Source organism: Cavia porcellus, unplaced genomic scaffold (genome assembly GCF_034190915.1).
Source record: "Cavia porcellus strain 051 isolate PalLab524CR breed Dunkin Hartley unplaced genomic scaffold, mCavPor4.1 scaffold_6, whole genome shotgun sequence".
Taxonomy (NCBI): Eukaryota; Metazoa; Chordata; class Mammalia; order Rodentia; family Caviidae; genus Cavia; species Cavia porcellus.
This window is the reverse complement of record NW_026947489.1, coordinates 20,880,509-20,952,390: the sequence shown is the minus strand read 5'-3', so window position 1 is coordinate 20,952,390 and position 71,882 is coordinate 20,880,509. Positions and strand designations below refer to the sequence as shown.

General features: G+C 46.0%; 1 long non-coding RNA gene and 1 other non-coding gene across 2 annotated transcripts; one reads left to right on the top strand and one right to left on the bottom strand.

Annotated features, from left to right (window-relative positions):
- The first annotated feature begins 211 nt into the window (after window positions 1–211).
- Window positions 212–315, top strand: LOC111758511 (small nucleolar RNA U13). The gene has a single exon (XR_002792695.1). It is a non-coding gene; the product is annotated as a small nucleolar RNA U13 (small nucleolar RNA).
- A 48,545-nt stretch (window positions 316–48,860) lies between these two features.
- Window positions 48,861–66,353, bottom strand: LOC134476243 (uncharacterized). The gene is made up of 3 exons (XR_010047822.1): window positions 66,216–66,353; window positions 58,428–58,486; window positions 48,861–49,023 (listed from the first exon to the last, which is right to left on the bottom strand). It is a non-coding gene; the product is annotated as an uncharacterized LOC134476243 (long non-coding RNA).
- Window positions 66,354–71,882: the final 5,529 nt, after the last annotated feature.

The following is a 71,882-nucleotide window of genomic DNA, read 5'->3' as shown; positions in this document are numbered from 1 at the left end:
GAGGCTAGACCCATCTCTGGCCCAGAAGGTGAAGTGTGATTGGATTTTAGCCAGTGGTTCTCAAAGCTTCAGTCTCAGGATACTCTTAAAATTTGAAGTCTCAGGCTAAAGGTACATCTCTGATAGAGTGTTTGCTTCATGTGAGTTCACATGATTCTTATCTCTAGCATTACAGAAAAACAAAAAGAAAAAAAACAAAGAAGTACCCTTCATTCTTTTGTGACTCATAAACCTGATGATTGGATTTTCATACCATTCTGTGAGATGTGACTTCCTCAAACCCTGTTAGGATGTGGGTGTACAGCCCATCAAATGTGAAAATAAAGCCCAAAGTCCTTCTATTTATATTAATCAATATCACCATATCAGAAATTAAATCAGAATAAAAATTTTATTAGCCTATTTAAAAAGAACAGTAGATCCATTGAGTGACATGCTATATATTTTTATAAGAAATTACTATATGTTTTAACACAAAAAATTTTGTGAGAATACCTAGTCATAAAAGAGAAATAGCTCCTTTCATAGCCCTTTCAGAAGGAGATTAAAAATGGTGGCTCAGAGACTGGAGGCAAAATAAAACTTTTCTGTCGCCTGGAGTCAGATACCTGAAAAATAACCGTGAAGAAGTAGAGCTCTTGGAATCAAGAAACATCTGACAGGGAACTAAAACTACAAGAAACTGGAGAAATTGAAGACAATGCAGAGAAAATAAAAAAGTATTCAGGATCCCAGTTTCCAGGGAGGAGGTCCTGGCTCTGCAAACACAGAATGGGCAACCCCAGGGAGAAACATGGATCGGCAGTGCTAGCCCCAAGAAAAATCTGTGATTATTATAAGTGCAAATACTGTATGGGGGTTTTGCTTTAAAAATGATTCTTTTCACATTTAGACTAGAATTGGGAAAGAAATTTACAGCCATGCCCGCCATATTTGGCAATGACGTAATCAGGAGACATTTTGGGAGGAGGTTTATTGCTTAGGACTGGACTGCTCCAGGAACCAGAAGTCACAGAACAATTACATTTCAGGGTCTCTGAGGTTTCCTTACCATAGTTTTCCTACTGTGCAGAGAAAAGGAAAAAACAGTCAGGCTCCTCAGTTCCCAGGTAGGAGGTCCTGGCTCTGCAAACACAGAATGGGCAACTCCAGGGGGAAACAATGGGCTGGCAGTGCCAGCCCCAAGAAAAATCTATACGGGATGGGGGCTTTGCTGTAAAAGTGATTCCTTTCATGCCCTACCATAGTGACTGGGTGGGAGACACCCACAGGAGAGAGCCATAGAGAAGGAGTTGGATAGCTGAAAACTCCCTGAGAAGCTTAAGGAATAGTGAGCTCAGATGGTAAAGGATACAGCGTTCCTTGGAGAGGCCAGGCCAGTCATGTGTCATATTCCTGAGGGGGCTTGATCTGAAAGTGCTTATATTAAGTCCAGTGGGCTGCCTGCCTCCCCATATACTTCCAGCAAAGAGCCCAGTGGTCTGTTTGCTTTTCCCATCTGTCAGTGTGATCAGGGGTACGCTTGACTTGGACACTTGCCACATCCTGGGGTGTAGAGACAGAGTGACCTCTGAGCACAGGGGCCCTTGCATGATCCCAAAGGTTTTAAAGCTTGCTGGAAATAGCAGTGACTTAGGGCACACAGAAGGACACAGACACTAAGTGGCTGGAGTGAATACAGTTCTAAGGCAGACACTACACCATTGACTGACTATGTCCAGCAGGAGAGACAGGACAGGACTTAGCTTTCACACAGAAAGAGGTGGGCTTGTAAACAAAATAGGCCTAGTTGTGATTCATTGTCTTTCACCCATATCCAAAACCACAGGCCCTAAAAAGAAAACAGTCACTCAACACGTAGAGGGGTGTTTTGGGACTCATTTCTTCTTTTGTCTTTTTATTTTTTTCTGTATTTAAAATTTTCTACTTTTATTATTTTTTCTTAGTTTTCTTTTTCTTGTACTTTCTGTTACTGTTACTTAATTCTATTAACTTTCTTTTATTGGACTTTTCCTTCTCACTTATTCTTTCCTTGTATTCCTTTTCTTTTTTCCAAATTTTACTTTTTTCATTTGTTCCTTCCTCTTCCAATTATTACTATTAGGCTTTATTAATATTTAGCTACTTAGAGGACTATTCTATTGTTGCTAGATTCCTTTCTGTTAATAGTGGCATAGTTTTGCTTCTAATATATATTGTATGTCAATATTTGGTTTGTCTTTGAAGCTAAATTATTATGCAGATCTCTTTTCTATTGTTAAGGATGGTATAGATGTAGTTTTATTATTGGTTCTTATGATATGTCAATATTTGGTTTGTCTTTGGCTCTGCTGATTTCTATTGCCAATGATGGCATTTCATTGGTTAGGAGTGGATGCCAGTATCTTGCTTATCTTTGAGAAATCAACATCATTGCAGCTCATTGTCTCCTCCCTCTGTGGTGCCAGAGATCAAGCTCCTAGAAGGAGAGTGGACACTAAGAAGATCCTCAAAGGGGCTGGGGATTTAGCTCAGCGGCATAAGCGCCTGCCTTGCAAGGTCATGAGTTCGCCTGGTCATGAGTTCGATCCCTGGTACTGATAAAAATGAAAAAGACAAAAAAAAAAAAAAAAAAAGAAAGAAGATCCTCAAATATTGTGCTGAATAAATTGAACAGAGGTATAAACACCAAAACATAGCCAGACCCAAGGGCACATCACAGGGAGACGGAATCTTCTAATCTCCACAGCCGTGATGGATTCTCTACCCTAACTGAGCTTTGACCCACAGCCAGAGATCATAGCAGCATGAGAGAGCAAGGCAACAAGATGTCTTCAAAACCTCCTAACTTCCCCAGAGCTGATCTCATGGACATTGAAGTAGAAGGAGCTATAGATGAGGATCTCGGAAACCAATAGTTGAAATATTTGACGAGATAAAAGAAGAAGCATATCAGCAAATGTGTAAGATGTTTAATGAGATCAAAGAGAATTTAATGAAACCAACAAAGATTTTAGCAATAAAATGTTCGATGAACTTAAAAAGAGAAACAATAAGCTAATTGAATTGAATATGACAATGTAAGATAGAAATGACCACTTTAGTAAAGAATTAGAAAGTGTAAAGAGAAAATCAACTGAAAAACATGAGATGAAAAATTCAATGAAAAACGTGGGTTGTAGGCTGGAACAATGTGAGGAGATAGCATCAAAAACAGAAGACAGAGTAGATGTGGTAGATCACAAACTCAGTAATACCCTAAAAATGACAAGACATCAGGCAAGCTGCATCCAACAGCCACCAGATTGAGAGAAAGAATCCCTGGGGATTATAGGAATAAAGGAAAAGCTAGATGACTCAAAGGTATAAAAAATTTATTCACTGAAATCATAGCAGAAAAACTTCCAAATCCAGGGGAAGAATTCAATATTCAAGTACAAGATGCACATAGAATCCCACATAGCCACAATAAAAGAGCCCCAAATAGCCACAGTTTAAAAAATTTCCACAACATACCATAATCAAAATTTCAGAAATTCAAAAAAAGGAAAAAATACTAACAGCTCTTAGAGAAAAACCAGCAAGTAACCTAAAAAGCAAGCATATCAGAATAATATGAATTTCTCAACCAAAACCTTAAAAGCCAGGAGAACTTGAAGTTTTTCAAAGAAAAAAAATTGTTAACCCAGACTTTATATCCTGCAAATTAAGCCTTTGAAATTGATAGAGAGGTAAAGACTTTTCACAACAAAGAAATCTTAAAGAAGTACATGGCACCTGACCCAGCATTACAGAAAAATCTGAGTGCTGTCCTAGACAGAGACAGGACTGTTACCAGCAGGGATGAGCCCAAAGGAAAGTATACATCTTACTGGGAGAGTAATGAGACAGAAGAAAAAATAAATACAGGAAGCAGCACTGGAAAAAATATTGACAAGAGTCAATAATAGCTCATAATAACTCTCAATGTCGAAAGTCTCAATCCCCAGTCAAGAAAAATCCAGCCTGGGAGATTGTACCAAAAGACAAAATGCAACTGTACGTTATCTACAGGAGACACATCTAATCCAAAAGGAAGTGCATAAATTGAAAGTCAAAGTATGGAAAATGATACTCTATTGAGCTAGAGCCCCCAAACAAGCGGGAGTAGCTATCTTGTTTTCACATATAGCAGACTTCGAGCCTAAGGTGATCAAAAGAGACAAAGATTGCTTACAACATGGCATGAGGGAAACAAACAAGAAGAGACAACTGTGAATATCTATGCACTGAATGTCAAAATACTCAACCCTGTAAAACAAAAACTACTGGACTTAAAAAGACAGAGAAACACCAATACAACCATAATGGGTGACCTTAATATTCTTCTCTCACAACTAGACCTGTCGATCAGACAAAAATTCAACAAAGAAACATTAAAGCTGAACCACATCACTGAACAAATAGACTTAAACGATATCTGTAACAATGGAATGCCAATTTTTCTCAGCAGCAGGTAAGATATTTCCCAAAATAGATCATATCTTAGGCCATAATGGATGCTTAAATAAATACAGAAGAATGTGGGGTTTGGGGTTTAGCTCAGCAGCACAAGTGCCTGCCTGGCAAGCACAAGGCCCTGAGTTTGATCCCAGGTATTAAAAAAAAAAAAAAAAAAGAACAAAGTAATTCACTGCCAAATCATAGAGGATTTAAGCTAGAAATCAACAGAAAAGAAGGCCAACAAAATGCAAATACATGAAGATTAAATAGTATATTATTGAATAATTAGTGGAAGAAATCAGGGAAGAAATAAAAAAGTTCATGGATCAAATGACAATGGAAACCCAATATACCAAATCCTACGGGACTCAATGAAGGCAGTTCTAAGAGGGAAGTTTATAACAGTAAATGCATGCGTAAAAAGGATAGCGTGATCCCAAAATAAATAACCTAATCATACATCTCCGAAGTCCTAGAAGAACAAGAACGATGCAAATCTAAACTAATAGGAGAAAAAACATAAAGATCAGAGTGGAAACTCACGAAACTGAGACTAAAAAATGGTATAAAAGATCAGTGAATCAGAGGGTTAGGAATGGGGAAACAGAAGGAAGGGAAGGGAAAGGAAGTGAAAAGAGCCAGGATGAGATATGTGTATTACCAATTCCTAGTGATGGATAGACTTAGCATGTATCACACACATATATTGATTTGAAAAAAGGAAAAATAGCCTTTTAAAATAAATGTGGATTTTTCTATTACTACAGCAAAAATTAACAAGAGGTAGTTGGTGCAAGTTTAGTTGTAATGGCTCTAATGAGATTGGTGCATTTTCTCACAGGGGCTACGTTAAAATATGTGTATGTTGCATACTGAATGGATCTTCTTCTACTCACTGTGATCATTTGCAGAACTGTGGTTTATGTGTCCCTTTCCAGTGTTGACATATTTAACTACACAACACCAAAAAAATCATGTTTGTCAGCGTCACCATCAAACATCTGTACTGGGAAACTACCAAGCTTATGGTGTCAGAGACAAGTTTTCCAAAATTGCAAGCTTTGTCTGAAAGTTTTAATCTTATTATTGGTCACAAATACCATCAGTGGTTTCCCTTGAAATGCCTGGTCATTTTGAATAAATTTCAAAATCTGCTGAATATTAAATTTCAATAACTATTTGATTATTGTTCTTTCATATAAAAATGATGTTCTTATATAAAGAAATAAAAAGAATTATACTGCTCAAAATAGAAGACCCAACAAAAATGAGAAACCAAAATGAATAGATATTTCTCAGGGGTACAACTGCTCAATAAATACATATTAAAAAATCTGATCATTGGCTGGGGATACAGCTCAGTGGCATAAGTGCCTGCCTGAGTTTGATCTCTGATACCAAAAAAAATCTCTTCAGTGACCATGAAAGAAATGCAAGTTAAAACTACTCCAAGATACCATTTTACCCTAGGAAGAGTGATTATCATAAAAAAACCCTAATAATAACAAATGCTGGTGAGCATAGTGGCAGGGGCAGGAACTCTACTATATCATTAGTGGGGATATGAACTGGTCTAAGCATTATAGAAATTTCTCAAAAAACTAAAAATAGAAATTCCATTTGACTTAGCTGTCTTCCCAAAAGAAGACAGCTAAAACATCATATTATAGAGATATATGCATATCCATGTTTATAGCAGCATAATTTATGCTAGCTAGATCTTGGAAACAGCATAGCAGTTCATCTACAGAAAAACAGGTAAGGAAAATATTGCATTTATATAGGGTGGAGTACTACACTGCCAGAAAGCATGATAATCTTGAGGCATTCATAGGTAAATGGATGCTATTTGAGACCATAATTTTTTGAGAACATAACATTAGATGAAATAAGTTGGACACACAAGCTTAAGCATCATGTGCTTTCTCTTACATGAGAAATCCTAAATATATATGTATTAGAAGACCCAAGAAATTCAAGTACTTGCCCAAATTATCTATTCTGTCATTTCAAAAGTATTTTAATACATGTTAACTTGTTTCATTTATACTACTAGCTTATTTTAGTTTGTTGAGAAGAAAGTTTTGTGTTAACTGTTTCTTCTGTGCACAAATCTTTTGGGTCTGTGTCTTGTATGCTGAGTAATTACTTTGAAGATGATACACAGTGTAGTAACTATTAACAATAGTTATTCTCTTATTTTGCTATGAAATTTTGTTTTCTTTTTTCATAAAATAAAAAATGGTGTTTTCTGTGAAAAGCAGCTAGTGTAATCTGTAACTTGGACACCTGCATGAGTGCTTTATCATAGGTCATCACTGAACTTTGAAGCAGCCAAGATGCCTGCTGTTTTCTGTACACTCTTCCTTGCCTAATGCAGGACACATTTATTTGTTTGAGTATGTGGCGTTGTCACACAGAATTACCCTGAGCATGACTCTCATGATGTGCTCCCCACAAGAGACTTAAAGGAAACACGTCTGTATATCTTGGAGTAGAAGCTCCAAAACTGTGATGCCAAGTAAAATTTTACTCTTTAGATAAATTATAACAAAAATCTCAGGTATTTTGTTACAGTAATGGAAAGCTGACCAGTACAAAGAGATTATCAGTGGAATGGTCAATCTAGTCTCATCTTTACATCTATCTGTGTGTAAGGCAAAAGTACGATTCTTCCAAAGAGACATTTATTTAGGCTTTATGTTTGCTTGTGAATCTTTAATTTGACAAATTGCTTTCATGTAGGAAAGACCAGTGTTGTCACTTTTTTTTTGGCACTGGGGATCAAACTCACGAACGCTTGCTTGCAATCAGGCGCTTAATGCCGCTGAGCTAAATCCCGCCCGCTGTCATTTCTTTTACAGGGTTTTGATTCCGCAGGCATATGGCAGTGTCAACTGTGTGAGATTTAAGTTGTCTCTTCTCAGTCAGTGCAACTTGCATTACTTACTCTGTAAAATGCTTCTGTGACATTTTTATTTCCAGCTTGGAAAACTCTTAACAAATTATTTTTGGCATTTTAAGAGCTTGATAGCATTTCTGCTTAAAATACATAGAACCTTTTTATCTGACTCTGGTCTTAAACTCATACACCAGTGAACGTGGCCTTATATCAGGGGCCACGCCAGAGTGCAGCAAGTGAGATGCCTAGGTCGCAAGATTTAAGAGACAAAGAAGCTCTCATTCTGCTAGCCTGGTATTGGCTACAGCTGAAAGTGATGTCTCTTTCAGTTTTGTGCTCCAAATGCCTGAATGTGTGTTGGAGTCAGGGTTTGCAAGGAAAACAATATAATACAGGACACATAATTGATAGTATTATTTTATAACAGTCACTCAGTGGGTCAAATACAAAACCAACAACAATGACAACAACAAAAGAAGTGCAGGAAATCTGTCCACACAGGAAGACCCAAAGAATCCAGCTGAGTGCATGACAATGTCCTGCATGAGTCTAGCCGAAGACCTAGAGCCCATGACAGTGCCAGGATCAAAGCCAGTAGCTTGAAGGTTCTGTGCTGGAGCCAGGAAGCAACGCTCAAAGTAAGGAGCAGGGTTTCCCTGAAAGGTACCACAGCCATCCTCAGTGACAGCGAGGTCCTGAGCTCCTCTGACAGTAACAGCCAAGTTCATATCAAGAAAGAAGCTTAGGGGCTGGGGATTTAGCTCAGTGGCATAAGCACCTGCCTTGCAAGCAGATGGTCGTGAGTTCAATCCCTGGTACCGATAAAAATGAAAAAGACAAAAAAAAAAAAAAAGAAAAAGAAGCTTGACAAGCTCCTCCAGGAGAACTGATGGCAACAGGAAAACCAGCAACACTTCTTCCTCTCCAGTTCTCCTTTTTATGTTGCTAGCAACAATCCTCAGGTGAGCCAAGCACACCCAGAACCACACTGATTCAGTTCAGCTGGGTGTTACAAATTTTGCACCAGTGATCAATCCACCAGTGTGTGTGTGTGTGTGGGGGGGGTGTGCTGGGGATTGAACCGAGGACCTCACTCAAGCAATCTAGCACTGAGCTACATTCTCAGTCCTTTTAAAACTTTTTTTTAAAAATTTTGAGTCCAGATCTCATTCAGTCACTCAGTTGTCCAGGTTGGGCTCAAATTTATGATCCTACTTATCAGCCTCCCAGAGTGTTGAGATTATGGGCATGCATTACCACACCTGGCTTCTAAGTATTGTTTTAAAGGCTAATGATTTATCATTAAATATGAGATAATACATTTATAAATTAGCTTGTTTTACTTCAGAAGGAAATATCAAATTCCAAAATATAAGTGCAAGTAAAATGTAAAAATTCAGTAAAGTTTTTAACCACTTAACAAACACTGTTTCAAAGTAACACCACAAATTATGCTTCCTCTGTCTCCTATAAATGCAAGGAAAATTCAGCTTTCAGGGTAATACATTCTTGGATGATCATGAGATTAGAGATTATTACGAATGTAACTTTAGCACATTGGGAGCACTTAGACAAACTAAATTCATCTTTGAAAAAAAATATATATTTGTATTCTAAGCCAACTTTTCTTATACAATTATAGGCCACTCAGTTGTACACATAATCTATTGCATTGTTACAGCCATGGCATCATCATTGATAAGGCAACCTCTGGAAAACTCTACTGTTCCTTCATGAGAAAATGAGCATAAAAACAGGAAACTACATAATTACATTTCTGATATAATTATGAACTTTGACCTCACAGGCCTACTGAAAGGGGTCCCTAGTCATGCTGTAAGAACTGCTGGTCTAAGATTGTATTGGTCTCTTGCCAATGATGGGAAAGGCACCATTATGTGACACTACTGTATAGCCAGCGAGACAGGAGGAGAATTCTGGGGTGGTTGCTGGGAAGGGTTCCTAGCCTTTGAGAGGGAAATATAAGAGATAATCTCCTTTTCCCATTAGACGTTGCTGGGCCTGGATCCAATGCTTGCAATGTCATGGCCACCTCACGACCTTGAATTGTCATGAGTGTCCACCTGTCTTCCTCTCACAGCCCAAATCCAATGATTGGTAAATCCTATTAGAGTCACTATTAAAATATACTCAGCATCTGGGACTGGGGATTTAGTTCAGTGACATCAGCACCTGCCAGGCAAGTATGAGGGTGTGAGTTTGATCCCTGGTACAAAAATTATATATATATAGCATCTGACCACTCCCATCTGCCTAGTCCAGGCCACCTTCATTACTTGACTGCATTACTACACTTTTTCCTAACTAAATTTGCCCTTCTCCTTGCTCCCTATATATCCCCGGGGCAGCCAGGCTGTCTTTTAAGAAGAAATCCAGCTCATGTGACTCTTGTGTTCAAAAGCTCTTGAGGACTTCCCTTGCCGTGGTTCATGTCTTTACCATGGTCACCAGGATGCCCTGACCTGGCTCCACCTGGCTCCCCGGCTTCCCTCCCCTTCCTTACTTGTCCAAGACAGGCACGTGCTGGGCTCCTGGCCCAGGCTGTTGAAGTCCCCTTGTCTGCAGCACTCTCCTCCAGATATCTTCACAGTTTAGTCCTGGGTTCATTACCTTCTCACCACTCTCAGCCCCTGTATCCCACTTTATTTTTATCTGGGGCATTTCCATCTGTGGAGTACTGTACAGTTATTGTTTATTGCATACTTCCCCCAGCCACAAGCCAGTTCTGTGCGGAACTTGTTATGCCCAGTGCTGTAATTCCACCACCTGGAAAAGGGCTTGGCACTATGATAGAGCTCATTAAATAAGAATGCTAGATAGAAAAAAAGTAAACGGAGAATGGCGAACAATTAATAAGAATTTCACAGAATTAAAGAAAGAGGAAAGAGCTTGTATTTTTAAAGTTCATGGAGTAAAAGATGACAGATTGAAAGCAAATAAATGCACAAGCTAGATGCATGACAGGGAGTTCTTAGAACACTAAACACAGGAGCAAATGCTAAAAGTTTACAAAAAGCAAAAGCATGTCACGAACAAAAAAGCACTGTATTGACATCAGTTTACTCAGTGGAAGAAAGTAATAAGGTATGAGAAATTAGTACTGTAAATAATATAGGTTTGTCATTCTCTGAAGGAGAAATTTTAAAGAAGGGGAGAAAATGGCTTATTACCATCAGGAACCAATTCTAGATGACATCTGTACTGCAGGGAGGGGACAGTGGAAAGCGGATGTAGACAGCCAGCAAGAAGTGAGTGCCAAAGGAAAGAAATTCATAATGAAAATCGTAAGCATGGTTCTTAAAAAGTGGCAGGAGACAAACGGAAGCATAGAAATAGAATATACCACTTTCGACCTAGTAGAAGAGAACCTGATCCATGCAATGAACACAGAAGAGAGAAAATGTGTCATGATAAATACAGGAGACACAAAATAAGACAGCTAAAATAAGCCCTAAAATACTAGCAATTAAAATAATTGCAAATGAGTTAAATTCATTGTTTGGGTTATAATCAAAGCAAAATCAAGCAACTTGTCATTTAGAGACTGTGGCAGGTGCTTGAAGTATTCTCTGCCCTTCTTTGTGGCTTTTCTTTATAGAGGTTGAAATGTTATACTGTTTCTTTTTTGCTTTTTGGTGTTGGTGATGATACCGGAGATCAAACCCAGGGGGAGTTAGCATTGAGCTACATCCCGTCCATTTATTTATTTGTAGACAGCGTCTCACACTAAGTTGCCCAGATGAGACTTGAATTTGAAACCCTCCTCAGGATCCTTAAGTGCTGGGATTATATGTACCGTTTTCTTAATTCCCATTGCAAGTGGGGTGATGACAAGGCTCACTTCTGACTGGCGAGACACAAGTGGAAATCTACTGAATCACCTTGGTGGTCCAAAAAGAAATAGAAAATTGCACAGACAAATAAATATGAAACATTAAATAATAATCATATTTCCCCCATCAAAAACCCTAGAACTAGATGATTATAGCACCCTTTAAAGAGACAGATAAACACTATCTTACACAAGTTTTCTAAGAAATAAGAATGAAATAAAATGATTTCACAAGGCTAGCCTAATCTTGATTCTAAAACTGACAGAGGAACCACAGAAAATTTATAGATCTTTTTCCTTCGGAAGCATAAATGTGAAAATCCTAAAGGATTAACACATGTATGTATTTTTAAAAAATAAATAAAACATCAGGATCAAAATGGGTTTATCCAAGGAATGCAAGGAAAGTTCAACATCAGAAAAAGGAAAAAAAGTCAATGTAATTCACCACATTAATAGACAAAAGGAGGAAAAACACACCAAAGACAGAGACAATTCTTTTCAATAGTTATTGAAGTGGGTTTTGATAAATTACAAGCTTGTTTATAATTTTTAAAATTCTTATAAGATTGAGAGTAGATGGGATCTGCTTTGATAAATGTTATCTACCAAAAATCTCATAAAGAAAACTTTGGAAGCACTTTTTAGTGTTGCAAATAAGACTAGAATACTTGCTATTTACCACAGCACATGGCATGTGGCCCATGCAATAACACAAAAAAAACAAACACTAGGCAGAACAGTTAGAAGGCAAAAGACAAAAGTATCACTATTTATAAGATAATCAACTAGTAAGAACCTAATAAAGTCTACAAACCTCTGGCATTAATAAGACAGTTTAGCAAACTTACCAGATTCAGGATCAACTTGAAAACAAATCAGTAACATTTACTCTAGGAAAACCAACCAGGAAATAAGATAACATTTGCAATGATAACAAAATTTTATTGAAAAAAATTTGAGATATTGTTTTTAAATACATCTAAATAGTAAAATTAAGATCCTCAATGAATATAGGAATAAATGATGAGACAGACCTGTGCTATCTATAGCAACATAGATGGTGATTAAGCAATTTTAAAAAATCACATATTCAACTTGCAGTATATTTCAGTGGGAGGCCATGATTCTGGATGGGATGACCAATTGTAATGACATAAATTGTCCTTTAGTCTACATCTAAAGCAGTTCCCATCAAATTCCAGCACTGCACGTGTGTGTGAACTTGGAAAAATAGCAAAAAGTAACCATAGTGGGAAATTTACAGAAGGTAAAATCTAGATGGTCAAGAACCTTTAGAAGAGATACTTTATCCCAATTCCTATTAAAAAAAAAAAACTAAAACAAAACCCACCATTTTTCCTATATTTTACATTTATATAAATAGATGACATATTTTGAGTCAGGTTCTTGCCAGTGTAGTCAAGGAACTTACCAATTTTTTGCTTTAGCTTTCCATGTGCTGGGATTATGAACACACACCACAGCTGTTCAACCATTTTATATTTAAAAGATTGACAACTCCTAGCAAGCTGGAGAATATCAAGTGTTACAGAGAGGAAGAAACAGACCCTCATCAGGTTGGTGAAAACTACAGGCATTCAGGGGGCGTGTACCACGTACGGTGTGCACCTTACCGGTCTGCAAACCAAATCCTGGGCACATATACAAGGCCAAGACTTTCACACAAAGATACATAAAGGGACACACAGGTTCTTGTTATTGTGCAGCAAGGAGTTGTAGACAACCTGGGTCCCCGTCACAGGACAAATGAGTCGAGGAACTGGTGGCACATGCTGCCTGGTTATACAGGGGCCCTCTCTAGGAGACGGTGTAACCACCGTGACTCTGTCTCCCAAACACAGTGACACTATTACAGGTTTGAGAATAGAGTGACTCTCTCGCAGTGCCACCGGCCTAGATTAAGGTCACATGCACCTACATGATCCTGTCTTATCAAAGGCACTTAAATGTAGAGAAAGGCTATTGGTCTGGGCATAGTGAGCCACAGTTGTAATCTCAGCACCCCGGGAGGATGAGGCAGGACTGTAAATTCATACCCAGCCTGGTAGTTTAGCAGATGCACAAGGCTGTCTCAGAATAAAAGATAAAAACCGGCTGAGGATGTAGCTCAAGAAGGCCCTGAGTGCAAACCCCAGTACCAGAGGGTGAAAAATAAGGAAGGGAGGAAGAGAGAGGAAAGGAGGGAGGGAGGAGGGAAAGAAGGAAGGAAGAAGGAGGGAGAGAGAAAGGAAAGAGGGAAGGAGAAGGAAAGGAAAGAAGGCCAGCCTAGCATGTGGAGAGGGCGGAGTGGCGGTGTAGGAGGGGAAGGAGAATGGTTGAACATGAACCAGATGGCCTTTCTTACTATGCTGAGCCCCGGAATAATACAGTAAACTAAAATATGCCAGGGATACAGCTCAGCGGCACAGTGCCTGCCTGGCAAGCGAGCTCTCGAGTTTGATTTCCAGTACAAATAAATAAACAAACAATATTTATTAATAGACAAAACAATATTTAACAACACAATAAACAATATTTATTTATTAATAAACAAAATGTAAAAGAGGCCCAAGGGTGAAGAAAGGATCTGTATCTGGGAAAGTTCCCTCCCGCTCGCCCCCGAGACCCCAACTTCCTCCCCGGAGCCGTGTTCCCGCAGCACCCCGGCACTTGCGTGCCCCTCGAGTCCGCCCGGGGCTCGGGGCACCCGCCTCCGTGCCTCCCTCGGGTCTGGCCGGCCTTCCCGCGCGGGCGGCGGAGCGCCCCGGCCGAGCAGCCTGAGGTCACCGGCCGCGGAGGAGAATGGCCTCCTCTGTGCGCGCTTGTTTGCTTTGGTTCTGTGCTTTAAAAAAAAAAACCCTTTTTCACACATAATTAGGGCTGTGGCGGCGAGATTGTGTTCGAGGTGCTTTTACTGGAAATATCGGGAGGAGGGACAGGGAGGGCTGTGTTCCCCTCGCTGCAGGCGGGGCTGGCAGGAGGAGGGACCGGCCAGGAGCCGGCGACAGCGGGCAGGGGCCAGGGCGGGGCGGGGCGCACGGGCTGCGGCCCGCGGCGAGGAGCGCGCGGAGGTGCGCGGTGCGGTGCGTGTGCGCACGTACGCGTGGGCGCTCCGTGGGGCGTGTGGGGCGTGCCCGGGGCGTGTCCGGAGCGTGTGGCGGTGACGAGGGTTGGTGGCTACCAGGCCCTTCCACTTCTTTCTTTCCTCCCCACAGCTTTCCAGCTGCAGAGAGAAGGCAGCAGGTGGAGGGAAGAGGGTGCGAGGTGTGGTCCAGGTCCAGGAGCGGCAGTGCGTGGGAAGAGGAGCAGGAGGAGGGCGCAGGGGACGCCGCCCGCGTCTGCACAGGGTCGGGAGCCTGGAGTTCTGGTCCTGAGCCCTGGTGTGACTGGCGGTCCTCTGAATCTTTCTGGACTTCAAATGACTTATTCCTGAGACTCCTCGGACTTCAGCTCTGGGCCGACGCACAGCCCACAGAGAACGTTGCTCAGAGAACACCAAATACCTTGGTCCCCATCTTAGAGCTGGACAGTGTGCACGGTGTGCTAACGGCTGTGAGAGGTCCCTTTGGAAAGCACAACTCTCCTCGCTTGGAATTTGTGTTTGTCTTGCTGAGTACTTGCCAAACATTGAAGTACAGCGCCCCCACTTTTTTTTTTTTTTTTTTTTGCATAGCGTCTGTTAACAGTTTGGGAGTTCCGGTTACTACTTCTGTATAACAAACCACCCCAAACTTAGTGGCATAAAACAACCATTTCGTTACGCTCCTGAATACTGTGGATCAGAAACTCAGGACTCAGTGGGGATGGTTTATCATTTACGGTTTAGGGCCTGGAAGTTTAGGGCTGGGGATAACCGCAGCTGGAGCCATGGTCACTGGAGCCTGTCAGTTGACCGTGGCTGTGGCTGGGACCTCAGCGGTGGCTCTGAGCACCTACACGGTTGGAATTACTGTCTGGTGGCTTAAAGCTCCAAGGCGAGTGTTCTAAGGGATTCAGGCCGACTCTCGTCCCCCTTACTCTCCTGGGTGAGCTTGGGGTGTGGAAGACCCTTTACATGCAGGAAGAGAGCATGCATAGTGGTGCATATCTGTATTCCAGCTGCTTGGAAGCCTGGAGTTACAGGTCAAGTTACAGGTCATCCTGGGAAACGTAGACTTTGTCTCAAGTTGTGTAAAGGGTTAGAATGTTCATTAGGATGTGTGAGGCTCTGAGTTCAATCTTCATTTAAAAAAAGAATGGAGCATGTGAGATGGAAGAGATTGCTGCCACTCTAGCAAATGAGTTTGACACACTCTGAGAAAAGGTGACCTCCAGCTTGTGGATTCTAAGGGCTTTTTGAAGTCTGATTCCACCAGGATTCATCTTCTGGGTCCTGACCCCTGTTCCCTCTCTCACTTGCGCCCAGAGTGCAATTTCCAGGTGCGCCTCCTCACATTGTGACCTTTACCTGGCTTCTACCTGGCCACGTGGTGCCACATGGCCCTGGAGAGCATCAAAGGCCACAGAAAGGCCAGTAGGACCAACAGTTTACTTGTCATCCCCATTCTAAAGTCCTTTGGGGTTGATTTCTCATTTCATTCTTGGATGAGGGGTTTAGTTGGGAAGCTTGGGGAGAACAGGATTGACCAGTTCTGGAAAGGTCATCTCATGACCACTTTGGGGAGGCCGCTTCTCCTTGACTGCTTGTGGTAATGAGAAGTGTACACTGTATTTGGTCATGGTTCTGGCACAGAACTGCTAAACCCTAGTAATTCCCCAGCTAACGGGAGCCTTTGGTGTGCTTATGAGATGACTTTTGGCTGAGGGGCTGAAGGGGGCTTCAGGATTGGGGCTGGAAGCCCCAGAAATTTGGCCAAGGCATGACTGAGGGTTAGAACTCTCAGTTCTATCACTCTATGCCTTTTCTTTGGGGAGGTAGGTGTCAAGACTGCGGTCAATCATCAATTACCAATGATTTGTTCAGTAGTCCCTATATATATAAAACCTTCATAAATATAGAACCTCCATACAAATTTCTGGACCAGTAGGGAGGGTGGCTCAGTGGCAGAACCATGCTTAGTGTACTGGAGGCCTTGGGTTTTACCTCTAGCCTGTCAGAAAACAAAATGAAACAAAAATCCCTAAGACCCCCCCCCCAAATCTATATATAATGAAGTTTGAAGAGCAACTCTCTCTCTTTCTCTCTCTCTTTGTGCATGTGCATGTGTGTGCATGTGTGTGTGGGGGGGGGGGATTGGGGAGATGGGCTGAGCCCTTAACCTGTGGAGTCTGTGCTAAGTTTGGGTTCTGGCATCAGAGTTGAACTGAATTGTACACCCAGTGCATATCTCAGAGCTGAACAGTGTGCGCAGTGTGCTGACCATTTAGTACGCAGTACCGTGGGTAAAACTGGTCCTTATCATCCATTTTCCTAGTATAGTTTTCTACACTTCTAACTCCATGTCTTTTTCTGCAGAACTTTCCTTTTCTTTCCTTCAATCTACCTGGATACAGCTGTAAAAACTGGCATAACTTATGCTACCGGATTAGTAAAGAGAGGGACAAACATCCAGGAAAAGAGAGGTCGGCTTAGGGTTGAAGGTGAGCGGAAGTTGGCTAGGTGAAGGCTTTGGGAGGAGTTGGAGACTTTGCTGGCCTTTTGGATTTTGTCCTGGAAGTAATTAGGAGGAGGATTCTAGAGATTGGACTGTCAGCTTCTCATCCATGTGGCAAAATATCTAGTAAAAAAAAATGAGTCAAGGGTAATTTTGGTTTATGGTTTTGGATGATTCAGTGCGTGGTAAACTGGCTCCATTGCTGTGAAGAGGCAAAAGACATGGTGGGCATGTCATGGTGGAGGAAGGCTGCTCATGTGATGATAATTAGAAAGGAGAGAGAGAGAGACAGAGACAGAGACAGAGAGACAGAGAGAGAGACAGAGAGAGAGACAGAGACAGACAGAGAGAGACAGAGAGGAGAGGGCTTTGTTGGTGAGCTTTTCTTCTGCTTTTATTCCATTGGGAGCCCCAACCTACTGGCTGGTGCTGGCCACATTCAGGGTACATCTCTCCCCTCAGTTTGCTGTCCCACATGCCAGCCGTCTCTGGAAAAACCTTTGCAGACCATGCCTTCAGCAATTCCCTAGGCATTTCTCAGTCCAGGCACAGTTAACAGTCAAGATTCACCATAGATGGGACAATGATGATTTTTATTTTAAAAAGAAGGAATGGGAGGATGAGTGTGACGGCGAGGGGGCATATTTTAGTGTTGACACATGTTCAGATATTTCGAGACAGGGCTTCAGGGACCATGTGGTGTTTTTTCTGTCAGCAGGAACCCTAGTGTAGACAGGTTAAGGTAAAAAGGGGAAGAGACGGGTGACTTCAAGCTGCCTCAAGACACAATTGTTAAGGAGGTGGTGGGTGTAAGGGTTAGGGACTTAGCTATGGGAGTCAGCACCCTGAACGTGGTGAATGAAAGACACAGAGCCCTTGCCCAGGGCGAGGGCACAGAGGAGAGAAGGACAGTACAGTGAGGAGGCATCTAGTGACATGTGAGTTAACACTGTCTCTGCTTGGGTGTAGTCAGCTTTACAAATCTGGAGGGAGCCAGCTGCACCTCCGGCCATTCATCAGGCTCCTGAGTGGGGACCAAGCTCTGTGGTGGGTCTCTGTTCCTACCCTAGCATGGGGAGAGAAGGTGACGTACAAGGCGAGAACTCCTTGGCGATGAGTGATCAAGAGACAGCTGCATCTCTTCTGTCTTTGCAGAATTATGCTATGATAAAAATGAGTAGGTCCCAAAGCATGGTATAGAAATTGTGCAAATTTAAGATTTCTTGTTTGGAAACAATTTCAATCTTATAGACAACATCCAAAAAATAAGATAAAATAAACTCAGTACAAATACATCTGTAATTACATGTGCAGATTCATTTACTATGAATGCATTTGCTCTGTTGTTTCTCTCTCTCTCTCTCTCTCTCTCTCTCTCTCTCTCTCTCTCTCTCTCTCCATTTATTCTTCTATCTGTCTATATAGTTTCTTGTCTGAGCCATTTGGGGATAAGTTACATACATCATAGTCTTTTATCTTTGAATATTTTCGTATCTGTTTCCTAAAACTAGGAATACTCTAGTATTTAACCATAGCATGACAATCAACTTCAGTAAATTCAACATGGACACAATACTTTTATCAAATCTTCTGTTTGTATTCCAATTTTATCCAGTGCTACTGGGGCATCTTCACTTCCTGCAATTGTGATGTATTGAAGATATTAACGTGTACTAATGTTTTTATGACAATACAATAGTGGGGTCATGCTCTTTGCAAGGGAACAAGGGGACTTATAAAACTGAATTACTTCATAGTGCCCTGTGGTTCTGTCCAGAGACACTGATGCTGAATGACAACCATTCTCTTCCATCCATCCTGGAAGCAGGTATCTGTGACCATGTGAAGGGCCTCTCTGGGGAGAATTTCAGGAGTCCAAGTTTGAGGCAATTTGTGGTGTAAAGTCCCAGCCAAACAGTCCTTCTGTGCTGCACCTGCTTTCTAGCCACCTCCCGATGGCAGGAGAGCCCCGGGAGAGCGAGAGTCACAAAGTGCCTCTTCCACCGCAGACTTTTGCCTGGTATTGTTTACTTACAGAGCAGGCTCCTCTCTGGGACCCTGTTGGTTAGAACTGGCCAGAGATGTCGCCCTTTCCCCTGCTGGGCATCTCAGTCCCTCTGGTCCCAACTATAGATCTCTCTTTTGCTCCTTTTGGCTTCTGTTCTCGTTCTGTGAAGCCTGCTGTCCCCTCTGAGCAGAGCCCAATCAGTGCTAGAGAAGAGCTCAGGTTGGCTTTGATGTTGAAGATGACCAAAGGTTTGTGTTTGGAGAAAAAACACAAGTGTTTAATTTCAAAGCTGTGGCTTTGCCTCCTGACCCTTAGTGCCTGCGTCTTGAGCTGCAAGTCTGGCTAGGTTGCCCAAGGGGAAGTGGGGCTCCAGCACCCACATCACCTACAGGCCTTGGCCGCAGGGGAATAGGCTGGATACCGAGGCCTTGGGGCTTAAGCAGCTCCTAATCAGTAACGTCTTCCATTCAGCACACAGCCCCCCGCAGGAGCCTGTTCTGGGTGCAGGGGATTGACGGGTAGGTCCATGTCCTGCCTCAGAGAGCTTCCTGTTTAGCAGAAAAATGGACTCAACCAACAGGAATATAAACTGCCGCTTCTGCTTTTAGAGTGAGAGCAATTGTGATGTCAGTGTCAGTCCACAGTAGTGCACAGCTCCTGGAACCAGGAGGATCCATAGAGGACGTGGCCTGAGAGCAGATCCCAGTGGTGGTAAAAGGATGGGGGAGTCCTGCAGACCCAGGTCTCCTCTGCAGTGACCCTGGGTGGCTTTCCCTGTGACTATGAAGGCTGATTTTAAACTGAGTTTGTAGGGCAGAGCGTCCAGATGGCTGGGGCAGTTGGAATCCTCGGCTGTGGGGACTCATTGGCACCTGGGACAGGCTAGGACTCTGGTGTGTGCACCGCACAACCCAGTGGCTTTGGGGTGAGTCAAGGCCAAAGCCAGGACCCCTGGGAGCAGTTGCCACCGTTAACCTCTGTGGGACAGGAATTAACGGAGAGACTGAGGAGGCTGGGCTGGAGTGGGTGGGGCCGGGGAACATTTCTTCCCTGCATACCTCACCGGCCAGGCCGGAAAAGGATTCACCAGCCAGCTGGAAGCGGCTAGCTACTAAGACAACTTCTTGTCTTTACTCCTGTGTTCTGTTAACTGAAATCACAGTTTGCTTTTAGAAATTTTTTAAAAAGATGGAAAATTGGGGCTGGGATTTTGCTCAGCAGCATAAGCACCTGCCTTGCAAGCGCATGGTCGTGAGTTCGATCCCCAGTACTGATAAAAAAAAAAAGAAAGAAAGAAATTTAAAGAAAGATGGAAAATTAAGGCCAGAAGGAAAGGCTAGCAAACTTGAAGTATTTCAGAGGGAGAAATAGACCTTCTAATGCCACCCACTCTTGAGAGTTCTGTGTCACTGGAGTTACAAGCATCAGAGCAGTGCATTTTTTTGTCACAGATAGGCTTTGATTACATTCATAATGTGGTGCGCCACATGACCTAGAGAGCTCCAGGTGTGGCAATAGTAAGGAACGAAACAGAAGAAGCTCATGTCTGAGGTTCACCAGTGACCGCCTGCATTGGGTGTCTCAACCCGCCAGCTGCATTCACAGTCCCTCTGCAAAATGTACTGACTGAGGCCCTCAGCACTCTCTAGTACATCTGTGTACTCCAGCTCTTCTCTGGGTTGTTGTTTCTGACCAAGAGTTGGATGAATAACTGAGTGTGGTGGCATACATGTGTAATCTCAGCACTCTGGGAGGCTGAGGCAGGGGGACTACAAATCTGAGCTCACTCTTGGCAATTCAGTGCCTTAGCAAGACTGTGTCTCAAAATAAAATGCTATAGAAAAGGGCTGGGGATGTAGCTCAGTGCAAAGACCCTGAATTCAATCACAGTACCAGGACACACACACACACATGCATGCACACGCATACACAAAACAAGTATTTTTATTTCCTATATTTATTTACACAGGTCATACTATTGTCATGAAACAATTGAAACAAATACTATATGATTAAGTATAAATAAGAAAACAGTAGTAGTTGTTATTTCTGAAAACTAAATGGACTGCTTAGGGGGAGATATAATGAAGACAACTTACTGGAGAAAAACTTTAAATGAAATTAAAGGGACTACTTGTCTTCAGCCTAGTTTGAGTGCAACCTGTCTACAGGGAGATTCCGGGAATCTGAATGTCACCTCCTCCACTTCTGAACCTCTCCCACACCTGCAGTTCCCTCTTCCTACAGGGCCTTTCCCCCACCACACGCGGGGGACAGACACGCCTCGTCCTCTGAGCGCTTCCCCGGAAGTCCTTGTCCTCCTGCTGCAGGCTGGGTGGGTCTTCCCTGACCGCCTTGCTTCAGACTGCAGTGCATCCACCGCATGTATTTCCCTCCCTTCCTGGATTTTTCTGCTCTGTATTTATGGACACTTGACATGCTCCTTTTATAGACTGTTGGTTTCCCTCTTCCTTCTCTGTCTGCATACACTAGAATGTAAGCTCCCCAAGGGCAGGAGAATTTATACATTTTACTCACTGCTTTGTGCCTCGTGCCTAGAATAGAATTTGGATTCAATAAATATTTGTTGGTAGGCATAGAACCTGTTTCAGCACCTGGGCCAGGCTGGCCTTGCCATGCTCTGATTCAGTAGCAGCTTCCAGGAATAATGCAATCTGCAGTGTGTGTTAGCCTAGGTGAGCCTCGTGAAAGGCCTTAGGAGAAACACATCAGGAAGTCTCTTTCTTGGTGGCTGATGCTCAATACTCAGAGGAAATTTCCACCTTGAGCTCCTGATCGCTTGTAAAGGCCATTCATAATCTCAGCTGTGTCCTAGGGCACCCTAGGCTTCCCCTGGCAGATGTTGGGTTGGGGGAGCTTTGGATAGCCCCATGGTTCTTGTCACAGCCCTTTGTTTTGTGGAGCTCTATCTCCTGTGGAACATGTCCTCTGCACAGATTATAGAGGTCAGCCATAGCTCTGCACTCAGGCTGCTGATTTCGTGTGTGAGATGTAAATCTCTGAGTAGTGATTGATGGTGTCAATGGGAAATGCAACCTTATAAGCTTGTCATGTGTGCTGGTCTGGGGTGACTAGGGCTTCCTGTGGGAGGAAGGTAGGGCCCACTGGCCACGCTGAGCACAGCACCCTTTATTTCTATTCAGACCCTACTATTTCTGTTTGCTGGGATATAATTGAAGTCTCAGAAGGATGGATCAAGAAGCAGCCTGAATGACATACAGTCCTTCTGAAAGCCCCATTGGGATGCAGGGATTTTTTTCTGGCCAGTGTAGGAGATTAGATCAGAGCTGACAAATTTTTTCTGTGAAGGACCAGATTCTAAGTATTTTCGGTTCTAGAGGCCCGGAAGCCTTTGCCTACCTTTCAATTTTGTTGCTTTCATTTGGGAAAAGCCATAGGCAACATAAGCAAATGAGCACAGCTGTATCCGATAGTTTCTTTTACAAATGCAGGTGACAAATTGGATTTGGATCATAGACATAACAGCGGTTTGGTGACCACTGGATTTGATTATTGTTTGGCAATTATTGATCCTTCCTCTTCTCCTCCTTCCCATTAATTTGGCCTTTGTCTTATAACTCTCTTTGGCCAATAGACGTTAACCAGGGCATCTATATATTGAGCTTTCTTTCCTTGCTTGGTCATTGCCTTGAGAAGGTCACAGCCTGGATGGCCCATTGATCTAAGGGATGTTATAATTACACAGAGTAAGTCTGCCTGAATCAGCCAATCCCCACTGTATCCAGGGGCATGTGAATGAGAAAAGAACTGTTGATATTAGTGGCTGAGTTTTGGAGTGGTTTGTTATACACCACAATAGTTGCAGTAGCTGACTGACACAGCCAGAAATCTTGTTTATACATCTCATACAACACATCCGAAAACTACCTTCTGTCTCGGATCTAGTCCTCCCTTTTCCTTCTTCCACATACCCATAACACAGGACGCTCTGATGTCCTTCTCCTGGCCCCACTGATTTGACAACAAATCCGGTACTTTTGTCTCCATTGATAGCCTTTATCAACCAGCTCCAATATCATTACATTATTCTTCCAACATTTCTCTCTGCTATTTCCAGTGGGGCTATTGTGTTACACCAAAAATCATCTTACTGAAATAGATGTTGTACCACATTGCTCCCTTCTGCAACCCCATCAAGTGGTTAAACATCTGAGATCTTGGAAGCAATGGAGAGAGCAGGATAGATTTCTTTTAGTGAAAGCTACTCTAGGTCCTGGCCTTCTTCATAAACGATGAATTTAAGGAAATAGTTTTCTTATTATCACCACTGATTATTAGAACAAGCAAGTAGTATTTCTTGAAGTCCTACTTTGTAACAAGAACTTTACTTACTATCGTATTTAATTCTCAGGAAAGAAACAGCAAGATCAATGACACAAACATTGTAGATCAGGTGACTACAGTAAGAACTAATTTTCAGAGTCCTGGAGGCTGAAGAGTCCAAGATCCAGGCAGTGTCTGATAGGAGCCACTCCTGACTCATAACTGGCTGTCTGCTCACTGTGTTCTCCCCGGTGGGAGGAAGATGAGATCTTTTATAAGGGCACTAATCCTATTTGTGAGTGCTACACCCTCATGACCCAATCACCTTCCAGAGGCCTCACATCTTAATACCATTACTCTGAGGATTGGGATTTCAGCATATGAATCTTGGAGACCAAGACACCCATTGAATAGCTCCATGTTTCCTAATTTATAGAAGGGAATGTAGAATCCTAGAAGAGATAAGTAATTTATTCCACTCACAAAGGGTCAAGTGTGTCTGCATCCAGTGCTTGGTATACAGTCTGCACTCAGTATATATCTGTGGAATGAGCAAGTGAGAGGGAAAGTAGGGATCCAGAGGTTAGACGTGTACCTGCCTGGATCAGGCACCAAGAAGAAAAGGTGCCATAAAAAGGTTTAATAGGTGGGTGTTTTACATGGAGTCACAGGTGGGCATCTCATCCAGTGCTGGGAGGACTGGCAGAGGCCACACTCCAACATCCAGGTGGGCGCAGCAGCCAGTGACCAGGCTGGCACATGTTCTGGACCTAGGTCTACAGGGATCTGGTAAGTGCAATGCACTCCCATCCCGGTTCAAGTCCAGGCTAAATTATATTTAAACAAGGTCTTGAAGTAGGATGAGAGGGCAGCCTGAGCCTTGATGACACCATGTTAGAGTAGAACCAACAAATTGATTGACCACGCTAGGTGTCCCCTGACTGAGAAGTGAGCCAGAGTCTCTTGATTCTCATAGACCATGGACAGGAGGTCCTGTCATTGTTCTGGTCCTGCAAAATGAGGGCAGCCAGGCTTAGCTGGGAGTGTACACTGTGTATATCCCCAGTCCTGCCTTCTGGGAAGCTCATGCATCCATCTGGACTCCATTTGAGTTTGATTCAGGGATGCGGTGACAGGTGACTCTCAGGCCCATGTGTCCCTGGACTTGGTCTTGCCAGAACATCTTGCCTGCTGTCCACCTGCACAGACCCTGGGCTGCCCCACTGGAGTCTGTGTTCCTCCCACATGTGTCTTCTTAGGCTTGACTTTCCTTTCTCTTCTCTCGCTGTCTGGCCCTGTCTGCTAACATTGCTTGCTCTCTCCCCTTCTCCCAAGGCCTCTGAATTCCGCCTTCCTCCACACCGTTCTGGGCACCCCACACTCTCATATCTTTTGTTTTCAAAAGCAAGTCCAGTCTCTTAGTGATGCTGCCTAAGGAGTTCCTGAAGCCTCTGTTCAGGTCTCTGACCCAGCAGACCTCGCCTGGGGAAGGCCACGGAGGCCACACTCTGAGCAGGGACCAGGTGCACTGCTACCTGCCCTCCTCTTTATCTTAAACTCTCGTTTCTTCCTAAACGAATTCTGGAGAAAGTTTCTGCTTCAGGGCCTTTTCTGGCCTCCAGTTATATACTAACTGATAAACTTCCAGGCTCATTTCTGGAAGGACACACAAGACAATGATGGTGGGCCTGGAAGAGGAGAGTGAAGGAATTGCCCTTTCTCTGTTCATCCATTTGGTCACTGGTGGAACCTGTGCCCTTAACCTTCAGAGCTTAAAAGCAGGGGAGTACTGCACACATCATTCATTTCTTTACCAGACATCCTGTTTGGGAGGGTCTGGCCCATGCATGCCTCATGAGGGACCATGTGGCCAGAGCCAGAGCCTGTCCTCAAGGATACCACTCTGTGATGGATGTAGGATGGAGCTGTAGCAAAGAGCTCAGGGACAAGGTGTCTTGGTCACTTTCCTCATTGCTGAGACAGTACCTCATACCTACGATTTAAAGGAAGAGAGGATTATTTTGGATCACGTTTTCACTCCATGGCCAGCTGGTTCCAAGGCAGGAAGGGCACAGTGGATGGGCCTGGAGGAGGAAAGCTGCTCACATCACGGCAGGCAGGGAGCAGAGAGGGAGGAGAAGAGAGGAGGCAGGGAAGGAGATGAATCTGCTGAGTACAGCCACCCCTGGCCCAACTACTTTCCAAACACATGGAGACTTTGGGGGAACGTTTCAGATCTAAATCATTAAAGAAGTATGAACAAAGTCACAAATGAGGCAACCACTACTTCTGGGGAAGCAAAGGGGCCACTGAGAAAGAAAGGTCTCATGGGAAAAATGAGGTTAGATGGCTCTTAAAGCACCAGCTCCATTCTCAAGAAATGGCTTAATTCATTCCGCCTGTGCCTGGCATTGGAGCAAACCCTGGAGCTCCTGGGATGCATGGTGGTGGCTGGGGGGAGATCGGGAAGCATTTGGCTTGTTGAGGGACCCATGTAAGGTGAGCCCCAGGGAAGGGCTGGTTTGTGAGGAGGACACAGAGGAGTGACTGGGCCAGGTTGTGGGGTTCAGCCAGTCCAGGTTAAGAGTTCGGGACTTTAAAAACAGGTCTTTAGCTGGGAGTGGTGGTAGGTGCCTATAATCCTGGCAATAAGGGAGGCTGAGGCGGGAGGGCATGATTTCAAGCCTAGTCTGGGCAATTTAGTGTCTTTTAGGGAATTTTAGTGAGACTTTGTCTCAGCATAAAAAGCGAAAATAAAAAGGAAAAAAGGCCCGGGAATGTGGCTAGCAGGAAGGCTGTGGGTTCAATCCCTAGTACCATAAAAAGTGTTGCCAGCCCACCTCCCTTTCACAAGAACAAGGAAAGCTAGAGTGCATTCTCATTTATTCTGAAGGGGCACAGGCAGGGGTTTCACAGACTTCATATCCGGACACACAGGCATTAAGACTCATCAGCTCTCTCCCATAACCTGGGCCCCACGCCGGCTCAGGTGCTGCATCTCCCCAGATCTGTTGTCTTTGTTGAAACCCTTGCCATGCCCTTTGGGTCCTCCACTCAGAAGCGGAGTTCTGTTTGTTCTCTATTCTTCTTTTGAAATGCCACATGGAACAGGACCAGGGAGTACAGGACAAACACACAAACAAACCCATGATTCAAAGGGAAAAACTACCCACAGGTAACATTTTGAAACATCCCCTTGGCATGGGGGCATTTGCTTGTTCTATAATACGTGTCCAAAATGGTCCTGACCCCACTGCTCATCAGTTTTGTGCTGAAGCGCGTGAAGAACCGGCCTTCAGGCAGAGCCCTTGAGTTTGCATCCCAGCTCTCTCGCCTTTGCCTATGGGCCCAAGTTCCACCCCCTTTACGAGGGTTAAACTAACAGTTCATGGAAAGTGCAGAGAACATAGGACGTGATCAATAAACACTTATTGTGGGGTACCAGTGAGGACCTCAGAAATCCACCAGGAAGGCTAATTCAGAGCCGGGCTGAGGTCCGGGATGCCATCCTGACATCACTTAGAGTGAGGCCTGGGAGGGCTCACTTTGTATCGCTAATTGCTGTCATCAGGAAATTAAAGCTGCCACTTTTCTCTTTGTTTTGGTCACATCACAGGCACTGTGGTTTGGCAAGGAAGCAGAATCCCTCTGGGGACATACAACTTCATACTCACCAGCATTTAGACAAATGAAGACGAAGTACTTAGAATAAGGAGTCAAATAAACCATAAAAAGGCTCTTTCCTTCTCATGGGGAGTCGTTGGATGCCTGGACAGGAGAGGGGAGGGACTTACCGTCCTCACCTTGGCCCCTAGTAGAGCTGGACCTGGAAGCAGATGGTCTCTTCCCAGGCAGGCTCTGCCTTGTCCCAGCCACCTGGTCCCCCAGAATACATCTGCAGAGGTGTGCTTTGCAGCCTGGCAGTCACTTGCTTTGACTCTGACATTCTGGGTGTGAAGAAACCCCAAGATCCGTTGGCCTCCTTTTTCCTTTAGGGTCTAGGGCAGAGCTCAGTACAACCCAGTACCTGGAATAACTCAGGTCACTTCTCTAAGCACTACATTATTTCCTTTTGGAAATGCAGAGAGCAAACTGATCTGCTGTCTTCAAGATGTCAGCCCGTGACATTGTATAGCAAAGAGCTTAGAGTTGAGTTGACATAAATCTGGAGCAGGACAGCTGGGCCCCTCCCTCAGTGTACTTGACTCCTATGCATTTGAGACTTTGGTAACCATTATGCCCCAGCACAATGGTGGCCCTTTATGGAAACCTTAAGGACGTGTGTCTGGGACACCCAGTTCACTTAAATCCCCTCTTTGCCCCTGTAGCAAGAGTGACTAATGGCAGTGATTGCCATGACTGGAATGCTTCCCCCAGACCTCCTGGGTTGGAAACCTGATCCCCCATCAGCGGTTGAGAGGCAGGGTCTCTGAGGAGTGATTGGGTCACAGGGACTCTGCCTTTGTAAGTGGGTTAAGCCATTTATGGATTAATGGATTAGTGGCATTGTGCTGGTAAACCAACTCTTAAATAAAATATCTGGCTTATCACTTTCACTAATATCTGTTGTCCAATTTTTGATTGAGTCGTTTCTTTTGGGCATCTAATTTTTTGAGTTCTTTATACATTCTAGCTATTAGTCCTCTGTCTGAGGAACACATGGCAAACATTTCTCCCATTCTGTAGGTTGTCTTTTCACTGTTGGTTGTTTACTTTGCTGTGCAGAAGCATGTCAATTTAATATGATCCTGGTTGATCATATTAGAATTAACTGTTCAGAAAGTTCTCCTACACATATGTCTTCAAGAATTTTAACTGCTTTGTCCTCCAGCAGATTGTTGCTCTGTTGTTGTTTTTGTTGTTGCTTTGAGACAGCATCTCACAGCACAGTTCAGGCTGTCCTTGAATGTGTTATGGAGCCCAAGCTGGTCTTGAACTTGCAGCAAGCCTCCTGCCTCAACTTCCCAAGCAATGGGATTACAGATGTGTCACCAAGCCCACCTGTGTTTCTTTTTTTAACAGAAGACCTTTGATGCATTTGGACTTTAGATTAGTACCTGGTGAGATTTATGTGTCTAGGCTCAACCTTCTGAATGTGGATACCCAACTTTTCTAGCTCTATTTATCAAAGAGGCTGTCTTTCTTCCAGGGTATGTTTTTGGCCCTTTTGCCAAAGATTAAATAGCTGAATATGGGGTTTCTTTTGCTTCCTCTAACCTGTTCCATCATTCCACGTCTGCCTTTGTGCCAATACTGTGCTGTTTTTATCTCTATAACTTGGTAACATAGTTTCAAATCTGGGACTGTGATCTCTCTGCTTTGCTATTGTTACCCCATATTGCTTTTGACATTCTTGGTCTCTTATGGTTCCATATGAATTTTTGGATTGTTTTCTGTACATCTTTGAGAAATGTTGTTGATATTTTGAGTGGGATTGTGTTAAATCTATATACCAGTTTTGGAGCTATAATTATCTTGACTATATTTGTTCTGTGTATTCAGGAACATGGAGCAGCTTTATATTTTCTGATATTCTGTTCAGTTTTCAGTGTGAAGTAATTTTCATTGTGGAAGTCTTTCACTTCCTTGGTTAGGGTGATTCCCAAGTATAGTATTTACTTTTTCTTGATGCTACTTTGAATAGTATTATTTTCCTAATTTCTTTCTCAGTTAATTCATTATTATTATATAAGGATGTTACTGATTTTTGTGTGTCGATCTTGTATCCTATCACATCGCTGAATTTGGTTATTAATTATAGGAGTGTTTTAGTAGAATGTTTTGGGTCTCATAGAGATATAATGATATTTTGAATTTTTCCTTGTTATATGTATCTCTTTTATTTCTTTCTTTTGCCTGATTACTCTGATTAATGTTTTGAGGACTTTATTAAGCAGGAGTGGTGATAGTGGATATCTTTGTCTTGTTCCTGATTTTATAGGGAAAGCTTTCAGTTTTCCCTCCATCTAATATGATGCTGGCAGAGGTTTGTTATAATTGGTTTTTATCAGATTGAGATGAGGCCCTTCTGTACCTATTTTCTTCAGGGTTTTAATTATGAATGAATGTTAGATTTTGTCTAAGGTTTTTTCTGTGTCTCTTGAGATGATCATGTGATTTTTGTCCTGGTTTTTGTTTATGTAATAAATTACATTGATTTGCATATGTTGAACCATCCTTGCATTCCTTGGATGAAGCCTCCTTGGTTGTGGTGTATGGTCTTTCTGATGATTTGTTGCCATCCTGTTTGCTGGTATCTTGTTGAAGATTTTTACGTCTATGTTCATTAGAGAGATCAGCTTTTAGTTCTTTTTCTATTAGATCTTTATCAGGTTTTAGAATCAAAATAAAAAGTAAAAAAAAAAGAGGACTTGGGGTTGCTCTAGACTAGAAAGAGATTGAAAATATGTGACAACTAAATGCAATACATGATCCTTAACTGGATGCTGAATTGCTTTATATATTAAAAAACTCATATGGGTATTTTTTGGACAAGTGGAAAAGGTTGAATATGGACTCCTTATTAGACCATGTTATTATTATCAATTATTATCAATACTGATGTCTTGGGTGTAATGATGGTAACATGGCTCAGTAGGTGCTGGCTGCCAGGCAATGAGATATATTCTAAAGTAGTGCAAAGCATGCATCAGTGTGCATATGACAGTGTAGAGCACAAGCATGCAACTGGTGTTAGCAATAGAGGAAGCTCAGTAAAGGGTATATTGGTGTTCACTATATGATTCAGTATTTTTTCTCTGTAAAATTTTTTAAAATAAGAAATTAGGGAAAATTATTGTGATCATTTTCTTTTTTATTTTAAAAAGGAAATAAGAAAAAAAGGATAGAAATGATACAGAATTTCAAAAATAGTAGGAAATGAACACTATTTTATTGTATATTGTCTTAGTAGTTGTTCAGGTTACAAGATTTAAGCATGAAAAAATGATCAAACAGTCAAACAATGAAAGCACAAACTGTTCTTTTGGCTGAACTAAAATAGATTAGTAGTATAGCTGTCTATTTTGTGTATATATATAATACATACATGTATATACATGTACTTATAGACATATAATCTATTCCCTTCTTCCTTTTCTCCTTTCTCCAGCCCACTTGTTCTTTTTTAGAGCACGTTCTTTCCATTGTGATCATTTTCTTCACAAAATATACTGACTGTGATGATACAACCTATTCCACCATAGAAATATGCTACAATTCATTTAAATCTATTGCTATATCTTATTTATTTACTTGTGGCACTAGAGATTGAAGCCTGGGGCTTCACACTGAGAGACATCCCCAGCCCTATTTATTTACTTACTTAAGTATTTATTTATTTAGTTTACTTCAACACTTTAGTTTCCCAGCCTAGGGTCAAATTTGTGGTCGTCCTGCCTCAGCCTCCTGGAGTGCTGGAATTACAGAAGTAGATCACTACATCCAGCTGTATAGCATATATGTTTACTGTTATAAATGGTAAAGGTCCTTATATTTAAACCTTAGCATACTTTTGTAATCATTTCTTATGTTAGACTTCTAATTATTGTGCCTTAGGGAAAGTTTACTTTTATTTGTAATTTAGGCCCTATTCTTGTGTTCTACAGCAAGAGCGTGGCCTTATCACCTAGGTGCTAAGTTGTCAGTGGGACAAGACGGAACATCTTTAGAGCCTTCAGAAGTCAGGTGAAGGGTGAGGAGAAGTTAGATGTTCTACCTGAGGCTCCAGGGGTAGTGCTGGCCCTGGAAGCACATTAGAGATGCCCAGGGAGCTCTGGTCACTCAGATCCTTCCCAGGATGGATTGCAGTGGCATCATGGGCTTGGGCTGTGACACGGGCTTGCTCTACGAGTTCCTCACGAGGGGCAGGTGCAGTATGGAGAAGACCTGGAGGACAGGGTGCAGAAGCAATAGTCCGGGAGGGAAGGGGGTCCGCGTGTCTAGAGGGAGGGATAAAGGGCTATTGGGTAGCGTGAGGTGGTATCAGGGGGAGGGGAAATGGAGATGAGGAGGAGTGACTAGGACCTTCATGTTGACAGGAGTTGATGTGACTTCCTTCTCCTCCCTGTGGACGTCTAATATCTGTATAATTGCTGTTCGTTGCTCTTAGTGAGGTTTTGCAGGTAGAAAAGCAGGTGGGGAGTTGATAAATGCAGAACTGGTCTAAGTGGGTTTTGAATTCTGGTTTCATGAGTTCACAGTGGAGGAGAGCAGATAGACTGCAGACAATCTCTTCTTCCGTCCTGTCCTCTGGGTACCAGGGCACTGCATTGGCTCTAATACATTATTCTTCTGTCCTCCTGGACAGCTCAGTAGAAAGGTCACAGATTACAGTAATTCTATTATTTCTTTATTAGATTTAAGAGACACTTGACTTCTGATTTGATTAGGGCACAGCATGGATTCCAAGTAGGTACTGATTCAAAGCCAAGAGAAGCAGTCCAAAACCCAATAGAAATCTCTCATTGAGAAAGTTCATTTTAGTCTCTTCCTCTATTAAAGCAGTGTGCTTGATCACTGTTACGTGTTCTTCACACTGTCAAAGGTGCACAAGGCTTCCTGCTCTGAAGACACACCCGGAGAAGCTGGAGCAGAGGTTTGTCTTCATCTTCATCTTCCGTCTGAGCCAGAAAACTCTTGATATCTTCCTTCTCCATAGCTGCCTGCTATGCCAGTTCATTAAAGGTGAGAAATGATGGTTTCCTTTTTTCTTCTTCTTCTTTATGTCACCAACGCCTGTTTAGCATAGCAGCCACCAAAAAAAAAAAAAAAAAAAAAAAAAAAAAAAAAAAAAAAAGAGGAGAGGAAAGATGTGTGAGATTACTTCAATGAAAGCAACAAGTCCATTGATTTGATTCCTTCTATAAGAGCCCAATTCTTTCTTAATGACATGTAGAGATGAAAGAAGAAAATAACAGGCGCTGGGGGTAGCTCAGTGGCAGAGGGTCTGGAATGTATAAGGCTGTAGGTTTGATACCTAGCACTGCAAAAATACACACATATATAACATTTAAAAATAATAGCTACAAAGTAGACCATTTCAATTAGTAGTTGGGACAATTTAAGAAAGAAAATGTGCTACGTATTCAATTCAGTTTTCTTCTGCCTGTTCGTTCAGTGATTGGGGTGGAGGTGGTACTGGGCGTTGAACCCAAGGCCTTTGCACTGAGCTACATCCCCTAGCCCTTTTTTTTTTTACATTTAATTTTATTATTTTATTTAGCTCTTTTTAAAGTTAGAACGGGGTTTTGCTAAGTCACTAAATTGCCTTGGCTGGGTTCAAACTTGTGATCCTTCTTCCTCAGGAGCTCAAATTGCTTCGATTATAGACAGTTCTGAAGTCCCCACCATGCTTGGCTCTTCAGAGATTAAAAGAGTAATTTGAAGGCCTGGGGAGGAGCTCGGTGGTAGAGAGCTTTCCTAGGGCATGGGCTGGAGATTTAGCTCAGCAGCATAAGCGCCTGCCTCCCAAGCATGCAGTCCTGAGTTTTTGATCCCCTTACAGGAAAAAACAACAAAAACCCCATGCATGGGAGGCCCTGGATTTGATCCTAAGCACCAATCAATATTAATAAATATACTACAAAAAGAGAAAATTGAAATGCATTTTGCTCCCTTATCACTTCTTAGGCAATTTCTCATTTTGGAATTGATCATATCAAACTAAAAATAGTCTTTAAAAGCAATGTGTAGAAGATACTCCTGTAAAAGGCTTTTGCAGATCACTTCTGACTGGCATTCTCCGAATAGAGGTTAGAGCTGCACATTCAAATGCCTGCATGGGTAGAGCAAGAAAAACAACAGAGTAAATTTAACAAGGAGTGACCCCTGGACCCGGTGGGATTAGAAATAGAATAGGGAGCCATGGAGGCTCTAGAAAAAGCTGTGTCTAAAAGAAAAGGTGCTTCTGATTCAGTATAGCATGTTAAAAACCAGACGCTGGAAGTCTGTACCTTTATCCGAAGTTTCTCAATTCCTAAGTGTTGTTTCTATAACCCAGCAGACTGGAGGCAGAGCGAATCCTTGTGTGGGTAAGGCTGGACCCTTAGCTGTCAGTCTGAGACTCCTTGTGGGTAGGAAAAGCTGAAGCAGAGTTGGCCGAAGGAGCAAAAGCACGCAATGTTCCTTCCAAAAGAACATCTGGAGGACTTAGTAATGGACAGGAGGTACAGGGAGGAAGGGCCTGAGCCCCGGAGGACTCGGGCTTGTGCAGCACAGAAGAGCTTGTGAGTTGTGAAAAGGAGCCCAGTGTTTGGGGGGTGACGAGGTAACAGGGGACCGGGTACAGAGCAGCAGAGGAAAATGGGTTCTGTTTAACAAGCTGCGCCGGAAGTGAAGCAGCATATTTGCGAGAAAGAACAAGGACAATATCACTAACCCTGAACTCAGTATGCGCCTACAGCGCTGCACAGCTGCACACGGCGCAGGGTCACAGCCGGTGTCCGGATCATCAGCGAGGCATTGTACTCTGTCCTGCGGAATTATCTCCCTGCCAAGTCTTTTCTCCTAAATGACTGAAATAATGTGTGTTCGTTGCAGATAATTAGGAAAATGAATTTTTTTAAAAAAGAAAGAAAATGGCATATGATCCTAGCCCCATAAAAATTGACATGTTCATATATAAGCTAGTCTGGGCTCCCTATAGTTGTACTGTATAAGAATAGTAAAATATTTTACAAAATTGGTACGAAATTATTATGACATAGTAATCTGCTCCCCGCCCATAACATATCTTGGGCATTTTCCCATACCCACCAACAAAATAATCTGCTACAATGTTATTTTTCATTTATCCCATTTGTGGAGATATAGAAATGTATACATAATACCCTATTGTTGGACCTATGCTGCTTCTGCATTATAAATGATGTTATGCCTAATGCTAAGATCCTGTATAATCTTCCTGGCTATTTTCTTAAACTTCTGGAATGGAATTACTAGGTATGTCAAAGGAGGTAGGATATGCTAAAAGCTTAAAGCAAAATTTATTGTTTGTAAAAGACAGTCTTTTCTTTTTTGGAGGGAGTTTTTAGGAACAAAGCAGAGTCTGGGGTAATCATGAAGTTGAGGTTTAAGCGAATTTCAGCAGCAAGGATGTTTGCGGATTGGTTGACCTTTGGCTGGGGAGGCGTGGTTGGTAGCTACTGCTGATTGGCTGACAGAAGCATGGGCCTGCCTCTGACTGGCTGATTTTCAGAAGCACTAGCCATTCACAATGACTGACTTTTTGAAACCTAGATTTTCCTGCAAAGCTGGATACAGCTTTTTTTCCCCCCAGTGTTTTTAATCCATCTTGGTGCTTTGTTGGTACTATAGCCCAAGCCCAAGAAGAGATCTTTTCTTAAGAAAAAGATCTTTTTGTTCTTAACAGGACAAATCACCAAAAGTTTATATGATATTTGAAGGAATATTAAGCACAGACTAAAATGCCTCTGGAAGAGACTGGTAACAGTAACAACCTCCCAGCAACGAGGGAAATTTGAGGGATGTGATGGTGCCCAGCCTGGAACAGAGGCCTAGGGGAGACTGATCACCAGCTTCATGACCAGTGCCTACTCAAAGCCACACTGGACGTTTTCCCAGTGTGGACAGAAGCGTCATTAAAGAGCGAGCTTCTCTATTTGCAGGGACATTCAGCATACACGTTGGGTAGGAAGGAGGGAAGGGTTTGGATTCAGTGGAACTGACTGAATCTTAGCCCGGCCACTTGTCAACCATATGACCTGAGGCAGTCAGCTAAGGTTCCTGAACCTGAGTTTTCTCACTTATAAAGTGGGAAAAATAGCAGAGTATATCTCATAATGACACTGTAAGATACAGCACAGCCTAGAGAGCCATAGTGCTGAAGACCTGCGGAGATCTTTCCTCTGGGGCCATTTCAGGCGGGTGCCATTGAGAACCTCAGCGAGGGTATTAGAGTGCAAGGCACGGAGCCAGCTCCTGTGATTTCTGGAAACCCAGAGCTGAAGACAAGCTCTCTACCATGGGAGAATCACAGAGAGACACGAAGGGTAGTCCTGGGCTTGACACAGATTTGCAAATGAGCAATTACTAAAACAAAGAAGAAAAGAGAGCCACACACAAAAAAATGCTTACTTTTTTGGGTAAAATTTTTGCTTTGCTTTCCAAATTTTATGCAATATTAATGTAACCGCATGGGGGAATTTTATTCTCTAACCACTGCTAGAGAGGACATAGAAAAAACTAAGAGGAAAGAATGAGGAAGAATAAGGAGAACATTGACATTTGGACTATGTTGTATTTAAAAATAACTTAATTTTTTAGGACTATAGAGAAACCCATATTTGGTGACACGAGTGGATTTTCAGGATAAATTTAGAATGCTGCAGTCTGCAAATAGCTTAATCTGTTAGTTGCATCAGTGTTTTCATAACCAGTGAGTGATGCTGATTTATGTCTGCTTTTCAAGGAGCCATTTAGAAAAATGTCACTTCCAGTCACTGAAATGAGAAGCGTGAGAGTTTTTAGACTCACAAAAAGTTATTTTCTGAAGGTGGCTGCATTCTAACTGTGACCTTCCTGTAAAAATATAGAAACATCATACCAAGTCATAAAATTAAAAAGTCCACAGGTCAAAGACCACATTCAAATACAGTTTTAAAAAATATTTCAGCAACTGAAAAATTCACTGACTTACCCAAAAGGCATGGACAGGGAACAGCGGTTGCCCGTGTCCCTCAGGAGGCTGGGGACAGCCTCGATGGGATGCTCAGTCTTGTCACACTTTACCTCCCCTTCTCCTGGAGGGATGTCAGTGGGGTTCGTTGTCACCCCCTGTGACACTGTAGAGCCACGGGGAAGAGCCCAGCACTGCAGAGCTCCTGTGTTTCTGTGACATGGTAGCTTTTGCCAGTCCCCTGGTACAGCTTTGTTTTCAGCCAGATAAAAAAGAAGAGTGTTCTTCTTGAATAGTTTTGTTCTTTCCCTTGAATTTCTTCTTAGCCACATAACAGAGTTGGGGCAGACATGCTGGAGGTGTTTCATGACCAAGATAAAATGCCGGCTATCTCAGTAAGATGGTGTAGTTGAGAAGTCATCAGACCCCGATTATTCCAAAGTTCTTGGTTTTCACTTTTTACTTAATGAAAAATTAGCAATTTTTACCTATCTTGGACAAAAGAGAACCGTAAGTCAGTCACAAGTGGCATTTGTTGATATTTATAGGCACTGGATAGGCCCTAGGAACAGTCTCAAGTTGTTGTACTCTTGAAGGTGAGACAGACTGGGATGGGGACCAGCGCACAGGTAACGAATATTGGAGAAGTTGGAAGAGAATCCACCATGGGGCGTTTTCCAAGTCTCAATATCGTAAATGCTTTATTCTAAATTTTCTTTCAGAAATACGAATTCTGTCACTGTTGCTACTCATCCTTATGATGTTGGGTTGATTGATCTGTGGTTCATTCATTTTCAGGGATCTACGATATTTTGTTATATGGTAGATCGTGATTTATTTATCATATTTATTTTCTCATTCTATCAATGGGCATTTCATTTATTCTTACTTGGGGGGCACTCTTCTTTGGCTGTGGAGGAGAATATGTAAGTTTCTGGGGAATGAATTGTTAGGTCTTAAACTTTACTATCTGATGGAAACTGTTTTCCAAATTGGTTTTACCAAGTTAGTCCTCCACAGAAGTTACTCCTCTAAAGCATTTCCAGGACCTTGTGTTGTTGCCTACATGGATCTTTATTCTTTCCTTCCTCCTACTTTCTTTAGGTTTCCTGTTTTTCTTTTTCAAATGCCTTTTATACTTTGTTGACTAATTTTCTAACATGAGCACATGACACCGTAAATGTCCCTTTACTGCTTCAGCTACATCCTGTACATCTTGTTTTAATATGAATTTAATTTAATTTAATTTTTTTGGTACCAGGAATCAAACTCAGGTTCTTGTGCTTGCCAGGCAGGCGCTTGTGCTGCTGAGCTATATCCTCGGCCCTAATACGAATTTTAAATATATTTTGCAGAGTAAAGAGATGTTTCAAGTACAGCACAAACACTTGACAAAGAATATCAGAGACCAGTCAGAGTAAGAAAAGTACCTGCCTTTTAGTGGGGAGCGGAGAGGCAGCAGCAATGGACAGGCGTTTAAAAAGCAAATAGCTCAAATGCTTCAGCGTGTTGAGGGGAGCGACACAACACGCAGAGGGAGAAGCCAACATGACTGGTGTTGGATTGGAATGGGAGGCGATGGCTGTGGTTTGTGGGTGACTTCAGACAGCTTCCTTGCAGAGATGCCTCCTTGCCCGGGGCAGCGTCTGATCTCATAGGCTACCGCGATGCCTGGCTCCAGGCCACTCCTTAGTGGGTACCTATCACTGGCTTTGTTGTGTCTGCCTACTGGCTGAGGATTGAAAAGGTCGGAAGGTGTGGGGAGAGAGCGTGAATGGTGATTTGTAAGTTCAGATATGTTTCATTGTCATGTGGGTCTAAGTATTTTCTAACTTTTAATTGTGATTTTTAACTCATGGGTTATCTAACAATTTGTTTTAAAATTTTCAAAGCATATGGCATAATTCCTGGATACCTTTTAGTTTTGATTTCGTACTTACATTCAGACACATGGTTTATATGATAGTGATTTTGTCTTTTAGTATGGATTTCTTTGTGGCTGGTAGATAATACATTTTTGCAAAATATTTTTGCATAGATACTTCTATGTATTCTTGGAATGTATTTTTCTAGTTATTGAGTATATAGTTTTGTATATGTCCATAAATTCAGCTTAATCATACTATTCAAATCGTCAGTGTTCTTAGTAAACCTTTATCTAGTTGATATCTCAATTACGGAGAGAAGTACAACAAAAATTTCCCATTTTTGCTTTTTGTTTTATAAGTTTCAATAGTAAACTTATGCACATAAAGATTTCTAATTCTTATTTGTGTCCTGGTGAATTACTCTTTTGATAACTGTGTAGCTCTCTTTTTTTTGCGGCTGTTTTGCTTTGTTTTTGTTTTTTGAGATAAGAGCTTTGCTCTGTAGCTCAGGCTGACTTCAAACTTGCTTCAGTTTTGCTGCCTCAGTTTCCCCAGTGCTGGGCATATAGATGCGCACCACCAGCAGCTGGTTCTTCATATTCTCCTAATGCTTTTCATCTTCAATTTCAATACAAGCACAGCAGCATTTATTGGGTTAGTATTTTTTTTTTTTTTTTGTCTTTTTCCTTTTTATCGGTACCGAGGATCGAACTCACGACTGCCTGCTTGCAAGGCAGGCGCTTATGCCGCTGAGCTAAATCCCCAGCCCCGGGTTAGTACTTCTAGCATAACCCCTTCACTCTTTTATTTTCAATCTTTTCCCTTTCATAGTTTTACTTTTTCTCTTGAAATATCCCACATCATGGCTATGGATTTCTAGATGATTTGTAATTCTGCTGTTTTGTTTTCAACATCTATTTTTAAAATCAAATCAGGGAGACTTCTTTTTAAATGTTAAGCCTAGACTTTTACCCTTTATATCAGGAGATTATTACTGATACAGTTATTTGACCATCTTATTGTATGCTTTTTATTATCTTGCTTCTCCTATGCATGTTACCCTTTTTTCTGCCTAGTGTATTGTTCTACCTTTTAGAGATTTCCTAGTAAATCATAAACACAGTAACTGTCAGCTAGTATGATTTCACTTAATTACCAAGAAAAACCTGGGGCATTAGTTATTGGGTATGTGCATAGGTTCAGAAATCTTGGTTTCCCTTTAGTTTAGTTCCCATTATCAGCTCACACAGAACAGTGGCTTCCTCAGAATCTACCAGAGATCTTAAACTGAAAACATACAGTTCTGTATCATATGTTTTTCTCATTTAAGGATATGTCATGACAATTTTCCTGGGCCCACTATTTGTAAAACCTATGAAAGTCTATAAGCTGGATGTTGTGGCATCCGTCTATAATTTCAGCGCTCTGGGAGGCTGAGGTGGGAGGCGCACAGGTTTGAGTCCATCCTAGGCAACTCGACAACTTAGCAAGATCCTGTCTCAAAAAATTTAAAAGTATTGGGGATGTAGCTCAGTGCAAAGGCCCTGGGCTCCATCCCGATACAATCATCAAAAACCATCTATTATCTGTGAATTTGTGTTCAATTGCTTTGCACAAGCAACTCTACAGCAGACATTTTTGTGCACTTGATTAATTCACCTTTTGGTCACAAATTCCTGGAAATGACTGGTCAGAAGGAAGAACCATTTCAAGGAGCTTGCCCCAGAGTTTCAAACCCTGAGCCAAGGGGAGAACTACACCCTGTGGCCTGAATTAGAGGCGTATCCCGGCGCCCCAGTGTTGGGTGGACACCAGAAGGACGCCTGTGCTTGCCCTTGTGGAAAGCCCGCTTGTGTCCAATCCCGGCGGCCTGCTGTCCCGGGAAGATTTGCATCCCTCTCCAGCTTTTCTCGCGGAGAAGAAGGGAGGGAGCGCGAGGGCCAGGACTCAGCCGCAGGAATCCACCGGCAGGGCCAGACCAGCCAGGAGGGGCGCGGAACCCGCCGTCCTGCCGCCGCCGCCGGAGCCACAAAGCCCGCCCTTGTCCCGCCGCCTCGGGAGCGCGTCCTGCGCCCAGGCCGCCCGGGACAGTCTTGTGTGCGGTGCCCCCTCGCTGTGTCCACGGCTCTGGCACGCCGGGCTGGACCAGGCTGTGATTGCGAGTGGGCGTCTCAGGCTGCAAGTCACAGACATCTGTCACCTACAGAGATGTGTAAAAGTGCCCTTGGCACGCTGCCTTCTGCAGAGGGTGTGGGTGCAGGTGCCAGGGTGCTGGGGCAGGACAGAGGTAGGTGGACACAGGCCCCTTGACCCATCTTCCATGCCTTGACGTAGCACTGCCCCTCCACTTGTTCATTATTTCCTGCCCCACCCAGTGAGGAGACCCTGGCCTTGTTCCAGAGTCCGGCAGACAGCAGCGAGGCACCCCAGGGCAGAGGACCCACACTCCGCATAATAACCCTTATGCAGCATGTGCTTATTATAAACAGTGGATTCATTCCTTGTCTCATATCCGCTCCAAGTGTGCAATAAATATTGAGTGTCCACTGTGTGTCAGGCACTGTTCCAAGTGCTAGGAGGCCCTGGGAGAAGAGGCAGCCCCATGCCCCCAGCCGCCTTCAAATCTAGGCCCTTCCCTGCTGCTAAGGTGTGTGTGGCAAATACCTCTCTTTAGGCCTCAGCCTTCCCGAACTGCAGGTGAAATGTAACAGCCCAGACTGCCACACCTGGGCTACTCAATAAGCAACTCTTGATCGAAGTTTGGCAAAAAAGAACTGCAAGGAACAAAAAATTAGAACTCCAGGGAAAAGAGAAGCAACACGTAGAAAACAGGTACTACTGTAGACCGGCCTTGAATCAAAGCAGGGCCTCAGTAGAAAGCAGGCCAGACCTGCTATTTCTCACTGAGTCCTGCTGTTTTTGCTCAGCAAGTTTGAGCAAGATTTTGCAGTTGCATCCAGAAATCAGGGTGGAAAAGCTGCGATTTTCAGCTGTATGGCAGATGCTATTTGTGGAGCAGAGTGGAGGCACTCGGGTGTGTGTGGGGGGGTGAAGGATGTGGAGGGGAGGGGTTGGGATGATCTGAACACAAGACCACAGGGCTGAATGCTGTTTTGCATAAATGCCATTCTTATTGCGTGCTCCAATATGGACTCTGTCCACTCTTCTGCTCGCAAGCCCTCGGTGGCTCCGAGGACCACTGCATTTGGTGTGAACTTCCCATAACCCTCCAGCCTGTCTTTTTAGTCCTATCTCACACAGTGTGTCACACCTGAAGCTCCAACCAAGTAGGGCCCCTTGTTGCTGCCCATGCACCCCTCTTTCTTTGCACTTGATAATTACAGTAGTCCACACTTTCCCAGTGCTCACTGTGGGCTGGGTCTGGAGCTTTCTCCATTCTGATTTCATAATGAGGAAATTGACACCCAGAATCATTCCTGACTGACTCAGGGTCACCTGGTAAGTGAGGATATATGTACCTAGATCCCTTTGTTCCTAGGATATAAACTCTTGACACTTCCTAGACCTTCGGGGGATCATGGTGCCATGTCTTGTGTGGTCTCTCATTTACATGGCTAGGAAAATGGCAGAAGTTAGCCCGTGAGATACTGTAAGAGCAGGAGATAGACCAGTTGGTCTGGAAGTCTCAGGATATCCGAGTATCTTCTGTTACTGCCTCGTCTTCCCCATGCTCCTGTCCCCTCCTTCTCCACTAGCCACCCCCCTGACCTGGGCCATGAGTTTTGGGGCAGTGGCAGAAGCCCTGTCCTGTCCAATAGGAATGAGTGCCGTACTTCCCTGCGCTCTCAGGAGCCCCCTTGCTGATCAGCCAGACTTTGGCTCCAGTTGAGGGTCACTGATTATCCATGATGCAGAGAAAGGAAGAAGAGTGATGGCCCAGATCCTGTGACCACAGGAAGGAACCCCCATCTTCTCATGAACACTGGTCCCCAATCAACTGGAAGGAAGGAAGAACACAGTCTTCTGGACTTTTCCAAGGGCCTCGGAAGTCACAGAGGGAAGAGGAGGTCATGGCAGAGGTCGTAGGCTGTACCCACAGGTTTCTAGAGCTGTACCCACTGCCTGGTAGGCGTCAAGGTCAAGTGAGGCAGTTGAGAAGAAAATCCTCGCTGTGAAATGTCTGAGGCTTGCTCAGATGAGAGAATGGCCCCCTTTCAGCAGCCCTGCTCAGAGCCAGGACAGGATTCCCAGAGGGACAGGCCGGTGAATGGACATCTGTCTACCCAGATGAACCGAGGCTGGTCTTGCAAGGGAGGAGGCTCAGGTTCTGGCTTCTGTTTGTGAAATCAGGGGCTCTGGGGGACTTCAATAAATAAACACCTATTTATTGAGCTCCTACTGTGTGCACAGCACAGTGGGGGACACAAAGAAGCACTGATTTGCAAAACCACAGATGAGAATTTATCCATGCAAATGAGCTTGCTCCCCAGGGAGGCTGGGTATGCCCAGAATCAGTGTGGCTGCCACATTTGGGCTCCACCCCCAGCTCCTGACAATCTTGAATTTTTACAGTGGAAATGGCTGAGGTTTTAAAATTAAAAATAGCTAATAGTCACGGGGGCCCGCTCAGTCCTCGCCTGCTATGAGTCAGATGGTGTGCTTTCTTTGAGAGGGTGAGAGTATCGTGGATGTGCCCATGGTTTGCTGTGCGATCCCAGGCATGTTGGGCTGGTGAGCAGTGGGGCTGCCAGTGACTCCTTCCAAGACACTCCAGCTCATTGTTTGGGGGACCCATCCCTGAGGGCACAGGATTGTGACTCCGCCTGATATATCATGGCAAGTCAGCAGAGACGAGGCTCAAATACAGCAGACATCTTTGAGATGCTGAGGAGCAGACAGGAAGGGCCCTGACCCCACATGGAGGGGATGGAGAATCATGAGCCAGCTTTCCTGGTCAGGGGAGCAAGTGGTGCTGTTTACTATGGACCAGGCATGGTGTTGAATGCTTCATGTGGCTTAATTATCTTGCTTTAGGGCTAAAGCCCTTTAAGGGTGACACAGTAGAACTCTCTTGTTCACACTGTAAATGGGAGGAAACAGAGGCATGAGAAGCTTAAATAATTCTCCCAAGATCACACAGCAGGGAAATGGATTTGAACCCAGTCGATGTGACATCCGAGGGAATGTGTTTAGTCTCCACACTGTTGCTTCCAGGAAGCAGCGGTTAAGGCGGATGGCTGACCAATAAGATACAGCCAAGGACCCATGAGACTAGTTTACCTGGCTCTGAAGCCAGTTTTCAGAGAGGATTTGTGGGACATGACAGTGAATGAATGGGCTGCTCAGTCTCCTGTTGTGGAGCCTGGCAAACTCTAGGCAGAAGAACCTGTGGGAGACAGGCAGAGGGGTCTGTACCCAACTCCCTCTTTGCAGGGTCCTCAAGTCTTGGGAATCTCTTTCCTTACCTCTGTGACACTCCTTTGGTGGTGTGATGAGGCCTCCTAGTCAGTTTGGGCTGCTATAAAGACCACCATGAGCCAGGTATTTGGAATAGCAACACTTTATTTTTGATTCTGGAGGCCGGGAGCCACACATCGAGGGGCTGGTGAGGGCTTCCTTTCTGGTTCACAGTTGGCATCTTCTCTTGCATCTTCATGTGGCCAACAGAGAAATCATTTCCCTCTATCTTTTCTTAGAAGGGCACTAATTTCATTCTTGAGAGTCCCACAATTGTGACCTAATTACTTTCAAGAACGCCACCTCTTCCTACTGTCACACTGAGGGTTAAGATTTCAGCATGTGAGTTTGGGGGGATGCACAAATATGTCAGTGACAAGCATTAAAAAAGGATAATTCACATAAATCGTTAAGCAGGTTAGCCACTCAACAAATATCAATTTGGTTATCTCTTCCTAAAGGAATTATTCAAACTACTGTGGTGGTACATGCCTGTAATCCCAGCACTCTGAAAGGCTGATGCAGGAGGATGGCAAATTTAAGCCCAGCCTGAGCAACTTGGAGAGACTCTGTTTCAAAACTTTAAAAGGATGGGGAGCTTGGCTCTGTGCAAAGGCCCTGGGTTCATGCCTCAGTAGTACTGCAGAGAGGAGAATGAGTGTGGAAGAGGAGGAGAGGGAGAAGGCTGGAAGAGGAGGAGGAAATGGTTACTTGGAGATGCTCACTTCCCGGCTCTTGTTAATTTCTGGTGCTGAGCAAGCTTTGATCTGGGAAGAATCTCTTAGATAACAAGAGGGGAGCAGTTGGTAAAGGCAAGGCTAGTCTGAGCCTCAGTTTCACCACTGGGTCACTCCTTGTAGAGCTGCTGTGAGAATTGAATGAGATGCCACATACAAAGCACTTAGAACATTCTGGTTACAGTTTGAGTAGAGCCTTAGGCACTGGCTGATATTTGGCACATTTTGTCCCACAGAAAAGGCAGTTCTATGTGGTGTAAGCTGTGACCATCTGGGCACCAGTATACAGCAGGACTTACTATTATGACTGGCTTTCCTCTGCTGAACACACAGTCACCTAGGCGGCTGGGGGCCCTAATGGCCCCCAGTGCCGGAAGTAGGGTCTCTGGTGACTTCCTCTCTGGCCAGGTGAGTCAGCCAGGTCCCGCTGGAAAGCTGACTTAGCCCTGCCCTCCCTGGCCACCCCATTCCTCGCCGGGGGACGGGGGTCCTCTGCTCACCCAAATGCCACATCCTGTTGAGCTCAGGAGGAATTTCACAGATGCAGTAGACACTCTGACCCAAGCCTCTCTCTAGGGTAGCTGGGCACCCCCCTGCTGAGCCCTGCGTCTGGGGGGCCGAGGCATGGTGACCTGCACTGTCTCCATCGTTCTGTCTCATGAGCTCTGGGAGGTCGACGTGTCTGATTTACGGTGTTTTCTTGGCTTGGGACAGGAGAGAGGTGTTTTGAGGGCCAGAGGTCACAGCTGGGAAAGTGTGGTGGTTTTTACCTCCTGCTTTTCTCCTTCCTCAAACCGTCCCAGAACGAAAAGCCCAGAAAGTGAAAAGATAAGGGTCCCACTTGGGGAAATATTTTTGCAGGCTGCATCACAGATAAGGGCTGACACATAAAGACCACTTAGAAATCAAGAGGAAAATCAAGAAGAGCAAAAACTGAGAAAAAGTTTTATGAACACCTCTAGAGTGATTTCTGGGATATCTTGGTAAGTTCAAAAAGCAAACTGTGTGTGATGGCGCTTGCTGGGAATCCCAGCACTCTGGGAGGCTGAGGCAGGAGGATCACAAATTTGAGCTTCACCTGGGCCATATAGACTGTCTCCAAATAAAAACATAATAAATGGGCTGGGGATGTAGATAAATGTGAAGGCCCTGAGGAGTTGGGGGGGGGAATCAAGATGCTGAATAGGATAAATGGTGTTACCTTTTATGTCAGAAATAGATGCAAATAATTGTATTTGCAAAACAAAAATTACAGAAAATCACAAAGTAGGCAGAGAGGGGTGTTGGTGAATGGAGTGGAAGAGATAAAGATACAGAAACCTTTTCTGAGGATACTTCCTGTGTGATTTTTTTTTTGTCTTTTTCCTTTTTATCAGTACCTGGGATCAAACTCACGACTGCCTGCTTGCAAGGCAGGCGCTTCTGCCGCTGAGCTAAATCCCCAGCCCCCTTCCTGTGTGATTTTAACTTTGAACTATGTAAATATTTTACATACTTGAAAGTGAAATTAATAGGTAAAAAGCAAACCCAAAACTGAATACAGAGAGAAACAAAATGAACTTATCTCTATGTTAAATTGACCATATTACTTCATGGAGAAAAATAAGGATTTCAAATAACTTTCAACATAGCATTTTGACTGGAGGGGAGGTTGTTCTAAAGAGAGAAACAATGCCAAAGAGATTTTAAATTTCATTTAATAGGTTTATTTTTAGTGTTACTATTAGTATTGTAATTTAAAAATTTTTATTATAGAATAAAGCAAATACATGTACAATTATATTAGGAATCAAGATTTTCAGTGTTAAAAGACATTCAAATACAAAAGAACTTTTGAAAATAAAACTGGCACTATTATATTTGAATAAAAAAATTTTAAGACAGGGCCTTTCATGCCATCCAGGCTGAGTATGAGCTCACTATAGAGTCCAAACTGGCCTTGAACTCATGGAACCCCTCCTGCCTCAGCCTGCTGAGTACTCATACTGTGGGAGGGCTTCACCATGCTGGTTAAAATTTTTATATAAATGCAGAGTTTTAAAAACATCATTTTCTGTCTCTCTTCTCTGAAAGGCACAGAAGCAGGAATCCAGTGGCAGCGAGCACATCTAGGGCTCCCTCTTGGTTTCTGAAGACTCAGCTGCTTTGGAGTCATGCCTGATAGCAGCAGATCCAGAACTGCAAGAGTATGTACAAGGTGGGGCTGGGGCACCTCTCATGTCAAAACAAGGCATTCTTTGGAGTTATACTGAAGAACACACGGACTTCCTCGAAGCCCGATATGGGCCAAGTCACAAACAACAATGACGGAAATTAATCGTGATGCTACAGCCCCGAATACGGAGATGTCCCCTTCCAAAATAAAGAGAGACAAAGACACACAGAAAGAGTGTGTTATGGGCTAAGTCTAGGATGTCTCCCGAAAGTGTCCTGTGCTCAGAGTGGGGCTTTTAGGAGGTGACTGGTCATGGCATGCTAAACCCAGCAGTGGACTCACCCAGTGATGGTGCTGCTAACTGTGCTGTGAGGAGATGGCGTGGCTGGAAGAGGAAGGTCGCCGGGGATGTGCCGTGGGAGGTGTCTCTCCCTCTCTGGCTCCTCCGTTCTCTTCTGCTTCCTGGCTGCGGTGAGGTGAGCAGCTGTCCTCCACCACGCCCGGCACACTGGCGTGTCTGCCCTGGTGCCGCCTGACCACGCACTGAACCCCCTAGAACTGTGAGTCGGAAACCGCTCCTTTGCTCCTGTAAGTTTTAGGTGTCAGGTATTTTGTCCCAGTGACAGGAAAGCTGGGAGAAAGGAAGGGAGAGAGAAAGAGATGAAGGGAAGGAAGGAGAGAGGGAATACAAAGAGAGAGAAAAGTAGGACAGGAAGGCTCTGTTTTAACTGCAGAAAGTCAACTTATCTAAAAAGAATGATGGAATTTTAAAAACACATCACTGGGTTGTAAATAATTCCATCACGGTTGATTTTCAAACTAATAGTCAGTGCCCTCCAACCTGAGGCTTGGAGGACATGTCGCTTATGAAGAGCTTGTTACAGTTTACGTCTAAAATACCTCCCCAAAGTCTTAAGTGTTTGAGAGTTAACTGACTCAAGAGAGTTATATCCAGCAACGGACTGATCTGCGTTCATAGCCCTGATGTGCTGTAGGAAGTGGGCCCTGGTTGGAGGCGGGTCACTGATGACATAAACTGGAAGGAGGTACCCTTGTCCCTGGCTTCTCCCTTCTCTCTTTCTGCCTCCTAAGTGCCATGAGGTGAGCCTCTGTCTTCCACCATACCCCTCTGCCACTCAGCTCTGGAGTGAGCTGACCTCTCTTCCTTTAAATTGCAGGTGTCGGATGCTTTGTCTCAGTGATGAACAAGTGGTTAATACACGGTTGTAGATCACGCACACCACTGTGATCCGGCTCAGCAAAGGACTGGACCAGAGTAAATGTGAGGCAGACTCCTCTGCCTGCTTCTTCTAATCCATCTCCCATTTGTATTGGTTACTTTTATCTCATTGATAAAACAAAATACCCAATACCAAAACTTAAAAGAGGAAAAGTTTATTTAGCTCACAGTTTGTGGAGGTTTCAGTCCATAATCTGCTGGTTCCAAGGCTGGGTGGCGTGGCAGAGGGTCAGCAGTCTGTGGCATCAGAAAATGGCAAAAGCAACAAGAGCAAACGAAGGGAACGTGCCTCTTTCCCTCCCTTGTGTTGTAAGCAGGCCACCCACCCAGGGGTGCGTGTGGCACACGTACCATCCCCCTGCCCTCCTCTTGCATTTACAGAGCGAGGACCCCGGCCCTCTGCTGACTCAGCTGAGCTTCTAAACTTCTCAAGTTGACAGATACCAACCATGACACCATATATATTCAGTGTCCGTCCTCCCTTCCAGCCAGGGTGCTCTCCTCTCTGCCCCACAAATACATTCAACTTTTTCTGCTCCTGAAACTTGTGACTCACATGTTGCTGGCTTCGAATGTCCTTCTTTCTCCCCGCTCCCTCTGTTCTACATTAGATGCTCTGGTTTGAGACTCATGCACGGTGAGAATCCCTCCCTGACTGCTCTGGCTCACAGCTGACCTCCTCATTTCACCCCACCGCCCACTGCAACCACTGCACCCTCACCCCACCTCCACCTCGCATGCCTTCATCTCATTTACTGCCGCCATCGCACCACCATTCTCGCCTCCCCCATCATCCCTTCCAGCTTTACCTTGGTTGGTTTTGTCTTCTGCCTCACCCCTACCATCACTGGTCCACCACTGCCACTACCACCTTGATTGCCAGTGCTCGTCGCCTTCCCTGTCGCCTCCCCCGTCCTCCTCACCATCATCCCCAATCTGTCTTCACTGCCTTCATCTCCTTCTTCACCCCCACCGTCTCATGCACACTCACTGTCATCTCCTCCTCCCATCTTTACCAACTTTGCTTCCTTGGCTTCATCCCAGCCATCAGCTCTACCATCATGACCAGCACCACTTGTCCCAATATCCCTGTGGCCATTTCTTTGTCTCCTATCCTTAGACTCCTCATTATCATCACTAGATTTTTATTAACTGCTATCTCTGACTCTGAACATAGAAAAACCTCCTACCTGGGAATTTCCCTTAAGTGATATCCATGTAAAAATGAGATCAAAAGATCTGCACAGAGGAAGTAACCTCAGATGTTGCTCAAAGCTCACGGGCAAGGGCATTTGCCACCTTTCTTGGGCAACAGAGTGACCAGCACATGTGAGTGTGGTGAGAGAGAAGTTAAGGTCCCATTCCCAGGCTCCATAGCTTTGAGTCCTGCTCTCCTATCATCAGATCCAGGATCACCCACGCTCGAGACCAGAGATGCAGGAAGCTCAAGCAGTGCCAGGCTGGGTTGGGTGAGTGGCCAGTCCAGCCCAAGCCTTGGTCAGCCCGTTTTCAAGGCTTGGTGGGAAAGCACACTGCCCTGCAAGGCTCCGACCTCAAATGGTTAGGCAGAAAACCCAAACATCCCAGCTTTCCCTAATAATCACGATGACTCTCCCAACCCTGAAATTATCAAAACCCTCCTTAAGCCTATTTTTGTTTGCCTTCTTACCATCTCTAGGGCAGATTAATTCCAGATGTTTGCAGCTTCCTGGGCAAAGCACTGCTTCCCATTATTTCTCCCAGAGTCCTTTTCTTGAGGTTACTCTCTAATTCCACCATTTGGAAAGGCTGAACTTTCTCCATATTCATGACATCATGCTGTGAGCACATTCTTCTGTACCTCTGAGGACGAATAGGATAAACATTTAAATCCATAACAGTGGCAGTCTTTCCCTGCCCTAATAGGTGCAATTACTTTTCACTGGCCCTCCCATTGTGTAAAAATGCTTCTGTCTCTGGTGAGTGGGAGGTATAACCCAAGGGCTTGTTATTCACGCAGTACCTATGCGCGTCTGAAGGAGAATCCTCTGGAAACTGCTTTTGCTCTGGCTTTCCCTCTCATCAACCTGCTCCCCTCCTGCCTTCCCTGGCCATCTGCTTAGCTCTCACCTCTCTGTGCCTTTGTATGTGTGGCCTTCTCCCTCTGTGTTGTAGTCAGTGGTTTGCAAGGGAACAGATTTGATACAGGATACACAAATTTATAGGAGTATCTTATAGTGTTCACCCAAAAAGTAGAACAGTACAAGAGATTTGTCTGCATGCTAGAGACCTGAGGAATCCTGGATCCCATAGCGATGTCCTCCATGAGTCCAGCCGGAGTCCTAGAGCCCAGAGCAATGTCTCATGCAAGTCCATATCAAGGATCTGCACCAAGAAGACCCAAAGTCCAGTGGTGGAAGCTAGAAAGTCTGCACTGGTGAGGTGAAGGATCCACGGAAGACGGAAGGATCCACATTAGAGCCAGGAAACAGTGTTCAAGGCAAAGACCAGAGGTCCACTAAAGAGAACAGCAGTCCTCCCCAGTGACAGTGAGAACCCTTGATTAGCTCGATAACCAGACACATTTCTTTAAGCTGCTGTCCTCCCCCTTCTTCTGGACTAAGACCCCACTGAGGGATTGGATCTTTGGGGTCTTTCCCTGATTCTCCCAAAAACCCCTGTACCCCCTCAGTCTAATCACTTAACATACTCAGGCACCCCTGCATCACTTCCTTCAAGGTTCCATCAGCAGAACGAGATGAACTTTGGCTTCACTGTTGACTTGGAACAACTGTGTTATCAGTTATACAAGAGAGCATCATACAAAGGCATGTGGGTGAGAAGACTCAGGATTTCTATGAGAAGAACTTGCATTTCTAGAATATATAGAAAGAAAGAGTAGGGGCCGTGATGGGTTGGCCAGCGGTACAGGGTGGTGCAGATGGCCCCATTCAGCCATGCTTACAACAAGGCCAAGTTCCGGTCCTTGACCAGGCTGGGTGCACCAATAGTTTCGCTGCAGAGGCTTCTGTGTTCATATCCTTGCTTGGATGCACTTCCTAGTTTTGGGAAGACACTGTTTTTTCATAATGACTTGTAATTTCAACAGCTGAGTCAAACAGGTTCATTTTTAGGAGCTACTTCTTTGGAGTCATAGTTCATGTCTTCCCTGAACTTTCAACATGGGATTTTAAAATAGTCCTGTGGCTTCCTGTGGGCTGTTTACTTTTAAAATGGGAACAAATTCTATTTATTACTATTTTCCCTACCAATATTTTCTATAGTTCTTCTTACTAAAAATGACAGATTTCTTTGGTCCTCCAAAGAAATCACCAGGAGGTCAAGTTTAATCAAGTTGTGTGTGTTGAGGTAGGAGGGTTACCCAAAAATCTCCAGGTAGGACCCAGAACACTCCTTGGGATGAAGTCCCATGGGTGGCCTTCATGTGAGTGCTAAAACCACAGTCCTTGTCATGGGCCAAACTTGTTGACCTTCTTGTCAAACATTCCTTGCCTCCTGTTTGGATGAGGCTATTCCTGCTTTCAGAAAGACGTCATGGGGGACATGGAGAATATTGTGCATAACCAACATAAGTGGACACGTGCTCCTTGTCCAGGATTTCCAGAACCCCATGGGCACAGTCCCTGCCAGGCAATGTCAGTGGGAGGAGAACTTTTGAGCAGCATGGACAGGCAAGAGGGCAGCTGAAGGTCAAGCTCTCTAGAAGCAGAATCAGCTCCACTGTGGTTTAGGCCCAGTAAACTGGAGCCACAGTGTTCAAGAGTCTCATTGGGTAGTGGAGCCTGCTCAGGCCCAGAAAAGGGGAAACAGTACCCTCGAAGACTTTGCTCTCCCTGGCTACTCTGTGTGAGCCCTTCCTCTCCCCCGTAGACACACACCCTCTGTTTGTGCCCACAGAAGGAAATTCCAGTGGACAGTTAGAGGGCTGTCGTTCTCCCCCTCAAATAAGAACCTGGTGCGACTCCCAGAGCTAACTCAGAGCAGGCCCCCACCGCCATCCAGCCGCAGGCTCCTTACTGCTTGTCCTAGGGGTCACCTGCTTTCACTCTGTGTGTTGTCCTTCTGTCTTGAGCTCAGGCATGCAGCCCCCTGGGTGGCTCTTCTCAGTGTTTTGTTTCCTCTCACATCTAGGGCTGACATCTTTTCACACATGGCATTTTAATTGTATCGGGAATAAGATATGCCCGGAATCAGAAATAAAGCTGCCATAGCTATTGGTATGTACGATGTTTTATTAAATATTCATCTTCCCTTCTTTTTGTAAAAGCCAAAAGTAGAAATGCTGGGTCATAGAGTTCTGTGGAACTATCGTAGATTCTACGGGACATTTTCCCAAGTGGCTGAACCAGTTTACCTTTCCCTTCACTGGACATGAGAGTTCCAGTTGCTCCACATCCTTTGCAACTCTTTATATTGTCAGTCTTTTTAAGAAAAATTTCTATCTTTCTATTGGATATTAATAATATCTCATTATGGTTTCCATTTTCCTGATGTTTACTGAGTTTGGTGTTCTTTCATAAGTTTAGTAGTCATTTAGATATCTTTTATCAAACTTTTGGTAAAATCTGCTGCACATTTTAATTGCTACTTCTCTTATTGGTGTGTGGAGTTGTTCCAGTAAAAACAGAGAAGGCTCACTTTGTCAGATGTGTGTATTACAAATATCACCTAGTCTTTGGCTACTCTAGTCATTGGCTTGATGTCTTTTGATGAAACACTACAATGAGGTTCCCTTTTTTTTTTCTTTTCTCTTTTGTTTTTGGTTTAAAAACATCTTGCTTTTCCCAAGATTGTGATCATGCCCGGGAGAAATTGGTGATGAGGGGCGAGGGGAGGTGTCAAGGTTTGTCCAGGTAGACTGGTTTGCAAGGCATTGTTTTTTCAATGGGAACAATCACCTCACTGTAAAGATCAAGAAGTGCAGCCTAGAGAAATAACTCAGTAGACGAGCACTAGCTTGCGTGAGGTCCTAGTTCAATTTCTGACCATAAAGGGAGAGAAATTGAGAGTAGTGGTACTTGTTTCTATCTTAGCTGGTTATTTCCATTCCTGCTCTGAGTAACCTCAGGGAAATTGGGCTTTTCAAAGCCATACGAGGGCACTGGTTACTTTCTGTGAAGTCCCAGAATGTGTAAACTTCTAGAATCCTAAATCATCTGCTCTCCGTGCCATCCGAGGCTTCATTTGGCTGAATCTTCTTATTATATAGATGAGGCCTTGGCAACTGTCAAGAGAGGGTATGCAGATTGAAGACTTGGTTTCTCATCCACCTTTGTTTGCAAGCAAAAAGAACGGTCTATCATCATCCTCCTAGTCACAGTGACTGCTCAGGCTTGTGACATGTAGGCACCACACTAAGCTTTATCTAGTTAATCCTCCCAATGAGCCTGTGGGGGGCTGCTGGGCTCACAGCCCATGGGAAGAGGAGGAATTTGGAACTTGGAACCATAGCTGCCTGTCTCAGGCTGTCTGGGTCCTCTTGCCTGCCCCCTGGCCTCTCCTGTGCTTCCATTTCTCAAACTCTTGGCTGTTAGAGACTTCAGTACTCACAAGGTCTTGGAGTGGTCTCTGCTCTCTGTCATTTAGGGTCTGAAGTCCCCCTCTGGACCCCTGATGTCCTAACGGGTTGTCCCCTCTGCCCTAACCCTAATCCCTAGGAAGCTCTGCTGCCTTGAGAGCTGCAGGCAGGAGGGACCCTTGCTCCAAGCCTGTTTCCTGGAGTTGTCTTTCTCGTCCTGGTTTTCTGTACGGCCTTGGGCCAGTGCCCCTGGAGCTCCGTCAAGGACCCAGCCTTGAGGAATGGTGTGACATTGCATTTGTATGGAGCTGCAGAAGCCTCAAGAGCCAGTGTGAAAGCTGATTCATCTTCACACCAACCTACAGTTCTTCCTCAACCCTGGAGGCTCAGATTTTCTCAATTTTTCTCCTTTGGGTGGAGACTTTACAGGTAGGAGTGACACACTGTGAAGAAACCCCAAAGCATCTTGAGATTCCTTTCCCATTCTGCAGACCATGAGGCCTGTGTGGGTGCATGTGTGTGTGCGTGCACGCACAAGCACATATACCCACAGGGTCAGAGCCACAGGTTTGGGATTGGGGCTGCCTTGGACTGTGGAAGCAGTCGTGCGAGGCAGGATTTAAGCAGGCCTGGGACTTCTGTTTTCTTTCTTACTCACATGGCCCACTCCCTGGCCTCTCCTTCCCTGAGACTCACTGTTTTGTGTTGGGGATAGGATCTTGTTAGGGTTCCTTGCCCTCCCTTGGATCTGAATCCACTTGTCTGAAGCTGTGCTGAGACCAAACGCTAGAACCCAAGGGAAAGTGCATCTCAGACAGTTCAAAGGGGTGTCATGTCCTCTGAACACTTGCCATGGCAAGAGAGAACTGGGACCTTTGCCACTTTGCTCCCAGAAACCCTAGACCAGAAGCGACCCTCCTTGGTCCTCTTCTTCCCCCGGGGAGGAGAAGGGAAGAAGAGAGGGAAAGGGGTCAGAGGAAGCCTCTCTTACCATCCAAACTTGGGTCCCTGAGTCTTCTGGATCATTCCTGGATAAAAAATCAGAGGGGGAACCAAGAGACACCCCATTCCAAAAGAAGAGGCTGTGATTTTAAGGGACCTCAGCGGATCTGTCTTTAAACATAATCACAGAATCCGCCTGAAATATCTTTAAAGTATGTAGGTCAAAAGTTGTGTCCTGTGCAGCTGTACATATATGGAGGATGATTTGCCCATCCAGCAATCAGTGGGACTCCTGCTATGCTAGACACAGACATCACCGCACACAGATGGTCATGGTCCCTGCCCTCGGGTCCTAGGTAGTTTCCGGGGAAGACTGCTAATATACAGTTAGGGGTTGATGAGTGTGGAGAGGAGAGTGATGAGAGAGCTGGACAGCATGGGTGTAGAGGGACTCTTTGGGACCAGGGCTCACATGGCACACCCGGCCGCCCTCCAGTTTGTTGGGGACAGCTCCTTGTATATGTGTTGTTCAGGGCTACACCTGAGCTACAACAGCGATGTTAAGCACTGGTGACAGAGTCGATGAAAATTGACTGTAGATTGAATAAGGGGTGCAGAACAGCCAGTGTGCTTGAACCAATCAAAAGCAGAGGGGCAGCAGGAGATGACGAGGGTGTGGGATGGTGGTGAATGTGGTGAGGGGCTGGGGTTTCTCCAGCTGAGTCAAGGGAGCACCCCCAGGCCTGTGGGGCCCATGGCTGGGTGACAGTGCTTACAACCAGAGACCAAAGCAAGGAGTAGGCACCAGCACAGAGAAGGCTCTGGGTCCCCTCCACAGCCCTTAGAGGATGGAAACCTGGATGGGAGGTGGGGTAGGGGAAGGCAGACGGGCCTGTGAGGGCAGTTCTGTGACTAGGACAAAGAGAGGAGACCAAGGTGTGGCCGAGCGGGCGGCACCACCTGGCCTCGCCTACACAAGGCCTCCTGAAGTCTGGGCACAGCCACCGGCACATTTTCTGAGCTGCTTTTGGAGTGTGGGGCATGGTGTTGGGCATCAAGTCAGGCTCTTGGGCCAGCCGGCCATGGTCTAGGTCAGAATTAAGGATGGCTGAGCAGAGCACAAGGCTGGGTTCATGGGGAACTTTTGCTCTTTACTTCCTGGGGTGCCTTGGAAAGGGAGCCTTGGGTCCACCCCCAGGAAGACAGGCTGTGGTTCAGAAGTGGATTAATCCTTATTGTGAATCTGAAAATTGCAGGAAAAAACTGTCCCCCAACCCTGGCACATTTTTGTTAGGTCAGTGTGATGTTTTCCTATAAATAATCTTTTATTGGTATTTTTTAAAAAAACTGTTACATCATAGGTGTCCAAATTGCAAAGTACCTGAAGAAGTCCAGTCCCTTAGCTTGAAGCAAGTAAAATATTATTATCATCTGCCTGTTGCAGTTGAGGACCAGGACCTGGGCCGAGGTGGATGGACACGTGGCTGTGGACAGGCAGGTAGGGGCCTGGGCAAGGGTCCTCGTCCTTCTGCTAGACAGGCCCCCTACTGCTCCCCTCCTCTCCCCTTGCATCTCAAGATCTCAGGTGCCCTATACCAGCTGTGAGCTGGTCCTGCCTTCATCCCCAGCCCCTACAGTCTCCCTGCCCCGCCCTGGCCCCTGGCTCTGGGCCCTCTCTCTCGATTTCCCTCTGCTATGGCTGTACTCCATGGGCCATAGAGTGAGCCGGCGTCCCGGGGCTCAGACACGGGTGGGCTGCAGCACAGAGTGAGGCTCTGTCACCCGTCACAAACAAGCCTTGCTCTGTGTGCTAGGCCACCGCTGAGGCCAACAGCTGGGGGAAAGTGAAGGAAAGAAAATCTGTTTTAAAAAGCCCGGGTGAAGGTGGCCAAGACAAACACACCAGCCAAGGGAACAGGAGGCTGGAAGATTCCAGGTGCGGGGCTGCCCGCCACTGCCATGGCGGACCAAGGGGCTGGGCAGGGACGGGACAAGGAAAGCGCCCAGGGCAGGGTCCTTTCTACTGCAGCCTCCTGAGCGCAAGACCTGCTTCCCTAGGGACTGGCCATTCCGTGGGAGAAGAGGGGAGGGACCTTGTCCAAATCAAGCCCGAGTCCCACACATGGGCAGCAGGCAGAGCAGCGAGTGGACAAGGCTGGCTTTGTCCTGGGGCAGGGACCCTGCCCTCCTGCTCTGGGCCCCTTCCAGGCCCCCACCTAGCTCACTTTCTACCACGCTGCCCTCTGTCAACATGGGCTCAGCCAGGGGGGCTGCGGGAACGAGGGCTTCCTGTCTTTATTGCTGTTCTGGGAATCGGACTTGGGCCTCATGGAAATGTACCCTTGGAAGCGACAGCCTGGGGCGCCCAGCACGGGACGTTTACCCAGGGTGGCCTGGTGAGTCAGGCTCTCATCTGGGCGAGTTGCAGGATTGAACAGTGAGCGCATTTTGGTGCTACATCGCTGCTCACCAGTCCGAGGACGGAGAGGAGAACAGCTCTTTTTTGGCAGACAAAGTGGGCACAGGAGCGAAGACCCCACCGAACTGCAGCCACGTTCGAACCTGGCTGGGCTTGGGGGCCTGCAAATGGTGACTCCCTGGAGTGCTAGAACCAGACACGAGCTGGCCTGGCCCCAGGGCAGACACAGGAGCAGCTAGGGGTATGGAGCCTCTGTGGCCACCTCGCTGGCTGTCGGCTGTGGAGGTGTTTCCACCACACCCTAAGTGTCTTTTCCAAACTGTACGAGAGCCAGCCTCTGGAAGGGAGGGAGGATGCTGTGCAAGGTCCCGGGAGGGAACTGGGACAAAGGACCCCAGGACCCATAGACAAAATGAGACTCCAAATAAGGGAGAACAAGTGTGGCATTTCCCTGAAAACAAATGTGTCTTAGAAGGTAAAGAGTTATCTGCTGCTGAGTGCGTTTGAACCAAAGGCATAAGCATAATGCCCATCTAGGAGGGGAATCACAGATTAGATGACGGCTGTGAAGATTCCCTTTCCAGGCCAGCCCTATCCTGGGTCCCTAAGTCTAGAAATTGTGTAACATGTGAGACCTAGCTCAGCTTGCTCGTCTGGAAAAGTCACAATGCTGTCAATCCCTGTCTAGATCACATTACATGAGGACCTTCAAGACTGTCTTGTTCACCTCCTCCTCTCCTCTGAGTCCTTCCCGTTCATCAGGGAGCAGATCTGCCTTGTCTGACTTCCATTTTTTCTTTTTGAAAACTAAGCGGGGTGACCATCTCCACTAAGATTTTTACTGCCTCCTCCCTCTGTTTGGGCTGAACCGGGGACCTCTTTCTTGTTCATCTTTCCCCCCAGAGGAGCTCCTTGAGGTCGGGGGAGGGATTCAGTGCATCATCAAGATAGAGCAGCTTAGCAAGGACAGGTGCACACTTTGGACCCTGGCATACCCGGTGAGAGTCCTTGATGTGCTTCAGGCTGAGTGCAGGGACTCCTAGCACCTCTGTTTCCTCCTAGTATAGGGAGGATCATAAAATGGGGGCTCAAAACATCTAGAAAGTATGACAGATATAATGTGGCTAGGCGTGGTGTCTCATGCCTGTAATTCCAGCACTCTGGGAGTTTGGGGCAGGGGAACGGTAAGTTTGGGCCCATCCTGGGCAACTTAGTGATTGAGTGAGACCCTGTCTCAAAGATTTAAAAAAAAAATTTAAGGAAACAATGAGAAAAGGAAGGATGGAAGGAGTGGGGAGACCCACCCACGTGGTGCTGAGCGCAGGGTCAGGATGAGCCAAGCAGAAGAAGGCTGAGCCATCAGGATTATGACGATGAACCAAGGCCTGTCTCTCAGTGGAAGCTGGGAATTTGGGGACAGAATGGCCGAAGAGCAGACTGAGGAGTAGGTGCTTGTCTGTCCCCGGGCTGCCATCTGGACTCATCCTGGTGTCCTGGGGCCCTGAGGCCTCCGTCTCCCTGCATGCAAAGTATGCACAGCAGTCCAGGAGCGAGGTAAGGCCCTGTGCAGGGGCCGAGAGTACCAGGGAATGGGCTTTGTCCACGGGTCCCTCCAGAACTCAGCAGAGGCCAGGAGGACTGTCACCAGCTCCCCTTGCTGGTGCTGTCGCCTGGGCCCACCCACTCTTGTGCAAGACTTGACCGTTGCTCTTGGGCTAGGTTTAAGAACAGTGGCTGGCGCTGTCACCAAATGCATAACAAAGTAGTCCATTGAGGGTCAGCACCGCAGAGCCTGTAAACAGCCACGGAGGGGACACCTCGTCCCACATTCGCAGCCTGGCACCAAGGTGCTATTTAAAGATCTGTGCACTGGATTAAGACGCTTGTATTTATTTCTAAGTGTCTACGTAGCCCACTGGGATTCTCGATGATGAATGACTCCACTTCCTTGTTGACCCAAAATAACCTCCGCCTGCCCATCCCAAGTCATTTTTGTCTTTCTGAGTTTGATTTTTTTTTGTTAAAACAAACAAACAATCTAGTCTATTAGTCTTATTTTCCCCCTTTCTGAAACATGGTTCAGCCAAGTCCTTCTTAGTGGGCTGAGCTCAGGCCAAATGTGCATGCTTGGAGACGAATTGTTTTAGCATCACCCCATAGCAGAGACCAGGCACCTCGGAGAGGAGGAAATGCCAGGCGAAATATGGGCCAGGCCATGTCATTGCTGGCTCTGCCAGGGTGGAAAGAGCTTTTGAGAGGGCGCGAAAGAGTATAGTGACCCTGGGTCAGATTGGGCCCCCACAGGGAAGGATCCGACCGTGGCAGGTGCCAGGCTCTGGATTTGGCATGGATCCTGGGTGGTCCTACCTGGGCAGGTGAGGGGGTGGAGAGCTTCTTCCCTTGTCAATGCTTCAGTGTTTCTCCACCTGTAAAAGAGCACAACAAAAGAATCAAGTCACACAGTGAAGGTTTAATGAGGTGGTATTATAAAACATCCACAGCAGGCCCTAAGCAAGGGAAATCATCAGTTCTTCTACATCAGAGATGAAGAACCACGGTTTGCAGAGGTCAGAGGTCTTGCTCAAGGTCAAAAGCAATTGGCCAATGGAAATGGGATTTGGGTCTGAGTAGCATGATCCAGAGAACTGTGTTGAGCTAAGGGAGGTGCTTCCAGCTGCCTGGTGATCTGAGGGGGCCCCAGGTAAAAATGGATCCTAGAATCCTGAGTCCTAGAATCCCCTTAGGTGAATGAGGTGACTATGACAGCTGACGTTCAGCACTTTATGGGCATATATTTAATAGGTACATGGATTTCTGTATTGTCGGCTCTATGCCAAGTGCTATACCTGTGTCAACTCATTAATTCCTGTACTATGTCCCGAGGAGGTGGTTACTGTCTAATCTTCATTTTACAGATGAGGAGGCCAAGGCACAGCGCGGTTAAGTAACTTCCCCCAAATCACATAGCTACTTCATGCTAGAATTTCAGCAAGCTGACTCCAAAGTCTATGATTCCACAACTGTGTCAGTTTTTGTAGGTGAAGACTATTAATCCTGCAGCTTGCTTCTTGTTGCCCCATTCCCATCAACCTGGGCTACTTATTCTCCGCGGTACAGGTCACACTCTGATGGCCCAGAGACTTTGCTCACTAATTATGTCTATCGCTTACTGTGTAAGCACCACAAGGAGATCGTTTTGTGGACAGATGTATCCCACACACATTGGACACTCAAACAACAAATGAATGAATTAATCACTAGATGAAGAGGCAAAACGCCCCTTGCACCAAGCTGTAATAATTACGTTAAATCATTTGTCTCCCCACCCATCTGGTTGAATACTGAACAAGAACCCAAACTCAGATTTGATTCCAAATTCTCTTCTCAATCATAGATTTTCCTTTAAAGAGTAATCAGTTTAGCTAATTGTGCCAATATGCATGTGTATGTGTGTGCATGTGGGTGTGTACACAACAGTCAGCTCTCCACATCCTTGTTTGACATCTTTAGGTTCAACCAATTGTAGACTGAAAAAATATTTTTAAATATATGCACCTGCCTTGTTTTCTCGTTACCGGGCTGTAAACAATACAGCATAACAACTACTGACAGTGCCAGTGTTGTATCAGGTGTTATAAGTCATCAGGAGACCATTTACATACTCTGGAGCACGTGCTTGGTTCCGCACAAATACTGCACCCTCATGTATAAAGATTTGAGCGTCTGAGAATTTCGGCACCTATGTCTGTGTATCTCCGTATGCATCTGCATACACACACATAAAACACAGAGAGTGAAGTCTGTATTGGGACACTGTCTCACTGAAGTTGACCTTTCTAGATGTCATTTTGAGGAACCACAAATAGAACTCTTCACAGTTGCTACAGACCCCGAAGAATATGCCCTCTATGGAAAGCAACACGAAAACCACACAAAGCCAGGGAATACAGAAAGGAGTCCAATAAAATTCTGGTCTTTCAATGATGGGAATTTTGACAACTTTCTTAGAAATAACGGAATTCTAAGCATTTTTCAAAACTTCTTTGCATGCAGGGCTCCTCTCCCCACTGGGCAGCAGGGGCCGTGTGTGAGGAGCCAGTCTGGCTGCACCCCGAGGCTGCAACCTGTGGCAGTTTCAGGCTGTACTGTGGAGACAGAAGGAGAAAGCGCTTAGGTAACAGTTTCAGGGAGCCGCACAAAGCTTCCAAGAAGTCTCAGAAGGTGGAGGGGACATTTCAGCCAGGATCTCCCAGTTCTCTCTGTTTGGCCACCTGGTCTCAGCAGCGTTGTGAGGAGCAAAGGTTGCCCTCACCCCGCCCCTAGAGCTGGGTCTAGTGTGTAAGTGTGGCTGACTGATACAGCGCCTTGGGGATCCTGTAGGAGCAGCTTCCTGTAGCCCCAGAGTAGAGTCTCACCTGGGAAGAGAGCGCCACCACCAGGCGGCCTTCCCTGAATTCCACCCTAGCACACCTGTTCCTCCTTAGGCTCAGTCTGTGCTCTGGCCATACTGTGGTCACTTGGGTCAGGCTCTTAATTACTGTCTTCATAGTGCTTGCCTCATGCCCTGCTGTGCTCCGGAGACAGCTGGCTGGGTGGACGGTTCGTGTCCTTATTCAGCCCCAAAAGACTGGTCGGCTGCCCAGCGGCTAATGTGCCTGATACTGGGCCAGGTGATCTGTGTGTGCTGAGCTCTTTGCTGCCGCATCTCTCTGTGCACGAAAGTGCTGGCATCATTGTCACCCTACCGATGAAGTGACAGAGGCAGAGATCTTAGCAATGACCTGGGTTACGTAGCCCTTAAGGGCCAGAGCTGGTCTTTGATGGCAGACAGCTGACTCTATCAGAGGTCCTGCTTATCCCATGAGCCCATGCAGCTGCGGATGGGACTGGAGAGGGGCAGGTGTGAGGACCCCCGTCACATGGCCACTTCCTCAACGCTCTTCCCAGGAAGCCTTCTACTCCCACCCCGGGCAGGCTCCAGGCAGACCCCTGGCACAGCTGCCCTCCACTCTGGGGACCTGAGGCCTGGTCTCCCAGCGTGGGCCTCCCCGGCAGGCTTTGGCCTGTGTCTGACTTGCCAGACCTGTCCTCTACCCCTCCCAAAGGCCAAAAGTCCCCCAGCTTCCCAACACACTTGGACCCCAGGAATGCATCCTTCTTCCCCTCCAGGCGTGTTGCATTAAGACAGAGATGAAATGAAGTTCCTGTAGGATCCTGTATCACTTAGCAGACTCAGACCTCTTAATAGCACCATGTCCTGCAGGGTTTGTGATGTTTCTTTGCTGGACCCTTCCCCTTGCCCCTTCCTCCTGGAGGTGGAGGCTTAGCCTGATGCCATGGCTGCATCTCAAAGGCTGGGCATGCCACCCCAGGCTGGCCCCAAGGAAGCAGGCTACTTTAGGAGCAGATGTCACCCTGGGACACTTTCTGCCGCCTCAGAAGCCAGCCTTTAGTGACCCAGGGTACGCAACTTCAGCTCGTCCTGCTCCAAAACTGGAAGACGTCTGGCAATCTCAAAGAAGGACTTTATATTTTACTTCATGTTCTTCTTTAATAGCAAATGGATGGAAAATGCAGAAAGTCCTTTGCTCAGCAAAACCTTCATCTATAGGAAATAGCTGGAAGCTCCTCTGGTTATGTAACACCCATGGCCTGGCCCAGGCAAGTGCCCACCCTGGGGGCTCAGCAAGTTCCCTCACTCTGTGCCCTTCACTTCTCAGGGAGCTACGGGCTCCTCAGTGCTTCACGTTGGTCTACTTAATGTGAACTCTGCCTGTGCTCCCTCCCTGCTGCCCTGGGTCCCTTTAATGGAAAAACAGTAGTTTTCATGATGAACTCATGCGGAGCAGGAACAAGACCTGTCTGGGCTTTGCTTCTCCATCTAAGGGGCAGGGCTTTGGTGATGTGGTTTCTGCCTGGAGCCAGCATCCCATGATGCTGGTTTTCTCCTGGAACTGGAGCTGATAGGCTATGACAAAAAAGGCAAGGCTTGCCGGCAAAGTCATCAGGTTGTGTGACTAATCCTGTCCTCTTCCCCCACCTAGCAACGACGCGCAGACGTGCGGGATGGCAAGCCAGCCTGTCCCACATGGGGTTCCTTCTCTTTCATTCATCCACCCACTCACTCATTCATCCATCTGTTCATTCATTCTTTCTCATTCATGTGTTCCATGAGCACCTATGAAGTCTTCAAGACCCACAAAGGATGGGGAGCAGCTCCCCAGTGCTCAGTGCAGGGGACAAGGGCCGTGGTCTAACGGGGGCCATGAGGACAGTAAAGTCCTACAGCATCCAGGATGTATCCACCTTTGCAATAGATGCCCACTCCCTCTGGACCCAGGTATGTTGGGCAAAGTCATGGAGTTCCCTACAAGTCGGGAAGCTAGAACCATACCAGGACCCCTAAGCATTAGCAAGCTGGTGATTCTTACCCTGGCACAGACACCCAGAGTTGGTAAGGCTCAGGATTTAAAATAAGACATGGAAAGAAAAATAGCCCTCACCATAGAATTCCCACCCCCATGTGGTCTATACTTCACCCCTCTCATAACAGGTGAGGAAACTGAGGCAGAGATTGTGTGGTCATCAGCCAGCATTTCCCCAGCTGGGAAGAGGCTGAGCGAGGACACCGCCCAAACCCCTGATGCCTGACCGGTGTCCGCTGGCTCTGGGTCCAGCATGCTGTTAACAGTGGCTCTTCCCCACTTCCTGGAACTTGCGCTGGGAGGTCTGCAGCCAGGCAGCCCCACCACAGCCCATGCTGCTGAGCTCGCAGATGGGTGAGCTCATCTCCTGAGGTGGCACTGCAGGACCGTGGTGGCAGCAAAAATAGCTCGCCTGCGGTCTATTGATATCCAATACTATCATCAGATCAGGGAAGTCAAGTAAGTATCTGGTTTCCCCCTGAGGCCTGGGAATTGCGTGGAGGCCAGAGATGATGGCCAACATGATCAGGGCCATGGCTCCTCCTCCACAACTCTGCCAAAGCCAGTGGCTGCCGCCTACCCCTTGCCAGCCTGCAAGCAGCATTCTGGGACTGGCAGGGAAGCCAGTTCTTCAGCCTGAAGAACAGCCTCAGACTGATGGTAGGAGCAGCTGGTTTTCCTGGAGAAGGCACAGGAAACAGCCTGCTCTGGAGTGCCTGGGGGCCTCTGGAACTCGCTGTGAGCAGAGGGGCAGAGATCAGGAGACTGGGATGGTACAAGTCCGGGGCGTCTGTGGCTGTGTCCAGATGAGGCCTCAGGGATGCAGGCTGATGCTCAGCCAGGGTGGAGGAGGGAGGCACAGACGAAGGCAGGCGCACAGGCCTCCTCCTCTGGCTGAATGCTGGCCCAGGCCAACCATCAGGAGACGGAACACCAGGCTCTGAGCCTGGTTGCAGCCACACAGGGCAGCTTCCCCTAGAGAGCCTGGGCCTCATGAGCTTTGGATCTAATGAAGGCCGTCTCGCTGCTCAGCCAGCTCGCCTCCACTTCTGCCTCCACAGCCCTGGCCCTTGCCCTGTCCCCATGTTCCACTCCGGGGGTGGCAGCTGTGATAACCCAGGGAACGTGTGCTGGGCTGGAAGTTTTGCAACTTGAGCCTCCAACACAGGATTCACCTGGTTCAAGTGGGTTGCTGCTGGGCACAGTATAAACCCAGTTACTGGGGAGGCTGAGGCAGGAGGATTGCAAGTTGCAAGTTGACCAGCTGGGATGACTTAGTGAGAATCTGTCTGAAAATAAAATCGTATAAAGGGGCTGAGTGTCGCACTCAGTGGGCACTTACCCAACATATGCAAAGCTCTGGTCTCAATGTCCAGTACTGCAAAAGCAAAAATGAAACAAACAAAAACAGATGGCTGGGCTCTAGCTTTGGACTACATAGGTCTGGGCGGGGTCCCAAGGACTCAGATTTCCCAGCACTCCTGGATGCTGCCGCTGGAGAGAAGCACTAGGCACTGGGTGAAGGCTGGATGAGGAGAGTGCAGCCTCCAAGGGCTTCCCTGAGGCCTCCAGCTAGAACCCAAGTGTGCAGTCAGGCAAAGTTCTCGAGGTCTGTACCTCTTCTGTGCCACAGGCTTGGGGCCAGTCGGGTGATACCTGTGGACCTGTACCAGAACAACATGTTTAAATGTGTTACAAGTATGCCCCTAGGGCTACATAGGATACAACAACACAAAGCCCTGGGGAAAGAGTGTTTGACAGAGAGGGAGCTACAAGTGCAAAGGCTCTGAGGCAGAAACAAACTTGGCAGGTGGGAGGGGAAGGTGGGGAGGAGCGTGGGAGCAGATGCTGAATCACAATGATAGGGGGAGTGGGGACCCCTTTACTCTGTCCCCAGAGTGCTGGAAGGTATGGGGCCATTACACAGGGAAGCGGGGTGAACAGATTCCTGTTCTGAAAGGTCCCTTTGGCAGCTGGGTGGATAATGGAATTGGAGGTTATGAGAGAAAGGAATGCCTGCCAAGTCTCACTGCTACGGGCCTCCAGGTGACACAGAGGAAGGAACAGGATGGGAAGAGGAGGCTGAGTTAGGGGGGACCCTGGGTGGCAGGGTGAGGGAGTAGAGGACACTCCAGGCCCAAGGCAGGGTCCTGAAGCTCATGCTCTAAGTCACCATGTGGCCTTGAACTGGCAGCTTCTCTTGGGCCCTAGAGGATAAAAGGGAGGGCTGGCCAGGCGTGGTGGATAATGCTTACAATCCCAGCACTCCAGGAGGCTGAGGCAGGAGGATGGCAAATTTCAGCCCAGGCCGGGCAGTTGGGGAGACCCTGTATTAAAATAAGCCAAAAGGTTGGGATGTAGCTCAGCAAAGGTTCTGGGTTGGATGGCACGTCTCGGCAAGATCCACCAGCCTCTGGCTGTAAGCGCTGTTTGCCCGGAGGTGATGCTCGTGCTGGGCGCCCCAGTGTCGCCTCGCAGAGGAGGAGGGGGACGTGGGCCCCGTGCGGTACGGTCCCACCGCAGCCAGGTGGCTGGCGCCTCCTCCGGGCTGGCAGCCGCACCCGCAGGGAAACGGCAAACACAAGCCCGAGGGAGGCCTGGCAGCTGCGCCAGACAGGACTGGCGCCCTCCTTGGCCATCCGGGCAGAGTGGCTGGAAAAAGGGGCCGGGCCAGAGACAGAGGAGGCGCCCGGCCAGCTCCGTGGCCAGCAGCGGAAGTCTGCCACACCTCTTTCACCTCCTGCCCCTGCCACAGATCCAGGATCCCACACCCAGAAGAGGGGCCTCTCCCTCACCCCAGGACACCTGTCGGCCTCTTGCAGGAAAAATGCCTTCTCCCTTTTCATTCCCAGAGCCCCTCCTTCTTTGCTGGCCTCCCTGAATTTGTAGAACCCCAACTGCATATCTGGGAGGCTTCATCTTTTAGTCAATCAGCGAACATCATTAAAAACTTGTTGATAGGTAGCCCTTGTTGGCTTTGCACCAGGCTCTGAGGAATACACAAACGCAGAGCCAGTCTAGTTATGGAAGAACACCCAGTCTAAGGGCAGAAACCGAGATCTCCACTAGCAGATAATGAACATCCCTTGCCTGCCAGGTCTTTAAAACACATTCTAGCCCTATGCTAAAGCCACAGGACTGCCCTATCTCCATTTGACAGAGGAGGAGACAAGGACTGTACACAGCAAACTAAGATAACAGACGGACGAAATTTATATGTACAACATTAAAAAATCCCACAAGAAGCCAAATCTCAATATTTTAAAATATACAAAGCTTTTCTACCAAACTTGACTGTAAATCAGCAGGAACACTTTGGCAAAGTGTTTGGCAGTGCTCTCCAAAGCTGGACACACAGTGTCCTACAATGTACTGATCACATCCTGACAGACTGAAAAGTGCGGAGGTCAAGAAGGTCCACAGCCATTCCATTTTCATAATAACCTCAACCTGGAGACAGCTCGAATAACCATCAGAAAAAAGAGGAAATCAACTTCTGGTATAGTTACCCAGTGGAATAGTATACAGCACTAGAAAAGAATAACCTAGCACATGACCACAACATAAGCAAATCGGACAGATACAATTTGGGATGAGAGAAGAGAAACAAAAGAGAACTGACTATAGGATTCCTTTTATATGAAGACTTTAAAAACTGGGTGATCTAAGGTGATAGAAGTCAACACAGCAATTACTTTGAGAGGTTCCCGACACACAGGGACATGCTTACCTAAATCCTGGCCAGGGAGGAGGCTGCAAGGTTGTGTGTATGGTGGAAATGAATCAAGGCACACACTGAAGATGTGCGCACTGTCCATGGATTGTATCTCAGCTCACACAAAGTGAGGCAAAGAGGTCTGACGAGCCCCAAAGGGAAGGAAAGAAATACAGATGTTTTGTGGGTATAAGACACACCCTGGCAGCCCTCAGAAAGGCAGCTCCCAATCACATTTGAGAGGACGAGTGACCTCACTAGTAATCAGAGGATGTGCCCTGGGGAGACACCAGTTCCCCCATCAGATAGTGCCATGTGCTGGTCCACAGGGTGGGGTCACCAGCACTTGGGAGGGAGCCAGGCCAGCTGCAGCCCCAAAGATACAGTCAGGGTCCATCTGGAGATGTGGAGCTCCAGCTTCCAGCACTTGTGGAGGTCAGTGAGGGGACAGAGACGACGCCATGTCCACTGTGCCGATGAGAACACTGAACTGAAGGCAACTTCAGCAGTCATGGAGGGTAAACTATGGCGGGGACATTCTACGAGATGCTGTGTGGCAGTTACAATCTATGCACGTCCAGTGGTAGTGTGTGCATAGATAGATCTAAAAATGTACAGTTACAAGGAAGTGGATTTATAGCCCAGCTCTGTGCTTGAGGGGCTCATACACCACACAACAGATCTGCCCATTTCATGAGGGCACTGAGTGTCTGGGACAGGACAACGAGAAAAAGAAAACAAAATATAACCTGGCCCTTCTACTTCAAGGGAGGAATTTAAACTACGTATTTATACCAAAATGTGTATGTAGATGCTCATTGCAGTTTTATTTTTGATAGTCTTTCTTTTTTAATCAGTACTGAGGATTGAACTCATGACCGCGTGCTTGCAAGGCAGGCGCTTATGCTGCTGAGCTACATCACCAGCCCCCTGCAGTTTTATTTTTAATAATGGAAAACTGGAAACAGCCTAAAGATCTCTCAATGGATGAGCAAGTCACAGTGTGCCAGCGCAATAGCGTTCCACTCAGCAGTAAAAGGGAACAACCATGAATACATGCAACAGTGTGTGGAACGCTCAAAATAATTCTGTGGCGTGGGAGAAGCCTCAGTGTTTTCATTTGCATGAACTCTAGGGAATGCCAGTGATGCTATATCCACAGAAGGGAGCTGAGAAGCTCCCTGGGGGGTAGGGAGGGGACCGGAAGGGTGATGGGGCAGCGGGAAGCCTTAGGGTGGTGGGTGTGAGATGCAATGGGTTCTCAGGTGTGGACACACGCCAGAGCTGTCCAGCTCTGCACTTTAAATATGTGCAGGTTATTGTCTGCTAAATAAGGCCGTAAAACCAGAAGCAGACAGTGGAAACGGGTGTCGCCTGGAGTCTACTGGGAAGGGCACCTGGACATTATGAGCCGTCGTCGTGAAAGCCGATGACACACAGCATTTGTTGAATGGACAGGGTTTCTCTCTCTCCCTACTCTTAGTCAGCGGACCTCTCCAGGACAGACAGTATTGGACCTGGCGATGCAGGTTGAGCAAATCGTACTTGGTGGCTGGACAGGATGGAGCTAAGGCTTCTCCTAGCTGAGGCTTGGAAGGCACCCCAGACCTCAAGTGCTCCTTGAACTCCGTATTTCATTTATTGAGCTGGTGCGGGGACGAGGCCTGGGATGCGAGTTTAAAGCAGGCGCTCACTCTCGGGTTCCTAATCTGGCCTCCCTGAATTTTGTGCCCCGCTCCTCCCTTGCCTTACCGTGGTTCTGGCCTTCTGTTTAAACATTTTGTCTGTGTTGTGCTTTCATATCTGTGAAATTGCATTAAGACATATTCTCTGCTCCCTTTCTGTCCTCTGCTTGTCCTCCTCTCCCTTGTGAACAGGACTGAACTTGGGGCTTTTAACTGAGCTGCACTTTCCGATCTTCCTGCCTCAGCCTCCCAGCGTGCAGGGATTACAGGCGTGCACCACCGCTCCCGGCTCTCCCCATCCAAGCCCATCCATGTTCTGCTTTCGTTGCTTGTCTCCATCCGTGTTGTTGCTGGTGCTGGTTGTTAATTTCAGGTGCAGAGCTAATGGGCGCCTTTAGTTGGAAAGATTCATGATGGCCTGTACTTTACGTCTGTTATCACCATCAGTCCTATTTATGGTTTTTTTTTCAGGTACTTAAATTATCTAACATTCACTGAATCCACGCTTCAACAACCGAAGTTAACACCAAATAGAGCACAGGAGTTTTTGTCTTTAGTTTTTACTTTTGCTTATTTCTACTCTTAACTGCAGCCAGGCTGGGGGATGCATATCTCTAATCCCAGGCGGGCCAGCCAAAACTTCAAGGCCAGCCTGGGCTACACTAATTGCAAGGCTAGCCTAAATTACATAGAGAGATTATTTCATTTTTTAAAAAAATCATTCCTAGCTCTCAACTGTGCCTAAGGCAGAACATATTTAACGTGGCTCTAATACTTTGAGCTATTTTATTTTCTTCTATAATATCATCCATTCAAAGAACAAAAATAGTCTGCAAAGTCCAGGAGTCCTTGAAAATTCTGGGTTAATATTTCCTGTAGCCTAATGATGAACTGTTGCTAAACCCTGAGTAGCGTTTCCGTGCTCTGCTAACCATACATGAAAAAATATGAAATGGGGAAAGTAGTAATTTATTACCTAAATCACTACTTTTCCTAAATTAAGGTTTTCAGAATATAGATTCAACTGTAACACATTAAGTTCAATATGCTGGTAAACAGGGATAAATCATAATTTAACAATAAATCATATTGTCACATTTGAACTGAAAATTGTAGCAAGATCTTTCTCAAAATAAAAAATGGAGGAGGGCTGAGGATGCAACTCAATGTGAAAGCCTGGATTAAAATAATACTAAAAAGATTAACCTCAGAGGTGGCGGGCACTGAGCTGTGCAGATGGCTTTAACCCTTTGGGAAGGAAGGCCCTGCCTGGGTCTCTGCCTGTCTGACATCCGATCTGTAAGCAGAAGGTTCCTATCTTTCCCTAGTTTGCTTTCAGACTCTGCCCAGCACCCACCCACAGACACTTTCACACGTGGGGTTGGGCTGAACGGGGAATCCTGGGTCCCGGGATGGGCACTGCATGCCCTCAGCCAGGTGGAGGGAGGAACTGCCCCAGGTGCTTGGCGATGAAAAAGCTGCATTGTGGGGTCTTTGGGGGAGAATATATTTATCCTGTTTTCTGAGCTTGTGAACAGGGCATTGTGGCGCCTGGGCGGAGAGGGCTCTGTGTGGCCCGGGAGGGATTATGCGTCCCTCCCAGGTGCCAGAAAACAGAAAAGGCCATTCAGCCAGCGGGCTTGCGCTGCCCACAGGAGCCCCGGCTCCTGCACTGTCCCTGGGGATGACCTGGCTTCCTGCATCTCCCTGAGGTGCAGAGACTGGGCTGGGGGCTGGGGCACCGCTGGGCTTCAGGTCCTGGGGCTGCTCACCTATGGGGAGGAAGGGGGCCTGAGGGGGCCATTTCCTCCAGATTCTGCATTTATCTGTGTATGACTGATACGACTTTCTTTCTTTCTCTTTCTCTCTCTCTTTCTTTCCTTCCCTCCCTCCCTCCCCTCCTCCTCCTCCTCCTCCTCCTCCTCCTCCTCCTCCTCCTCCTCTTCCTCCTCTTCTTCTTCTTCTTCTTCTTCTTCTTCTTCTTCTTCTTCTTCTTCTTCTTCTTCTTTTTCTTCTTCTTCTCTCTCTCTTTCCTTTTCTTCCTCATGCTGGGAACTGAACCAAGGCCTTTGCACTAAGCTACACTGCCTCATTCTGTTTAATTTTTTATTTTGGGAAAGATCTTGCTAAGTCACTAAGTTGCCCGGCTGGGCTTGAACTTGCCCTCTCCCTGCCTCATGGCCCAGCCTCCCAGAGTGTTGGGGTCACATGTGTGTCACCACACCTGGCTCCTGATGCTACTTGTGAGCTGGTTTTGAATCCAGCCACATGGATGAGGTGAGGGAACCCTTAGCTGGTGACTTGAGGTGCAGGTTTACTGCTGGGTCCTGTCTCTGGGCCCTGAGTTAGCATTTACAGCAGAAGCCCTGTGACTTGTGAACACCACGATTATATTTCGTAGTGTTTAGTATGAGAGCTCACGTGGATTGAGTGTTCATTCATTCACAGGAAATGTCTTCAATATGGTCCACTTTTTGTACTCTTGCTTTGGAATTTCCTTATTCTCAGGACCCCCAGGTTTTCTGGGTCTCTGAGGGCTTCACCCAAGGGCTCCTCATCCCACTGGTATCTGTGATGAGGGCTGGAGGTGTGCAGGCAAAGATCCTGAGCCTCCGGCAGCTCCGGGCTAGTGAGGGGGCTGTATCCTGGCTGAGCAGGGAGGCCAAGGGACGGGACAGTCCTTCCCAGAAATGCACTGGGGAACCCAAAGCTCATGTCCTTGCTGGGCTTGTCCAGCATCTCTGGTGTCTGGCTCCTGAGCCAAGCATGGGCTGCCTCTGACCACCTTGGTGCCCACTGCCAGGTCTTTGATCCGCAAAGCCCACAGTCTACCTGTTCCCACGAGCAGAGACTGTCTGTTCCCAAGCTCAGGGCTTCGCCCTGGAGTCTTTGTCTCAATGAGAGGCAGCTCACAGTGGCTTTCCTGCAATCCCCTGCCTTCTGATTCCAGCCCTTAATGAGTGGCCTTGGGACATTACTGAGTCTTGGTTTTCCCATCTGCTCAGTGGGAATGGTACTCAGAGCTGCTGTGACTCCAGGTTTGTGAGTACAGATAGAAATAACAGGACGGCCCAAGGAACTTCACAGGGGCATCTGGTCGTGTTGGGGTGCTGGCTGCTGCTTGTGGCCCAGTGCTGCCCCCCAGGGGCTCTCTCCTGGGCCTTGATGTCCATGTGCCTGGGGAGGTTAGAGGTCACTGCTAATCTATAGCCCCTCTGATTCCTCCTGCTCTTACAAAAGAACCACAGGAGGGGACTCAACGCTGGACTTTGGAGCAGAGGGAGGTGCTGGGGACATGGGGCCCTGGAAGGAGGAGGTGGCAGGGGGCTTCCTGGTGTGCAAAATGGGCTCAGCTCTGAGGTGAGCTCTGACCACCTGTCCTAAAATAAGGTCTGACCTCAGGCTGTGACTCAGTGTGACATGTTGAGGAAGGCCCCCTTCCCAAAGGAACAGGAATGTCATGGTCTCCCCAGCACAACAACCTGGTGGGGGCATCTCTGTGTGCCAGTGACTCAGCCCTTGATCTTGGTGATCTTACACACATAGGGGAGAGAGAAGTGGGGAGGGCTGGGTGATCTTTCGGAAACCGGAACCTTAGTCTGGGCGTGACGTTCAAGTGCCTGAAGACTTAGCTGGTCTTCCCTGGACCACGTATACTCACTCAAACCTGAGTAAGCAAGAGTGTCCCTGGAAGGATGGATCCACAAAGGATTGGAATGGAGGCGTAGAAGGGTGGACAAAATCAGGCTGACCTGACAGAAGAATCCTCGGTGTCTTTCTAGATGACTTGTACAAACTAGCGAGGGAAACCAGTCTTATGTCAGCATTTCCTGCTTGGTGGCAGGAACTAGAGAAACTGTACAGCACAGGGCTGGAGCTGGATGCTGGGGACCAGGCAAGGACAGCTTGCTGGAGGCCTTTGGGCTTGAAACAATGCCAGGAGACCCACGCTGAGGCATCTGGCTTGCAGGAGGAGCTTGGGAGGGGCCCTGTCCAT